This window comes from Bos indicus x Bos taurus, chromosome 26 (genome assembly GCF_003369695.1).
Source record: "Bos indicus x Bos taurus breed Angus x Brahman F1 hybrid chromosome 26, Bos_hybrid_MaternalHap_v2.0, whole genome shotgun sequence".
Classification (NCBI taxonomy): domain Eukaryota; kingdom Metazoa; phylum Chordata; class Mammalia; order Artiodactyla; family Bovidae; genus Bos; species Bos indicus x Bos taurus.
In genome coordinates, this window is record NC_040101.1 from 40,890,512 (window position 1) to 40,962,600 (window position 72,089).

Genomic DNA, 72,089 nt, shown 5'->3' on the forward strand with positions numbered 1-72,089 from the left:
GAAGCCCCCTGTTTACTTTATAGACTTCTCTCTTAAGTAAAAATGTGTATTAAATTCTGCCCTTACCCACTGTACAAAGCCTCAGAAATTCTCTAATAAGCAGGACCTTCCCTGACCAGGACAATCTATATTGGATTTCCTCATCTACATCTTTAGGGAACAATACCAGGAAGTATCAAGAGCTAGAATTTGGATTTCAATAACTCTGCACTCAAGATCCAGATTTGACTGTTATTCTTAAATATTTGTCTGAGTTAGTATTTAAGTCTTCTGAGCATCAATGGTCTTCCTTAAAATAAGATAAGCATAGTACTGGATCACAGAAACAGGGACAGGAATAGACATCTTTGGCTATGCCTTTGATAAATGCCAAATAAGCTAACAAGTGCTAAATAAATATCGTGTGTGTGTGTGTGTGTGTGTGTGTGAAAACCTCTCAGTCATGTCCAACGCTTTGTGGCCCCATGGACTGTACAGTCCACGCAATTTTCCAGGCCAAAATACTGGAGTGGGTAGCTGTTCTCTTCTTCAGGGGATCTTCCTAACCCAGGGATCAAATCCAGGGCTCCTGCATTGCAGGAAGATTCTTCATCAACTGAGCCACCAAGAAACCACAAGAGGTGCACGGTAAAATTTTTATATTAATAACTGGTAAGGATTACAAAGACTTGATGTCACCAAGGAGACTCTGACTCCCCAAGTCCTATGCACAGAAGCTTTATAGTGGAACTGAAAAATGGTTCCATATTAAAATGTTCTCCCCTCTGGAAGTTGTTAGTTCAGATTCCTGAACATGTAATTCAAACCAAAAATATTAAATTGATATGACTGATGAGAATGGTGGTGATGTACCTTGAGGCTCTTACTGAAAATAAATTATAAATTAAGATAGAATATTTTTTAAGATGTAGGAATAAAAACAAGAAAATCCTACCTGATTAAGAGATGTAATGTTGTGTACCCACTGCTATAATTAAAATGGATAACCAACAAGGACATATTGTATAGCACAGGGAGCTCTGGTCAATGTTATGTGGTAGCTGGGATGTGAGGGGAGTCTGGGGGAGAAGCGATACATGTATATGTATGGCTGAGTCCCTTTGCTGTTCACCTGAAATTGTCACAACACTGTTCATTGGTTATACTCCAATGCAAAATAAACAGATTTAAAAAAATGGTGTAGGGAAAGTGATCAAGATAGCAGAGTAGGGAGAACTGAGCTCCTCTCCTCCTATGAGCACATCAAAATTACAACTATTTACAAAGCAACTATCGATGAGAATGATCTGAGCACTACCAGAAAATACATGGGGTCACAAAGAGTTGGACACAATTGAGCGACTGAACTGAACTGAACTGAAAGATATAAAAAAAGGAACAACAAGACAGGAAGGAGGAGTGAAGGGAGTGAAGACGTGGTATAATCAAAACCCACACCCCTGGGTAGGTGACCCACTTAAAAATACACTTAAAAACATAGTAAGAGGGTAAATCTTACGTTAAGTGTCCTTACCACAACAAGAGAATGTGGTATCACACTGCGAGAATGAATTGCTAGCAGATCTGCATAACAAGAAATATTCAACTCAGTTCATCATGAGAAGAAAAATAAGACAGAGAAAAATAATGAAATAAGAAACAGGATTTCTCGAGCATTTAACTGAAGAAAAAAATAATGATAATGGTAATAATAATAATTCATTATTAATAATAACAGTAGTAGTTTGCCACTGCTGATAGCAAATGACCATAAATTTAGTGATTTAAAACAGTATTTATTATCTCACTTTCTGTGGGTCAGTAGTTCAGGTATGGGATAGTTAAGTCCTCTGCTCCAGGTCTCACTGGTTCTCAAGCTGCAATCCAGGTGTTAGACAGACCGTTTTCTCAACAAGAGGCCGAACTAGGAAACAGTGGCCTCCCAAGCTCATTCAGGTTTTGGCAGAATTCATTTTCTCACATATGACTGAGAGTCCCAATTCTTTGCAAGTTATCAGCTGGAGGCCACCTGCAGATCCTAGAAGCCACACACGGTTCCTTCCCACATTTGTTTGCCTTATTAAGCCAACAAGGAGAATCTCTTGCTCCAGTTTGCTAAAATGGATTCTTATATAGTAGACTGCAATTAGGGGATGACATCCCATCACCTTTGCCAATTCTCCTGTCTAGAAGCAAGTCTCAGGTCCCTCCCGCACTCGACGGGAAAGGATTACATAAATTTGTGGTTCCTGGGTGGACCACAGATTATTGGAGGGGTTACCTTAGAGTCGGTGTACCACATTCTTATGACTAAAATCCACTTCCTTAGAGAAAGGAAAGTGTATTTAATTTTACAGCCATTCCTCCATCATTCTAATTAGGTCTTGGTAAATTTCAAGGGGTGCATCCTGTCCAAGGTAAAAATCCACATGATTGTAGTGTGGAATTGACTTGTAATAAATGAGCTTGGGAATTTTAGGGAGTAAATTCTCAACATCTTTGAGATCAGCCACGTAGTCCTGTCCACCACTCCACACTGCTGTTGGAACTTCCATATTAGAAACGTTGTATAGAGGAGGTGTAAGCTAAATAAAATTGAAGAGAGAGAAAAATAGTTTTCACAGAAAATCATATTATAGAAGGAACATCAATCATCAGTTGTTAAGCAAGTTCTGTATGTTCTAAATGTTACTGTATATTATGTACATACATTCACCATTGTACTACTATCTTAGAAATAGTCTGAAAATGCAAGCAGCATATGCAAGCAGAATTGAGAGAGAGTGACAGGGAGAAAGAGAGAGCCTGATGATTGTGTATATTCCTGGCTATTGTGAGTTTATCATTATACTTCTTATTTCAGTAAAACCAAACCATATTTTTATAAAATGTAAAATAGAGTGATTTTTACTACTTGCATTGTAAAGACCTACATATTCTATGAACTAAATTATGTTCCCCGCAAATTCATATGTTGAAACCTTAACCCAAGGTGATTGTATTTAGAGAAAAGACTTTTAGGAAGTAATTAAGGTTAAATGAGGTCATAAGATTTGGATCCTAATCCAACAGGATTGGTGGCCTTATAGAAGGGGAAGTGATAAAGAGAGAGAGAGAGAGACCTCTTTCTGCAACCAGACACAAAGAGGAAAGGCTATGTGGACATGCATGGAGAAGGTGGCTGTCTGTAATCCAGTAAGAAAGCCCTCACTAGAACCTGACCATGCTGGCACCCCTGCTCTCAGACTTCCAGCTTCCAGGACTGTTAAAAACATATTTCTGTTGTTTAAGCCACTCAGTCTATGGGATTTTTTTATAGTAGCCAAAGGTGATTAATGCACCATAGGTAATTTCAGCAGAAAGACTAAGAAGAAAAGGTTACATAGACCAACTTATAAATCCTTAGAAAACACTAACTTTGGCCAGGAAGAGGTTTCTAAGACTAGAAATGTGCCTGGGGAGACCCCTGACTTGGTAACTGCACCATGAGTGATCCGCAGGCAGAGTGTTGGTGTAGCCATTCCACATGTCACCGTCAGTAGATGGGTCTTTGCATTAGCAAATATCTTAAGTGTAAGTCCCTTGTAATACTGGGAGACCTTGGATCTGGGCTTAGAAGCAAGCGGTAAATAGGAATGTGTAGCCATGAAAAGACAATGTTAAGAGCAAAGAAGGAAATCAGTGAAGATTAGCACTAATGAGTACTGCATGCAAGGGAATGGTGGGCTAAGGACAGCCTGGTGCACTCAATGCCAAGTGCAATTGATGAAAGAAGACGCTTGCTTTTCCTGACTTGGTAGTGTTCTCAGTAGAATAATACAAGGTATAAATATTCAAATGCAAGGATAGAGCGAGATAAAGAATAGAAAAGCAACACAGCACAGAGGAAGCAAGAATATTAGCAAGCTTTAAGGCACAAGTGGGTCTGAGGAGCTCCTGAAATCAGAATACATTTACTGCAGTAAATTAATACCCTACTCAGAAAGAGCTGGGAAGCCCAGAAGATGTCAAAACAAAAATGAACATCCAGATCAGGATCCAAATGAAATGTGGTGGCTTTTGGCTCAGAATTTTTCTTTTTTCACTTTTTTTTAAAGTGAACAGGTTTGGTGATTATATTGGTAATTACACCTGTCTAACTTATGATGATATTACTTATAGTTGTGACAAAGGTTATTAATTGTTAAAACTTATACATCAGTGTCTCTTTTGCTGTCTTGTACACCGGGTTATTGTTACCATCTTTCTAAATTCCATATATATGCGTTAGTATACTGTATTGGTGTTTAGAGACACTGATGTATAGAACAGTCTTATGGACTCTGTGGGAGAGGGAGAGGGTGGGAAGATTTGGGAGAATGGCATTGAAACATGTAAAATATCATGTAAGAAACGAGTTGCCAGTCCAGGTTCGATGCACGATACTGGATGCTTGGGGCTAGTACACTGGGACGACCCAGAGGGATGGTATAGGGAGGGAGGAGGGAGGAGGGTTCAGGATGGGGAACACATGTATACCTGTGGCGGATTCATTTTGATATTTGGCAAAACTAATACAATTTGTAAAGTTTAAAAATAAAATAAAATTAAAAAAAAACCTTATATATTGTTTACAGTTTAAGTTTTCTTTTCCTCCCTAAAGTTCCAAGCAAAAGATCCATAATTGAACCTGAACCGCCATGTATTTTGATAGAATCTGCGAGCACAATGATGGAGTTAATACCTGTGATTCAGCTTTTATCCAAGTAGGTATTTCTGTCTTATAGGGTAAGGTCATCATCTAAAAAGCTTTTCCTAAAGCAGCTACATACTCTTGCTAGTACAAGGAGTTGTTAATCACAAGAGTAAATAGCACTCTGACACAGTGTGTGAGTTTGTGTGTGTGGGCACACACCTCTCCACACACATACAATTATAGCAGTTTAGGAGAAAATCAGATTTTTCACACTACTTGAAGTTATGCATTTTCACTATCATAGTTATTATGGTAACAGTGAAATTGCTTTAAAAAAAACTCCAGATTTCCACATGCCGGATTTGAAAAAAATCCATGTATCTTTGTTGCCTACTTGTTTAATTTGAGCTCAGTCTATTAGCCAGAAGCTAAAGCCATCATTGGATTTCCTTAAATACTGGAAAAATTAACAACAATGCCTATTCACTTTAATATGAAATTTTTTCACAAAGGAAAGTTTTCATATATAATGTCAAGATATACATGGACATATCATTATCTGGCAAATAGCATTGCTTTTTTCTAAAGGTGATAATCCTGTCTGGAATACCTTTAATAATTCATAATTGTTTTTGAATGAGCAGTAAATGACATCCAAAAACTTATTAGGATAATGTTAGTTCATTTTATCAGGTTCATTTATGAAGGATGGATAAGAAGCCAGAGAATACGCTTTAGAAATAAAATTGCGCATCTTTAATTCTTTCTTTAAAAATATGGTCTTAAGTGCTGAGAGTTTCTATTTTTTTGAGAAGGAGTAAGTGTAACAGAAGAAAGGACTTTTGATCCAGGAACCCTGGGTGGTATTCTGGTTCTTTATTAGCTAAATAATTTCTGACAATTCACCTAACCTCTCTGAGCTTCTGGAAAAATAGAGACAATTTACCTAACCTAATATTTATCTGGGGAGGTCATGCTAAGAATCAAAAACAATGATATGGCAAGTGGTAAGATCCCCCCAAATAGCATCTGATCTATACAAAGTATCTGGCATAGTGAATGGAGCATAGTGAGTAGGTGCTTGATGAGTAGATACTATTTTTACAAATTTCATTTGCAGTATGCAATTGGTGATTATTGTTATTGTACCTGGTGGAAGTGCTTCATGTTCTGATCAGGGTTTCCCCAATCAAAAGCTTGGAACCGACCAGAATTAACAGCCTATAAAAAAAATACAAATAATAAACATGTTAAAATGATATACAAAAACAACATACATGTAAAGACAGTAAGCAAAAAATATACAAAAAGGATTGACATAATATCCCACGCTTTAGAACATGAGCTAAAAGTCAAAGTTTAATAAATGAAATAATAAAAATGATAAAAATTGATACAAATTCATGGAACTATCTTTTCTTCCCTTTTATACTTTTCCAGGGAGAAGGCAATGGCATCCCACTCCAGCACTCTTGCCTGGGAAATCCCATGGACGGAGGAGCCTGGTAGGTAGTCCATGGGGCCGCTAAGAGTCGGACACGACTGAGGGATTCCCTTTCACTTTTCACTTTCATGCATTGGAGAAGGAAATGGCAACCCACTCCAGTGTTCTTGCCTGGAGAATCCCAGGGACGGGGGAGCCTGGTGGGCTGCCGTCTATGGGGTCACACAGAGTCGGACACGACTAATGTGACTTAGCAGCATACTTTTCCAATGAAAATCTTTGAGCAGTGATGCCTTTAAATAAATTCTATGCTGTGTACATAGACATGTTTTTAAAGATGATACATTGATTCTTAAACATCTTGGCTTCAAGAGTTTTAATATTTTTTAAAAGGCACTAGCTATACATTAAAAAATGACTGCTACTATTATTACACTTTATACTTTGTTATCTTATCAGACGGTCTAGGATATTATGACTATATTCCTTAATCTTAAACATTTTTGCTACCTTTGAAAGGAATGCTCACTCAAAGTACATCTTCAAGGCTTTCTGAGGGATAGTGTCTGTCTGTCTCCTGTCTATATGGCCAAACAGCCTGCCATGTCGTCAGTAACATGGCTATAGGCTGAGTGTCTGAGACCCTGTGTGTGCCCTTTTCTTATTTTAAATTTTAGACTTCAAATATTAATATAGAAATATTAACACTTCTAGGGGTTCCTTTTTCTGGTTATTTGTCACCCATTTGGATTGAAGAGGCATAATTTTTACATTTACCTCAAGCACTTCGTTAAATTATTTTCAGACTACTCCAAAGGTTTTTTCCCTTTAACTTGATTTTTTTCACATGAACTGACTTAATTTTTTTGTTTGAAATGTTTCCCATTGTGATTTATATTCACAGAGGCAGTAGTCTGCTGTGGTTGAAATTCTGTAGGTTTTCAGCAATGAGAGGCAATAGAATGTACCAAATAGTTAGGAACTTGGGTTCTAGCATCAAACAGACCTAGTTTCAATCCAGGCTTAATGGATTATTAAATCTGTGATCCAGGCTGTATATGCATCTTCTCTAAACCTGTTTTCTCATCTGTGCAATGGAAATGACAATAGCATTCTTCAATGTACGCAAAGCATGTGGCACCTAGGAACGGTCAAGAAATCACTCTTTTTATTGATATTGTTACCATCATGTCATTATCTTCATCCTTGCTTTAGCTGTCTATGTAACTTATAACCAAATATTTTATCTCCCCACCCCACTCACTTATTTCTATTCTCAAGAGAACTTTCTATCAAAGGAGAAGAGATAGCTTTAAGAAGAGTCAACTGTGAGGGGTAAGGATTGGCTATGACATTTTTAGAGTGGGGAATATCAATGGCTTCATTGAAAGATTGTTAGGAGAATTCATAACAGACAATGAGATATATATCTGGACAATAAGAACACATTGTAAGTGCTCAATGAATATGGAATCGAAGTTGTATTATCTGGAAAACTATGCCTTTCAGAGTCTACCTGTCTCCTCACCAGTAAGAAGCCCTAAATCTGGAATATCTGTCTTCCTTTTGGAACTTGAACACTTATCTCTTGAGGGTGGAACTCTTCAAAGAATTTCAGAAATCTTCAACTAGTATTTAAGACTATCTATAGCAGTGATTGTCAACTTTAAAGCATGGGAGAAATTTATCAGGGTGTAGGTTAAAATTCAGATTCCTAGGGATTTCAGATTCTTATTCAACTTTCAAAGTATTTTAAAATTAAGATATTTAATTAAATATTAAATATTAAACCTCCCCCACTTGTACATGTGCACACATACACACACTCAGACCTACGTGGCTTAGAAAGCTATACCAACTGAATTTGACATCGCTGAGCTTGCCAAATACTGAGAAATATAGTAACACACACAAAAAACTTAAATGGAGAGTAAAAACAGAAACCCTTAATCCACTTTAAACCCTCTCTAACATTTAATTTCCTCTAAATTAAGCAGTATTTCCACACTCTGAAATCGCCCATATCCCAGTTGGAGGGTAAAAAGATCTTTCTAGAATAGCATTTATCATGTTATGTATAGCTCTGTTAGAGTGAATGATTTCCCGAAAGAAGAAACACAAACTTTTCCTAGATAAGACAATTAGGAGTAATCTGAAGATCAGAATTCGGTCAGAATATCTAGGAATACACAGAGGACCTGGAGAATAGATGAGAGGAAAACAAATCGACATGAGTTGATCTGATTCCAGAAACATCTACTTGGCACTGGTATAACCCACAGGGTGAGCTCTCCAGACGTGCTGCTCGAGGATCTTGCAGAGATACGTGTGTGTTACATCAGGAAGTGGGAGTACATACCTGGGCCCAGTGAAGCATGGTCTGAACAGATGTTCCGGCGGAGCTCTGTGCAAAATAAACATCTAAGCGACTCTGCAAAGTAAAAAGATTATTTCTTACCTGAAGGCTAATCATGAAATCACACCACAAGTGAATTTGAGTATTTTCTTTCCCTCTCTCACCTGACCCAATCTCTCTCTCTCAGAACAAATATGTACCACATCCTCTGAAGACAAACTAAGCAAAGAAGCCCATCTTTAAGAATTTTCTCTTCTCTCACCTCTATTCTCCTGCCTAGGGCAGTATCTGTGTAAAGCCCAAAGAGGACATCCTGTGGTCAAAGACAAAAGGCAATGCGCTTTTTCTTTCCAGGTCCAAGAATATAGTCAAGAGATATTTAATGAAGCCTCAAATCCTCCTACTCAAGCAGATGAACTCTCAGCTTGGGTTGGAAGCCAAGAACATGCTAGTTGCATTCCAGGAGACAAAAAACCTTTGAAATGTGGTTTCCATGCAATTAAGAATGAACTCTCCTTATCTCTGTCCAACAAAACAATTGCTTTCCTGGATCTGACTACTTACACGTACCATGTTTAAGTTTTTTGGATCAAATCCGCTCAAAGTAAATATAAAGTTGCTGCAAATACGACGAAATATCTTCCGGTTGCATACCTTGGTGGCAATGAATTGTTCAAAAAATGTGTGAGGAGAGAACATCTTGTCACCGAATAATACCTGCAAGATCGATTTAAGACATCATCAACTTTCATGGATGTAAATGTCAAGTGGAAAACAAGTGGTAAATCAGTCAAGCACTGGACATGGGTGACATCCGCTCGGTACTAGTCCTCAGTGAAACCAAAAAGCCCATTAAATTTTGTCTTTATAGTCCTCCCAACTCACCTCTTGAAGCTTTTTCTTCCAAGATCCTTTAGTTGAAGTGTTTTTTGGAGCATTCCCCTAAAATACTAGTCTCCATAGGAAATTGGTAAGGCTTTGGGGTCAGTGATATCTTGGTTTGATTCTAAACTCTGTCTCATATTTAGTTTTCTATTATTCTGGATTTCCTCAACTAGAAAATAGAAAATAAATGTGCACTAATAATTTCTGTGTAGATAATAAATCACATTTAAAATACATCTAGTGCAAAGTAGGCAAGGTGGTAGAGTAGGAAGACCCTAAGCTCATCTTCCCCACAGGCACTCTAAAATTAGAACTATTTACAAAGCAACTATTGATGAGAAAAACCAGAAGACCAACGTTTGGCTAATAGGAGAGGAAAAGAGAAAACAAAAACAAAAACAAAAACAAAAATCTTAACTCTCTAAAAGTTGATACCATGCCTATCATTTCATTGTCAAATCCTGTAAATTTTGTCTTCTTTTTGCACAACCCTGGCTTGGTTTCTCAACTGAAGTGTAACAATAATTTCTATAACCATTCCTTCATCTTTTGCCCTTCTTATATCTTTTACTCTCATTCACTTCCATTTGGTCCCCAAGAGAATTTTTCAAAAAACAGCGTTATGCATGCCATTCCTTTGTGTAAATACCTTCCATGATCACCCACCATATATCTAATATAACCCAAGCTTCTTAACTTGGCATTTAAACCCACATTTCCAATATTCCTACATTTCCTACAGAATCTATTCATACATTTCCAATATTATTTCTCATGGCTTTCACAAATTTAAAGCTAAATGAAGTCAATTACATGTGATTTCCCATGGCTTGTGCTTCACCCCTTCAATGGTACTCAGACTTCCCTCTTAGTTTGGAAAGACTTTTTACAAGACATTGTAAATTGAAATCTTGTCCTTTAGCCCAAACTCAGAAATGCCATCCAGGAAGTCTTCTGTGATTCCAATGACTAGAAACATTTTCTCTGAGTTTGTCTGTCAGTGTCTTTGATCTATCATGATTTTGCGGGAATTTCTATTAGGAATTAGTGAGTTAGTCACATGTGGTAGTTTCTCTATTGGAGTTAAAGCATCTTATGGGTAATATTTCTAAAACTACAAAACTGATCAATCCATTTCTCTGTTCAACATTCTTCAGTGACTTCCCATCACCAACAGAACAAAACTCTTTAACATGACATAGCTGCTTTCTATGAACTGTCCATTATTCTCTTCTTGGTCAAGTCTTCCACCATTCACACATGTACCCCAATTTTCAGTCATGCCGATTGGCTGAAAAGTAGCTTTATAGGCATAGCTGTTTCCTGGTGCCATGCTTTTGAAACAGCAGCTCCTAGATCATCTTTTCTTACAAAATTGAATTGAACTGCACTACACTATAGGTAGATCAAAACATATTGAAAGCTGAAGCAGAGTTGTGCAAATTGAGAATGTGAAGATCCTACCATCTCAAAATATCTCTTAACTTTGTGGGAATGCTGAAATAATTTAACAAGAAGTCTGGTGCTGTTTGCCTGATAATGTAGGACCGGGTTGGACTGAAATATCTGTGGTGAAAGATGCCCATGTACTATGAGGGATCTGTGAGCATTTTTCACATTGTTATCGTAATTTTGCTGCTACGGTCTTTCTTGGTTGTATAGGTATGGATTAAATCACCTTGGGATAATTTGCTTATCTCTCACCAATCAGAACTCCTGGCTTCTATAAAAATTCTTTCACTTTCATATGCTTTCACTGAAATCACTAAACAGTCTAATCACCTTCTGTCTGTCACAGGAGAAGCCCATATTACTATGTAACAGGAAAACACATGAACTCACATAGAACAATTCTCTCCATTGAGCAAATAATCATTTAGTTAGCTGGCAGCTAGCAGAAATCATCTGAGGTCTAGGATACTGCCTATGTTTTAAGGAGTTGACAAACAGAGTTGACGAAGTGTGGGCAACTTTGGACTTATAGTGTTCTATGGAAATCATGACCACAATAACAATAGCTGGAACTTATTAAAGGCTAACAGTGTGTAAAAGATTTATATATATGTGCTCACTTAATCTTCAGAGAAGCCCTACGAGTAGAGACTACTATTATCCTCACTCGATAGATGAATAAAATATTTCCTAGAATTAAGGTCTTGACCAAATTCACCCAGCTATCTAGGATTCAAATTCATGCCATCAGACTCCATACAGTCTGAAATACTACATTATGCTGTCCTTGATACACTAGGGGGCACGGGAGAGAAATTTAACCTACTAAATTAAACCACTGATGCTTTTGAACTATGGTGCTGAAGAAGACTCTTGAGAGTCCCCTGGACTGCAAGGAGATCAAATCTAAAGGAAATAAACCCTGAATATTCATTGGAAGGACTGATGCTGAAGCTGAAGCTCCAATACTTTGGCCACCTGATGTGAAGAGCTGATTCATTAGAAAAGACCCTGATGCTGGGGAAGATTGAGGGCAGGAGGAAAAAGGGATGACAGAGGATGAGATGATTGGATGGCATCACTGACTCAATGGACATGGTTTGAGAAAACTCCAGAAGATGGTGAAGAACAGGGAAGCCTGGCATACTGTAGTCCACGGGTTCGCAAAGAGTTGAACATGATCGAGCAACTGAACAACAACAAATTAAACCAATTCATCAGCCCATCAATCAAATCAGCTTTTGCTATATCTGTGATTGAGGAATCATGTGAGAGAGAAGCCTCTAAATAAAAAATGAAGACGGTAGAGTAGAATGGTATCAGAGTGAGCATCTTGAACTCAATTGGCAAAATTGTATATCATCAGTAAACCTACATGTGTACCTCAAGCATCTATTTTATTCTTTCTAGATGCTCAGTTGTGTCAGACTCTGTGTGACCCCAAGGACTGTAGCCTGCTGGGCTCCTCTGTCCGTGGAATTCTCCAGGCAAGAATACTGGTGGGGTTAGCCATTTCCTTCTTCAGAGGATCTTCCTGACCTAGGGATCGAACCTGAGTCTTCAGCATTGTAGGCGGGCTCTTTACCACTGATCCACTTGGTAAAACTTTATGTCTCAAGTTGTCTTTTCTTGAAATCAGTAGACATAGAGCTAGTTTTAGTTACTACAGACTGAAACCTGGGGAAAAGTCACATACCTTGACTGCTTTTCTGGAAAGATTTGTTAATTTTTTCATAGGACTTTGGGTGTATTTCAAGGTGGTGACTGGAGCCAATGCAAAAAATATCTTAATCCTTTTAGCCAGCTCTGGATTAGTGGAGAATGCTATGAAAGCTGAAAGGAAAGAAAATACTAATTCATGGATTTAGAACAATTCTTACTTAACTCACTTTAAGTGATAGTAAAAGCAGATATATTAAAAAAGAACATAAAGACACTTAGAGTAAGCATAATCTGGGGGCAAGGATTTTTAAATTTCCAAAGATGAAACTGGCTAATTAAGAATAAAGTGAGTTTCCTGTTTCTGAAGGATGCAAATCTACTTACAGAGAATATTACAGAAAGGATTCAAATTCTTTCAAAGGTTAGATTTTATATATACATAGAGTTTCTAATGGTATTATCACCATTAGAAAGGATTTGTAAGTTCAGCCATTTATAAATATGGATGATAATGCTCTCAAATGTCTGGTGTAAATGCTGTTAGCATTGTCAAGGTCTCCAGCTGAAAAGACAACAGAGAAGAGAATGGAGAGCCTTGTGGAACTGCCAATGTGGCCCATCCACATCTAGCCTACCCTAGCACCCACTGGGACCTAACTCAAAGTCACATTGATTGTGGCATGTGATCACTGAAATTTGTAATTTTCTGCTTTCTTTTTAGTTTCCCTTACTAGACTGTGAGCTCTTCAAGGGAAAGATGTATACCATATTTGTCTTTGATTTCCTGTTATCTAACCCAGTGTCTGGCAAGTGTTTGTTGAGTACACAAATGAAGAAATAAATAATTGACTTTCTTACAGTCTTATCCATTAATCTCCAAATTTAGTCCTGAGGGGGCAGGAAAATCCCTTAGTCATCCTCACTTTATTTACTCTTCAGAAAGACAGCCAGACGTGATGTTTTTCCAACTCAAATTTCCCAAGCTAGAGACTGCACAGAGGGAAGAAATTCTGACACCTTTCATGAGAATGAAGAAAATCTCCTGACACCCTCAGATCACATCTGCCCCAAACACACCAATGGTGGTGCCTTGGGAGTGGCCCACGTAGTAGAGTTGCTCTTGTCTGGTTTTCTTTATGATAAAATTGATTGTGGCTGGAAGGTCATATTTAGCCATCTCATCCAAACTGCCAAAGGAAAAAACAAAGCAAAACAAAACGGCATTAGAAAAAAATCCATCTCATTGTTAGGCTTGTAATACTTAAAAATACGTGTTGCAAATCTAGATGCTTAGCTTTTGTTAAATATAAGACTAGAATCAATATATGATGTCAGGCATCTTCTGAGGATCTTGTCTTGATCCAAGAGTAACTTTGTGTTAAGAAACTGAAAAATCTGACTTACAAATCCTACAGAGTTGTTGCAGTTGTTTGGTCGCTAAGTCATGTCTTTGTGACCCCTTGGTCTACAGCATGTCAGGCCCCTCTGTTCTCTGCTGTCTCCCAGAGTTTGCTCAGATTTCTGTCCATTGAGTTAGTGATGCTATCTAACCATCTCATCCTCTGCTGCCCCCTTCTCCTTTTGCCTTTGATCTTTCCCAGCATCGGGGGCTTTTTTACTCAATCTACAGAGGCTTTTCACTGAATTCTATAGCAGATTTACCAAACTCCTTTGGAAAGAAAAATTACCTGGGATACTTATTTTACAAACAGAAAAAGTGAAGAGACTTGCAGACCTCAGCCCAGACAGACTGAATCAACATTTCAGGGAAGAGGCCTCAGGGGCTTTCTCTTCTGCGTGTGGTCAGGAGAACATTCATCCTGGGAATTGTGATGCTGTTTGCAATGGTGCCGTGACACAACTGGATTGGGATGTGGACTTAGGGATTGACAAACGGCTTCCAGGAATAAGGCGGGAGTGAGGTCAAGGAACAAGCAACGTCAGTGACCTTCAAGGCATGGTTCTCAGCTTCTCTACAAATGCCAGGTTTGCTTCTGTGACTCAGCTGGCCTGACTTCTAAGGCAGACAGCACCCCCAGGGACTGCTGCTGGCAGGTTGGCTGCATGGAGAGATTTCAGCACCCTCAGTCTATGGAGGACAGAGTTCCTTCACTCCTCGGTGAATAAACACTGGAGTGTCATCTCTGCTCAAGTGCTTGGCTCATTTTGATTTAACACGAATGTCTGGTTCTCAGGATTTTCAACCAGAAAATTGTCTCTGTTCCCATGTCTTGATCAGTGTCATTATTCCTCTTCATTACGCATACCATGTAAATTTCTGGACTGCGCATTGACAATGTGATAGTCCTGGAATTTGCATTTTGATTTTTTTTCTTTCTTATATACTTTACATACACACAGGCCAAGTGGAGTGTTTAAAACAACTATCAGTGCAATAATAATGGCATTTCTTTCGAGCTTGTGAAGAAAACCTGGGTAGAAGAAGGTATGTTTATTTCCATCTTGTGGATTCCACAACGTGCAGTTGGACAAAAAGGGAAAATTCAAAAGGGTAGTTGCCGGGAGTCAGCACAGGAGTCCCCACCCATGACAAGGTCGTGTGGGCGAGTTCTGGTGGGCAAGGTGAGCCAGAACTCAAGGGGTGCCCCTCTGGGCCTGCCTGAGCATCTACCCCAAAACCAGAGTCTGCCTGTTTTACTGCTTCATAACTTTCACCAACTCTTCTGACAGTCACGGGGGGCTATCCCCGACCACCTTTTCTCTGAAGAAAATCAACTTACAGCTCTAGCTAATTAGCCTCCTGGGCATAATAGGAGTGTTTCAATCCAAACCCCTCAGATGGCTCTCTAATTTGCCTGACAGGTTTACCTGGACTCCTACAGCTACACATACGATTGTTTACAGTCTCCCAACCATGAGAGGCATTGGAAGCTTAAGATATTCAAATAGTATAGAGCCTCTCGGAGAGTTAGAAATTGTTAGAACTAGTAGAAGATTTCATTGTTGAGCCAATACTTGCTACCAAGTTTCCACATCCCCTGTATTGTATCCTTGGAAGTGTATTAATTAATATAGTTGGTACATAGAAAAAATAAGTAGTGGCCTTGGTGCTAACAACTTTAGACCCTTAAGGTAATAAATTCTTTCCTTGTTGTAAACCCACTGCACCTCTGTCCTATAGGAATGCAACTTTATCTAACACCTTCGGAGGATGGCGCCAAACTTTAAAATAATTACTCTTAGAGAAAATAAGTCTTATGGTTGACAAACCTTTATCAGAGTCATAAAATGTTAACAGGCCTTCTGGCCAGAAGATGATGTAAATCACCTAAACCATTTGTATATGATAAGTTTGCGGAAAAGAAAGCCTGGTCTCAATAAGAATCAAAGACTGCTGACTTTGCACGATTTCACACCCCCTATTATCCTCTATGCACAACTTAAGGTATATAAGCTCCCTTTGAAAATAAAGCTATGAGCCTTGCTCAAAGCTTGGTCTCCCCGTGTTGTTCTTTCTTGTTTCTTTTTCTCTCCTTTTCTTTTCTGTTCTTCCTTCATGACATTTAATTGGAGCGTGGGGGTCCTCTGGGACCACTTACTTGCCTGGGCTTCTAAGACCCACTCGAGAAGGTGCCTAAGGTGGGGGCACCTTCAGCGATTCGAGAGGGCGCCTGCGGCCTCCATGGTCAGAGCAAACCTGATGTCACAGGTTATATTGATTTTCCGCATAAACCAGTTATAATGAGCCTCTAATCTCTCTGCTTTTCTATTCTAATCACCAATGCTGTTCTCCAGAGGAAATCCCTAGATCCAACCGGGGCTGGACCCCGGTAGGTAGTTATCTATATAAAAGAGCAATGTACACACTTTAGTCATTAGTAGTGTTCTTCTTACCTGAAGGCCCAGTATTCTGGTGATTTGGGTGAAAATTTCAGGTGTTTTCTGGACCAAGTATTTCCCCGGCTATTCCCCAGCCACACATCATAACCAACATCTGCCAGAAGGAAAGCCAAGCTGTTGTTGGGCAGATTGCAAATCCAATTACTGGCAGATGCAACTAAGCCATGTTGCAAATACACAACAGGCTTTGGAGCTGCAAAACACAGACAATGAGAATTTTTTATCTGAACTTCCTTGGTGCCTACAAGAAAATTCTCTCTTCTGACTCCCTGTAATACAAAAGAAAGGTTAAGAAAAGAAATTTGACACCTCCAGGCAAGTCTAGGTTTTAGGATTTTGAACTACTTCTGAAGCTGGTTAAGTTATTTATCTTCTCCATGTCTTGTTTTTCTCTCTGTAAAACTGGGATTATGTCCAATGCATTGAATTGTTAAATAGCTATTGGAGTCAGAGTGCCCTGCTTCAAAAATTTCTTCTGCTATGCATCAACCTCTTTGTGCCTTAGTTAACTTATTTTGTAATGGGGGATAATAAAAAATGCTATCTTATGGTGTAGTTATAAGAATTAAATTAGAATTAAAATACACATAATTTTGTTCAGCCACAATAATTACCTGCTCTATAATTATTCACATTAATGACATTTTATTTCTCAAAAAGCATCTGATTACAAAGCTAGTATTTTTCCAAGATAAGAACAAAGACAATAAAAATGCCATTTGTTGACTATTTCACTGAATGCCAGGTACTGTGCTAGTTAATTTGCATTGTCAGAAGGTGAAGTGCAAGGTCTTAAGTGAAATGTGCACAAGGTAAAATTCTTCATTTGATATAAAAATTCTGCTCAAAATGTAGAATTGGAACAGTTTGACTAAAGAAAGAGAAAAGAAGAAGGAAATGGGGAAGTGGTGCTGAAAACATCGAGAAGAGCAAGAGAAGTGACTTGGATATTTCTGTCTTTTATAAATGGTTTATGATGCTGTGTAGGTACCACAAGGCTTTCCCACAGGTCCCCTTTGGGGCTCGACCAGCTTCCTGAGATTGAGTAGGCGAGACTGGAGTCTCAGAGAGCCTCAACTATCTGGAAGCAAGGACCAAAATCTATATCCATTAATCCGCCTTTTGAGAAAAAGACAGAAGGAAGAGGTGTTACTAATTCTGCTAAAATACCACCAAAGTGCAGTCACAACCCATAGCTCATCTCTAATCTGAGCCTTCAGGCAGCTTCTCATTGTAGAGACAGCTTTCCTTCCATGCTTTTTGGCATCTACCTGGCAGAACTGACAAGGTAAAAGTTTGGGCAAGAAAAGTTCTCACGAGTATTTCCAAAGGTAATGGAGTTATTTTAGGGAATGGTCAGTTCTATAAAGTGAGCAACACTGTTCCATCTAGATTGCGTACATTTTTTTTTTAATCTTCTGACAAATAACCCTTCTAATATTGAAAAGTTTGTTTATACAAAGCTCCAAAGAATAAAAGGCGCTAAGAAATGAGAAAAGAAGCAAACAATTCTTGCCAAGTGGATCCTGTCTTCTCTCAGATACTAACCTGTATTGTAGGGAGCTAGGAATAGCTCTTTAATTACAATCAAGTATAGAACTAATAGGGTCAGGTTTACTGTAAAAAATAAAATCCAAATTACTTGTGTACAGAACTAATTACAAATGGAATAAAAGCAGTTAGAAAGCTATTGCAGTAGCTTAAAAGATAACTGATATTGTCAACGATAATGGTGTCTAAGCCTGGACTTGAGTGACGTTGAAACTGAGAGTTTTCAGATTAGAGAGACATTTAGAAGGCAAAATTGGTAGGTCTTGGTGATTGGCTGGATATAGAAAGTGAGGGGAGAAAGCATCAACATGACCCTAGAGTTCTGGTTTTTAAGCTGGAAAGTGAGTATTCCTAGAATAAGACCACATTTTCTTTTGTTTCCGTGTTTGTTGTGAAAGAGGGCAAAATGATGGAGAAAAGGAAAGACTGAATAGTGCATGCCGCAATGATTTAAAAACTCCAGCATTATATAAATGAAATGGAAGAGTGGAGGTGATGGTGATGATTTTCCTCCACTAGAAGGAGGAATAGAAGAGAATAGGCTCTAGTTTAGAATCACAGCTGTCCTGCTGCTATCAGCACATCCAGGAATCTCCCCTTAGGCATAATTCCTTTCATAATGAAATAAATCCTACCTGTTTTTGGACATCCTCTTCCATGAGGAATCCTGTAAGTTCCGAGGATATAACCATCTTCTGTGACAACGTCATATATTTCATAAGGATAGCCCCAGTAGGAAATAATCTGGCTCTAAAAAGGGGAAAGGAACATGTATACCTTCATGATATAATGCCTAGATTTTTACCCACATTGCAATATAATACTTTAAGTCACAATCTACTGTTATCTATGTTTTGGAACAGAATACAGCAGGAAAATCAGGATGATTTGAGGTGGGTTTTAAAAGGAAGATGTATGCCAAGGTGTTGGTAAGGTAAGGTGGTAATCATACATGGTAGTTTTCTTGGCATGGTATTATTAAGGCACTCAGGTTCACTCTGTAAATGTTTTTTTTTTTGAAAAATTATGTCATTGATAGTTCCATTCTTAAAGTTCTAATACAAATGGGTATGGGTGGGGACATGATGGTACACAGTGTATACAAGAAATATGTTTTCCATTGGAATGAAGCATATCGTAAGCATTTGTGACTGGTCTTTTTGTTTGTTTGTTTTTGTTGTTTGCATAGATCTATTTCATTCCACTTTGTTCTAGTCCCCTTCTGATATGAATTTCTGCCTGTTGAGATATTTTTGTTTATAAGCAGCCCAAACCAAATCTGGCTTACTAAACTTAAAATGTACATAAATGTAGTTCATAAATCAGAGAAACTGCTCTATAAAAAACCTCAGAAGAGCCCAAGGATTCTCTAAAAAGATCATCAACAGGAATTTGTGAACTTTCTCTTCAAGAAACCACAATGAAATGGTAGCTCAAGCCACCAGCAGAGGGAGCTTCACTGCCCCAAATTGAGTCAGGTTTTGCAGTTCTTTGTTTAGTCAACGACGCCAAGGAACAAAGGTTGGAAACACAGATTTAGTCAACTTAGAATTTTTAAAAACTAGACAGGCATACCAGTCATATCTAAAAATGACAGCAGGAAAGCCCCTAAAATGACAATAGCTTAATAATTGTCTTATCTTAAATATTTTTCCTTAATGAACGACTTACAATATTCATAGTAGCTTCAGGATTTGTGGTGCATCCTTTCTTGTGATAACCGAATACAGGTCCAAGAAGAAGCATCCAGCATGTTGCTGCTAAAAGCTGCCACATTTGGAATCTACCTGTAAAAGGAAATATTAATATATTTGTCATCAAAGAGAATTCTAAAAGTGAAATTCTGTGTAAACTTTCTATAAGAATACTGTTGGAGGGAGTGGAAAGATCCTTCTAGGTGGTGTCCTAACAAATAATATACTTAATTATTCAAGATTCATCCCATGAAAAATCTGAACTGGTGACTTTTTAGTAAGAAAAGAAAGAAAGAAGAAAGGAAGGAAAGAAGAAAAAAATAAAACCAATATCAATTAAATCTACAATAGATAATTGAACAAAAGAAGGAAATGTATATATAATTCACAGAAAAACCAAAGGACAAACATATGAATCAAAGCACATTTAATATCTCTAGTTATCAGATAAATTAGTACTCTTCTGATGGTGGAAGCGAGTATTGACACAACCTTAATGGAAAGAAATGTGTTAGCACATATTGGAAATTTAAAAATATTTACACACCTTACTCTATAATTCCAATTCCAAGAGTTTATCCAAAAGAAAAAAAATATGAAAGCATCATCTGTAAAATTTACCTTATTGTTTATCTTAATTTCCTAAAATAAGAGAGTGATAAAATAAATTATGGGGGAGGAAGAATGGAATTATTCAACACCCAAATATTATCTTTTTGCATGATATGTGAATTCCCATTATATAATACTAAGGGAAAAATAATGCAATTTGTGCATACATTTTGATCTCAGTGATATAACAAACTATAAAGAGAAAGAAAGGACTAAGCATCAAATTTTAATTATGGTTATATATAGACAGTAAATTTTTTCTTATTTTTAAAGGACTCTCCATTTCTAAATTTTCTATGTCCAATATTACTCTATCATAAGAAAGAAGCTGTTTTTCAAATAGAAAATTGTGAAAATTATGAGATGAAATATATTCCTCATTTGGCTTTTAAACTACTCAAGTTGAAAAAACAAATAATGACTGCAAAAGTAACAGAGGGGGGCATTTTGCAGGTGATCTCCCATTAACCACTATATAAAATGAAAATCTCAATGATGATGACAAGTCTCACTCTGTAAGAAATGGAAGGATTTTTCAGACTATGCCTTCACTATTCTGTTACAGAAAATTTCATGAACTCCTTTCTTGGATTTGTTAAAGTCATAATCTTTGTTGAGTATATCAGTTCAGTTCAGTTCAGTCACTCAGTCGTGTCCAAGTCTTTGCGACCCCATGGACTTCAGCATGCCAGGCCTCCCTATACATCACCAACTCCTGAAGTTTACTCAAACTCGTGTCCACTGAGTCGGTGATGCCATCCAACTATTTCATCCTATGTCATCTCCTTCTCTTCCCGCCTTCAATCTTTCCCAGCATCAGGGTCTTTTCCAGTGAGTCAGTTCTTTGCATCACGTGGCCAAAGTATTGGCGTTTTGAATCTATACTATAATTAATATGATTAATAATATATGGATTATGTATGTGGTACGTGTGTGCTTAGTTGCTCAGTCGTGTCTGACTCTTTGCAACCCCAGGGACTGTCTCCCACCAGCCTCCTCTCTCCATGACGTTCTCCAGGCAAGATACTGGAGTGGGTTGCCACCTTCTCCTCCAGGGGACCTTCCCGACCCAGGGATCGAAGCAAAGTCTACTGAATCTCCTGCATTGACAGGCGGATCTTTACCACTAGTGTCACCTGGGAAGCTCACATAATACATATGTAGGTTTGTGTTAATATATTTATATACAAAAAATATTGATTAATAGAGCCAAGTTCTGGTAAAACACTACAATATGGTAGAGTAATAATGCCACCACCAACAGTGATAATTATTGTAGCTAATATAACTTGTTTTGAACACCTATTATGTGCCAAGTAAGGTGTCAGACGTGATTGTGATGATCTCATTTTCTTTTTAAAATAAACCCAAGGGTTAAGAAATGTTATTACAACTGTATTTCAAATGAAACCTGGTGTTGAGGTCAAGTTGTTTGCCTGAGGTCAGACATATAGGGATGGAGCCAAGGTCTAAACTCTGGTGGCTTAATTCTAAAGGAAATGTGAATCATTAGGCTCTTAACCTTTCTGTCTGAGTTAGGAGATATATGGGCCCCAGGCTGAGCAGCTGGAGTTTGTCCCCTGTGGACAGATGCTCCAAGATGAACAGGAGAAGGAATTGAGCCCTGTCCAGATAAGGCACCACATATTTCTCATTCTCAAGATCAAGGAGACTTTCCCGACTATGCATGTGCAGAAAGGCCCCTTGGAGATCAAACGGGGAGTGATGTCACCTACCCATAGCCCTCTTCACTAGACTCCACTTTGGCTAAGAGAGGGGTGCACACACATGGGAAGAGCCTGAGATATATAAATACGGACGCAGAACCAAGCAAAGCAAGATAATTGGCTAAAGAAAACCCAGGAAAAAAACGCCCCATATTAGTGATTCAACTACCACGAGGGCATGACTCTCTTGGAGCCCATGTGTTTGTCTATACACATGTAGCCTTTTCCTTCTAATAAGCACTTAACATGTTTCACTACTTTCCATATCTTCGTGGGAATTCATTTTTGCAAAGAGAAGGACCAGGCCTTGTTGCTGATTCTGGTCTAGTGGCTAGGATTTAAAGCTCTCACTGCCATGGCCTGACTTCAGTCTCTGGTTGGAAACCAAAATCCAGCTTCAAGCAGCTGCAAGCTGAGGCCTTCTGAGACCAAGACAATTCAGAATAGACTTACTAGGACCCTCTGCTATGTGCCTGCTTAGTATTACATGTGGCCATGGATCACAGACATCAAAATTACTGTTAAAACAATGAAGACTTTTGGAACCCACCCCAGCCAAACCAGATGAGAACCTATGGGTATATAGCTAGGCTCCTGCATTTAAAACCCTCATTTCAAGTGATTCATGTGTATTTCCACATGTGAAAAACAGACTGGATTCCTTGAGAAAAGAAAAAGTTTTGTTCTCATATCTGCCTCTTTGAAACCTAGCATGAAGGTTCTGAGAAGTCAAATATTGCCTGCCATATTAGTAAACAAAGGATGTCAGAGTCATCAGTGATTGCAGCCCTTCAGCAGTGAGCCCCGTGGGAACTAAGGAAGGAAATTAAAAACACCTGCCTTCTAGCAGGCATCAGACTGTGGCCACGCCCTACAGTGAGCCCTGAGGAAACTCAGGTTGTGAAAACCCAGGATACTGGTCCCAGACAGCTGAGGTATATATCAAAGGAATGATTTCAGTAAGCCCAGATTCTGACATCTTTCCATACACAGAAAAGCACTACATTCCTTAACCTGAAATATCTAGTTTTCTTTTATTAACAATAATCTTGTGTTCCTACCACCTACCTTTTCTTGAGAAACTCCTATGTGTTCCAACTACCCCCTTGCCTACTTGGAGAAGTTTTCTCAGGATTACTTGAGATGCTACCTCCAGGGCTTGAAGTCTTCAGTATGTCCACTGAATAAAGCATATAATAATTCTCAACTTTTAGTGTGTGAATATATCTTTTAGTCAACAGTGCCTATAAATGTTTGCCAAATATATAGATGGGTGAAAGAAAGAATGAGTACTTGTCATTTAATCTTAAAGACTATCCCAAATTGACTCACTATTTTGTATCACTTGTCTGCTTTCATCTTACCCCACTGAATTGGTCCTCTCTTTCTGACACTAAGTTTTGAGAGTTCATTGTGTCCTTAATTCATGACTGTATCTTATGGGAATTTGTGTGCTTAGTCACTCAGTTTTGTCTGACTCTTTGTGACCCCATGGATTGTAGCCTGCCAATCTCCCTTGTCCACAGGATTTTTTCCAGGCAGAAATACTAGAATGGGTTTCCATTTGCTCCTCCAGGGGATATTCCAGACCCAGGAATCAAACTCCTGTCTCTCATGTCTCCTGCCTTGCAGGTAGATTCTTTACCACCAAGTGATCAGCAAAGCCCCTACAGGAAGGTAGTAGGGCAATTTTAAAAATTAGTCTTTTCTCTCAAGACATTGACAATTTAGATGCTCCAGTCTCTGCTGAGTGGTTGATACTTGAGGCCTCTGAGTTGCGATCACTGGCAAGTGACTGGGGTTCCTGAATTAGAGGAGATTGGACACTCTTCTGAAATGGGCAGACTGGAGACTTTGTGGGGCTTGTAGTGATGCAGGAAGAGGGCTGTGTGCTGCTTAGAAGAGCCCCAGCTGTGTACAAGAATGAATTAGTCATGACAGACTGTATTTTGCAGCCATGACTGGAGGAAGGCCCATTTGGCTGCCTTTGTTTTGTTCTCCTCTGTGTTGGATCTGGGTATGGGAGGGTGATACACCCTGGCAACAGGTGTCTTTGTGTTATATGTTTATAAGAAGTAGCAGGTCCTAACCAAACAACCTTTCTGCAGGTAATTCTCACCAGGGCTGTGCTTACATGTGCTTTCTGGGCATGTGTTTACCTGCTCTGTGTAATCTGAGTCTCACAATATTTAGTGTAATTGTTGGGTAAATCTACCTTATTTACTCCTCCTTAGTGATACTGCAACAATCCTCTAATTTCTTTGACCCGTTTCTAGGATAGCTTCCTCATGAATGTGTTGTACATTGACATCCTGCTGATTCCATGTAGAACTAAGAAGAGAGAAGACATAATGTTTAACTAAGAAGACAGAAGACATTGTAAATTCCAGGGAACTTTTAATCTTTAAACATAAAACCTTTAGCCTCAAGAACCCAGACTAAATCAATATAGATTATATTTATTATTTTCATATTATATGAATACAATTTATATTTTATATGTAGATAATAGAATCTGTATAGATTATATTGATTTATTACTCTAAAGCATTTATGTTGCTTTGCTGTAAAAGTGACTTCCATTTTAATAGCAAAATGGTATTTTTAAAATCAACTCATGGAAAATGTTATAATATATAGACATAAATGTATGTTTTTAGACTCTCTATATTTGTATATACATATATATAAGCTATGTACATGATTGTTGGAGAGTCTTAACTTAAAATATCATAATTAAGACTCAGTATGGTTCTACAACCAAGATTCTGTTTAACTTTTTATTTTTCCATAGTCTTATTTGCTCTTAGAATTTTATCATTTGAATGACATCAGTTAAACATAACTTGACCCAAATTTTCCAGGGAAAACCTTAGGAAATGCTTGTTTGATATTTTTTCTCTTTCTCTTCATTGTACACTCTGATGACAAGGGAATGGCTACCCTCTCCAGTATTCTTGCCTGGAGAATTCCATCGACAGAGGAGCCTGGCAGGGTCCATGGGGTCACAAAGAGTTGGACATGACTGAGCAATTAGCACTAACACATACACTGTGATGAAGGGGAGGCTAAAACAATGCAAGTAACCAAAAACTGGAACCTCATCTTTGAAAACTTTCCTGTAGGCAGATGCCCCCCATGACTGTGATGAGAGACTTAATGAAAGTGGTTTTAAAAATGATAACACCAAGAATGGTAAGACTTTCCTCTAATGTTCAAAATCTCCTTTCTCTAATGATCACTTTCTTTCTCTCTTTCTTGTTATAGCCCCAGGAAGTACTATGAGACTTCCAAAAAATTGTTGGTGTATTTTTCGCTTCATATTGGCCTTAACTATTTTAAGTCAAATGCATGTGGGTTATACAGGTAGTTCTCATAAGCCATGCATTTTGCACTGACAGATACATTGATGATGAAACCAAGAATAACAATTACTCAACAAAGGAAATAGTGAAGAATTTTATTCTGTTTTTCTCATTGTTCAGTTATAGTCATGTCAGCTTATCAAGCAAACAAGTAACCAGGGATTATGCTGATGCTTGGACAGCATTTTCAATGAATCCCCACTCGAACCCTTAATGATGTTGCAGAAATGGAAGTGAAAGTTAGCCAGATTATACAGGTATAAAGACTCCACAGGTAGCTCTAAGCAAGCTTTGGTTCTGAAAGCACACAAAGGTCAGTTTCTCTGGATGGTTCTTTGATGAATCTCAGTCAGCTCAATGGTAAAATAAAGCCAATAATGAGTCCTGAGTGCTTTGTGAAAATTTTTAAGTTAAAATTCTAGATCTGTGCTTTGGAGGGTGTGGAGGCCATGAGAACTTGATCTCAGATCTATGACTACAGGGAGTAGAACTAGTTATGAGCCACAGCTCCTGTGCTCTAGCATCCATCATTGTGTCCCCACTGAAGCCAAACATTTTAGGCACTCTCTAAGTATTGGCTATCACTATTAGCTGTGCTAGTTAATGTAACCTCCCTGAAACTTAGTTTCCTGGGAAGATTAGTTTAAGATGATAAATGATAACTAAGATGATAAATCATGTCTATAAAATATCTAATAGAGTTTGGCATTTAATAAACAGTAGCCATTATTACTGGAGAAGGCAATGGCATCCCACTCTAGTACTCTTGCCTGGAAAATCCCATGGATGGAGGAGCCTGGTAGGCTGCAGTCCATGGGGTTGCTAAGAGTTGGACACGACTGAGAGACTTCACTTTCACTTTCATGCATTGGAGAAGGAAATGTCAACCCACTCCAGTGTTCTTGCCTGGAGAGCCCCAGGGATGGGGGAGCCTGGTGGGAGGCCGTCTTTGGGGTCGCACAGAGTTGGACACGACTGAAGCGACTTAGCAGCAGCAGCTATTATTACAACATGTCTTCTACTATTCAGTGATTGCTTCAGATGGGTAAGTCTTGGCTGTGAAACTAGTCCATAAGTTCTTAAAGGTAAAAACCACATTTTATACTGTGCCTGTATTTAAGCTTTTATATCTTTCATTTCTCTACCCTTGCTCATGCTACATATGATATAACTCTTTGAATTGAGTTGTGAGTAAATGACAGGTTATAATGTACTAACATCTCTTTTCAAATAAGAACACAGCAAAGCTGTTAAAAATTTTCTGTTTTCAGACTCATCACAAGAATGAAAATCAAAACTGTAATCAAAAATCTTCCAACAAACAAAAGCCCAGGACCAGACAGCTTCACAGGTGAATTCTACCAAAAATATAGAGAAGAGCTAACACCTATCCTACTCAAACTTTTCCAGAAAATTGTAGAGGAAGATAAACTGCTAAACTCATTCTATGAGGCCACCATTACCCGAATACCAAAACCAGACAAAGATGCCACAAAAAAAGAAAACTACAGGTCAATATCACTGATGAACATAGATGCAAAAATCCTCAACAAAATTCTAGCAAACAGAATCCAACAGATCTTACATCATGACCAAGTGGGCTTTATCCCAGAGATGCAAGGATTCTTCAATATTTGCAAATCAATCAATGTGATATACCACATTAAAAAACCAAAAGATAAAAATCATATGATTATCTCAATAGGTGCAGAGAAAGCCTTTGACAAAATTCAGCATCCATTTATGATAAAAACCCTCCGGAAAGCAGGCATAGAAGGAACATATCTCAACATAATAAAAGCCATATATGATAAACCCACAGCAAACATTATCCTCAATGGTGAAAAATTGAAAGCATTTCCTCTAAAGTCAGAAATGAGACAAGGGTTTTGTTAAACATAGTTTTGGAAGTTTTAGCCACAGCAATCAGAGAAAAAAAAGAAATAAAAGAAATCCAGATTGGAAAAAAAGAAGTAAAACTCTCACTGTTTGCAGATGACATGATCCTCTACATAGAAAACCCTAAAGACATCACCAGAAAATTACTAGATCTAATCAATAAATATAGCAAAATTGCAGGATATAAAATCAACACACAGAAATCCCTTGTATTCCTATACACTAACAATGAGAAAACAGAAAGAGAAATTAAGGAAACAATTCCATTCATCATTGTGACAAAAAGAATAAAATACTTAGGAATAAATCTACCTAAAGAAAGAAAAGACCTATATATAGAAAACTATAAAACACTGATGAAAGAAATCAAAGATGACACAAATAGATTGAGAAATATACCATGTTTGTGGATCAGAAGAATCAATATAGTGAACATGAGTATACTACCCAAAGCAATCTATAGATTCAATGCAATCCCTTTCAAGCTACCAATGGTATTTTTAACAGAACTAGAACAAATAGTTTCACAATTTGTATGGAAATACAAAGAACCTCGAATAGCCAGAGCAATCTTGAGAAGGAAGAATGGAAGTGGAGGGATCAACCTGCCTGACTTCAGACTATACTACAAAGCTACAGTCATCAAGACAGTATGGTATTAGCACAAAGACAGAAATATAGATCAGTGGAACAAAATAGAAAGCCCAGAATAAGTCCATGCACCTATGGACACCTTATCTTTGACAAAGGAGGCAAGAATATACAATGGAGAAAAGACAATCTCTTTAACAAGTGATGCTGGGAAAACTGGTCAACCACCTGTGAAATTATGAAACTAGAACACTTTCTAACACCATACACAAAAATAAATTCAAAATGGATTAAAGATCTGAACATAAGACCAGAAACTATAAAACTCCTAGAGGAAAACATAGGAAAAACACTCTCTGACATAAATCACAGCAGGATTCTCTATGACCCACTTCCCAGAGTAATGGAAATAAAAGCTAAAATAAATAAATGGGACCTAATTAAACTTAAAAGCTTTTGCACAACAAAGGAAACTATAAGCAAGGTGAAAAGACAGCCCTCAGAATGGGAGAAAATAATAGCAAATGAAGCAACTGACATAATTTCAAAAATATAAAAGCAGCTCCCAGCTCAATACCAGAAAAATAAACAACCCAATCAAAAAATGGGCCAAAGAACTAAACAGACATTTCTCCAAAGAAGACATACAGATGGCTAACAAACACATGAAAAGATGCTCAACATCACTCATTATCAGAGAAATACAAAACAAAACCACAATGAAGTACCATCTCATGGTGGTCAGAATGGCTGCTATCAAAAAGTCTACAAACAGTAAGTGCTGGAGAGGGTGTGGAGAAAGGGAAATCTCTTACACTGTTGGTGGGAATGAAAAGTAGTACAGCCACTATGGAGAACCATGTGGAGATTCCTTTAAAAGCTGGAAAGAGAATTGCCATATGACCCAGCAATCCCACTGCTGCGCATCCACACCGATAGAAAGAGACATGTGTACCCCAGTGTTCATTGCAGCATTGCTTACAATAGCTAGGACATGGAAGCAACCTAGATATCCATCGAATGGGTAAGAAAGCTGTGGTACATACACACGATGGACTATTAATTAGTTATTAAAAAAAGAATGCATTTGAATCAGTTCTAATGAGGTGGATAAAACTGGAGCCTATATACAGAGTGAAGTAAGTCAGAAAAAAGAACACCAATATGGCATATTAATGCATATATATGGAATTTAGAAAGATGGTAATGATGATCATATATGCAAGACAGCAAAAGAGACACAGATGTAAATTACAGACTTTTGGACTATGTGGGAGAAGATGAGGATGGGATGATTTGGGAGAATAGTATTGAAACGTATATATTACCATATATGAAATAGATCACCAGTCCAAGTTTGATGCATGACACTGGGCACTCAAAGCTGGTGCACTGGGATAACACTGAGAGATGAAATAGGGAGGGAGGTGGGAGGGGTTTCAGGATGGGGGACACATGTACACTGTTGGGGGCGAGAGTGAGGCACTCCGCCCGTGGCAAAGGTCATGAGGAAGGAGGCTCGACATATGCAAAGGTGGGATCGAGCCTCAGGAGTCCCCCTGGAAATCCTCGAGCATCTACCCCCATAACCAGAGCCTGCCTGCTTTACTACTTTGTGCTCCCACCTACACCTCTGACTTTATGGGGGGCTGTCCCTCACCACCTCTTTCGGAGAAGGAGTTAACTTAGAGCTCCAGTTAATAAAAACTTCTGGGCGTGACAAGACTGTTTTAACCTACAAACTCCTCTGAAGGTTCTCTAGCCTGCCTGACAGGCTTGTCCAGCCACATGTGATTGCTCACAGCCTCCCAACCGTGAGAGGCACGAGATGCTTTAAACCTTCTAAAAATAGGCTCCTTAGAAAAGTTAGAAAACTATTAGTATAAGTATAATGGACTGATTAGAAATTGTATTGGTGAAGGGTTTTTCATTTGTTGAGCCAATGTTTGTTGCTAAGTCTCCATATCCCCTGCCCTTACACACATTAATGAATATATAGAAGAAATAAGTATTAACCTTTGATATTAATCACGTTAGACCTTAGGCTAAGTAAATTCTTTCCTTAACTAAAACCTACTACACCCTCACCCTATAGGAATGTAACTTTATTTGGGTGGCGTCTGTTTTAAGAATAATCACCCCTGGAGAAATAAGTGTCCTGGTTGACTGACTGCTGTCACAAGGAGAGGGTCATAAATTGTCAGCAGGTCCCCTGGCCAGAAGATGATGTAACACCCCTAAGACCTCTGTATACATTTGTATGAAGCACCTGACTTCGATAAAAGTCAGGACTGCTGACCCCACGTGACTTTTGCATGACATCTCAGTGTATAAAAGTAGACCATGGAAAATAAAGAATTGGGATCAGTTTCTCGAAATACTGGTCTCCCCATGTCGCTCTCTCTCTCTCACTCTGGCTGAGTCTCCATCTGGAGCACGGAACCCGTCATGCTTGCTAATTATGCCTGGGCTTCTAAGATCCGACGGGGGAGGCCTCAGTGTCTCCTCTCCTTCGGGAGAATGGAAGGACGCCTGCGGCCTATGTAAGTGGTGCAAACTTCTTGTCTTGAAGTTTTATTGGTCTCCCGCGTAAACCAAGCTACTCAGCCTCTTTTCTCCACTGAATTTTCTTACTGAGCTATCCTCATTCTATTACTCTTTCTATCTTTGATAAATATTTAAATAAATAGGTCGCCTACGCCGTCTCTCCTTCGAATACCCTGGATCAGCCGGGGCTGGACCCTGGCAGTACACCCATGGCTGATTCATGTCAGTGTATGGTAAAAACCACCACAATATTGTAAAGTAATTAGCCTCCAATTAAAATAAATAAATTAATTTTTAAAATTTCTGTTTGTTTATAACTTTCACCAAGAATTCTTATTTTTTATCATATGAAATACCTTAGTTATTAAATGTTTAATATATATTTCTTAAGCCATTGATTGAGCATGTATATGCTTAATCATCATAAATTATTATTTTTCCACAAGTAGAAAATGCCAATTTAGGATTTGAACAAGGTTTATTTACTCCATGTTCTTTTCACTGAATTTTGCCTTTTCTTATAAAATATTCTATAGTGAAAATATCTCAAAGTATTAAGAGGTGTCTTAACATATGCTGAGTGCATCATGTGAAATGCTGGGCTGGATGAAGTACAAGCTGGAATCAAGATTTCTGGGAGAAATATCAACAACCTCATATGTGCAGATGATAACACTTTAATGGAAGAAAATAAAGAGGAACTACAGAACCTCTTGATGAGGGTGAAAAAGGAGAGTAGAAAATGCTGGCTTAAAACTCAACATTCCCAAAATGAAGATCATGGCATCCAGTCCCGTCACTTCATGGCAAATAGAAGGGGAAACAATGGAAACCGTGACCGACTTTATTTACTTGGGCTCCAAAATCACTGCAGATAGTGACTGCTGCCACAAAATTAAAAGATGCTTGCTCCTTGGAAGAAAAGCCATGGCAAAGCTAGACAACGAAGCAAAAAGTGGAGACATCACTTTGCCAACAAAGATCTGCATGTCAAAACTATAGTTTTCCAGTAGCCATGTATGGATGTGAGAGTTGGACCATAAAGAAGGCTGAAAGTGAAAGTGTTAGTGGCTCAGTCGTGTCCAACTCTTTGCAATCCCATGGACTGTATCTCACCCATGCTCCTCTGTCTATGGAATTCTCCAGGCAAGAATACTGGAGTGGGTTGCCACTCTCTTCTTCAGGGGATATTCCTGACCCAGGGATCAAATCCGGGTCTCCCACATTGTAGGCAGATTCTTTACCATCTGAGCTACCAAAGAAGGCTGAGCACTAAAGAATCGGTGATTTCAAGTTGTGATGCTGGAGAAGACTCTCAAGAGTCTCTTGGACAACACAGAGATCAAACCAGTCAAGCCTAAAGGAAATCAACTCTGAATATTCATTGGAAGGACTGATGCTGATGTTGACGCTCCAATCCTTTGGCTACTTGATGCAATGAGCCAACTCATTGGACAAGACCTTGATGCTGGGAAAGATTGAGGGCAGGAGGAAAAGGGGGCAGCAGAGGATGAGATAATTGGTTGGCATCACTGACTCAATGGATATGAATTTGAGCAAAATCCAGGAGACAGTGAAGGACAGGGAAGCCTGGCATGCTGTACTCCATGGGGTCTCAAGGAGTCAGACATGACTTAGCAACTGAATAACAATGGAAAATCTGGGCACAGTGTAACTTAGTAGAAGATTTGAAGAGAGGAATAATTCTGATAACAGATTTGAGTGTAAAATTCTTATCATCAACAGAATTGAAAATGAGATAGGGACAAGAAATATGAAACTCTGTGTATGCATGTTGCTTGGCAACCAAATAAAAAATAACAAGAGAAAGCCTGTGTTCGCAAGCACAATAAAATGTAACTTAAATGTGTGGTATTCTCACAGCCCAAGGGAGAGGTGACAACTGTGATGAAAATTATGTATATGTATATAGAAAAGACCCTGATCCTGGGAGGGATTGGGGGCAGGAGGAGAAAGGAACGACAGAGGATGAGATGGCTGGATGGCATCACCGACTGGATGTGCATGAGTATGGGTGAACTCCGGGAGTTGGTGATGGACAGGGAGGCCTGGCGGACACGACTGAGCGACTGAACTGAACTGAACTGAATATGTATATGTACGTTTATAAGTATATATCAGGTGGCACTAGTAAAGGACCCACCTGCCAGTGCAGGAAATGTAAGAGATGCAGGCTCGATCCCTGGGTTTTAAAGATCCCCTGGAGGAGGGCATGGCAACCCACTCCAGTATTGTTGCCTGGAGAATCCCATGGATGGAGGAGCCTGGCAGGCTACAGTCCATAGAGTCACGAAGGGTCAGACATGATTAAAGCAACTTAGCATGCATGTATATATATATACCAAGTATAATATTAGTAAGAAAATTCTGTCATAAGTGATGGCATATCATTCCTATTGTCAATGACAGCATACTTTTCCCTTTCATCTTTTATTAATTAATGAACTGAGAAGGATGAGAAAAGAGGTGTAGGAAGAGAGAGTGGGAGAAAGAAAGTAATCATATCACGGATAATTATTTGGACTAAATGGTAAAAGATGCAAATTTATAATGAATCAGTGTTACATATAATTGTAACCCAGATAAACAATACACAGAAATATCATTCTTCCTGTCCCAAAAGAGAGACAATAGGAGAAAAGTTCAAGAAAGAAAGAATTATATATTAACGCTTCTAAGCAATCTGGGTGCTGGTTTGTTTTGTTTTTTTTTTTTAAGTTCCTATCTTAAAATTGTCTATGTTTAAGTAATTTTCCAATGTTTAGTGGTTAGTATACAAAACTCCAAAATCACTGCAGATGGTGATTGCAGCCATGAAATTAAAAGACGCTTACTCCTTGGAAGGACAGTTATGACCGACCTAGATAGCATATTCAAAAGCAGAGACATTACTTTGCCAACAAAGGTCAGTCTAGTCAAGGCTATGGTTTTTCCAGTGGTCATGTATGGATGTGAGAGTTGGACTGTGAAGAAAGCTGAGCACGGAAGAATTGATGCTTTTGAGCTGTGGTGTTGGAGAAGACTCTTGAGAGTCCCTTGGAGTGCAAGGAGATGCAACCAGTCCATTCCAAAGGAGATCAGTCCTGGGTGTTCATTGGAAGGACTGATGCTGAAGCTGAAACTCCAATACTTTGGCCACTTCATGCGAAGAGTTGACTCATTGGAAAAGACCCTGATGCTGGGAGGGATTGGGGGCAAGAGGAGAAGAGGACGACAGAGGATGAGATGGCTGGATGGCATCACCGACTGGATGCACATGAGTTTGGGTGAACTCTGGGAGTTGGTGATGGACAGGGAGGCCTGCCGTGCTGCGATTCATGGGATCGCAAAGAGTCGGACACGACTGAGTGACTAAACTGCATCGAACTGAACTGATACAAAACTCCCAGTAAATTCAAATGACCCTTAATCTATGTTCTCTATGTATGTTCCAGTGAAATATTAGTATATGGCAATGAAACATTTGTTTATATTTATTCTGTCATCAGATAATACATCCTTATTTCACCAGCTATGCAGAGTGTGGGGAAAGTTTATAATACTTTTCTCTATCATAATGTAGAATTATAAGATGTATTAGGGGTTAGTGAAAGAACGTTGGAAGAGTGGGAAGACAAAAAACCTCTTGGGCTTTTCTTTTCCTATCTGGAACAACACTCAAGGCTGAAAATATATGCTCTGTGCAGCCTGTATCTGCAGGCTATTGTGAGGGTCCAAGGTGCTAATGTTAAATACATCATGTTTAAATTATGAAGAATTACAAAATGCAAGAATATAAGGCAGCGTGCACCTTCTCTTTAGAAAGATCCAAGGGCAGAAGGTTTTCCTGGAATGTGATAGAGAGACTTTCCAGGAAATCCAATGTTGATAACCATATACTTCAGTTCAGTTCAGTTCAGTCGCTCAGTCGTGTCTGACTCTTTGTGACCCCGTGAATTTAGCAGAAGCTTTGAGAGCTTTCCCCTGTGTTTACTATTAAAATGAACTGACAAATCTCACAATCAAAACCACCTGTGAGATTTCTTCTGCTGTCTTCCTCATAATCCAGCCTTTTCTTCACTCAGTTCAGTTCAGTTCAGTCTCTCAGTCGTGTCCGACTCTTTACGACCCCATGAATTGCAGCACACCAGGCCTCCCTGTCCATCACCAACTCCCGGAGTTCACTCAGACTCACGTCCATCGAGTCAGTGATGCCATCCAGCCATCTCATCCTCTGTCATCCCCTTCTCCTCCTGCCCCCAATCCCTCCCAGCATCAGAATCTTTTCCAATGAGTCAACTCTTCACATGAGGTGGCCAAAGTACTGGAGTTTCAGCTTTAGCATCATTCCTTCCAAAGAAATCCCAGGGCTGATCTCCTTCAGGATGGACTGGTTGGATCTCCTTGCAGTCCAAGGGACTCTCAAGAGTCTTCTCCAACACCACAGCTCAAAAGCATCCATTCTTCAGCACTCAGCCTTCTTCATAGTCCAACTCTCACATCCATACATGACCACTGGAAAAACCATAGCCTTGACTAGACAGACCTTTCTTGGCAAAGTAATGTCTCTGCTTTTGAATATGCTATCTAGGTTGGTCATAACTTTCCTTCCAAGGAGTAAGCGTCTTTTAATTTCACTACTGGTGTCCTAATTTCCAGCTCCATCATTCTTTAGCCACATCCACTGTTTGTCCCTGTTCCCCCTGATTCAATGGCATCATGTATTCTGTCCGCTGCTCACTCTTCCTTGTCCCATACGCATTCTCTCCCTAACCATGTGCTTTCATGTATTCTAAGTGAGAAAGAAATCAAATCCATACAACCTACCCTGACCACTCATCTGAGCTCTAATTCCATATTTCCTTGAGTGTTCAGGATGTATCCACTTTTTCTTTTTTAAACCTTTAATCCAGCATGTTTCCAAATAAAATCACCCTCTTTTTTTTCTTTCTCAATTCCTCTTTTGTCCCCTCAGTTTTAGACTCTTTTCCCCCTTCATCCTGAAAGCTGGGATCTTAGACATTTTCTTATATTCTATGGCTTCTTCAAACCCTATCTCCAAATCTTTAACTAAATAATAATGTTCTTCCTTCAAACTTTTAAAAACTCTCCTTCAAAACTTTGCTCAGATTTTCATTTTTGCTATTATTCTCTCAAAACTATTTTCAGTTACTTCTGCTACCTCTCTAGCCCACAGCTTCATTTCAAATACCTGTATCATTTTACTGGGGTCCTGGTTGGGCTTTCATTACTTTTTATGACTCAAATCATTATGTATTTTGCTGACAGATTGATTTGTATAAAATTCATTTTTTCACACCAAATTTCCATTCAAGAAATCATAATGAAAGACTTGAACTTATCCTATCATGCTGCAGTAACCCATACAAGACTAGTTGTCTCATACATAGATAGAAGTCAATTATTTTCAGATATGAGGCAGCAGAGTAGAGTATTATTAATACTACTCAGAAGCAGGTATATTTTACAAAGCCAATAGAAGAATCAAAACAGAATGCTAAAAAATCTTTGATCATCTTAGAAGAAGGCAGAAAAGGGATAAATAGATAAACAGGAACTGAAAGAAAGTAGGAGGAAAGAGAGAGAGACACACACAGAGAGAAACAGAGAGAGAGAAAAAGAAATGATAATGGAAAACAAATGGAAAAGATGGCAGACAAACCCAAATGTACCAAAAATTATATTAAATGTTAATGCACGGAATATTCTAATTAAAAGACAGAACTTGTCAGGCTGGATAGAAAAGCAAAGCCCAGCTACAAGCTTTGCACAAGAGACACACTTTAAATATACAGAAAAATAGGTTAAAATTAAAATAAATAAAGGAGTATGCCATGTAGGGGTAAGCATATGAAAGCTGGCATGGGTACATGGGTATAATGATATAAGACAAAGCAGACTTTCAATACTCAAACAAAGAGTATTGTTTGAGATAAAGAAGAATGCTTATAGTGTTTATTAACCTGGAAGACAAAAGCCAGTTCATCAGAACAACAAAACAACCCTAGATGTGGAGGTACTTAATAATAGAGATCTTCCTTGATGACTCAGCCATAAAAAATCTGCCTGCAATGCAGGAGATTTGCATTGAGGGGAGAGGTGGTTTCAATCCCTGGGTGCGGAAGATGCCCTGGAGAAGGAAATGGCAACCCACTGCGGTATTCTTGCCTGGGAAATCCCACGGACAGAGGAGTCTGATGGACTAGAGTTCACGGGGTTGCAAGAGTTGGATACCAAAGTGTGACTAAACAACAAAAACCTAATAACAGAACTTAGGAATGCAAAAGAAAAAAACCTGATGGAACCAAAGGGAATTCAGCTTTGTAGTTGTAGATTTCAACATTTGTCTTTCAGTATTTGATAGAAAAAGTAGACAGAACATCAGTAATGATACAGAAAATCTGAACGATACTATAGCTAAATTGATCTAATTGACACTTGCAAAACAGGTCTAAAGACCACACAGCTGAAAAATTAAAAAGGAAAATTAGGAAAAATGTATAATTGATGGGTAATTAAAACACTACTAATCAAAACCAGGGATGCTGCCAAAGTGGTACTTAGAAAGTTATTTATAGATATTTAACTTTATTAGGAAAAAGAAAGGTTTATAATCAGTAATCCAAACTTTTACTTTATTAAGTAGAAAAAGAAAGTTATATTAAGCCCAAAGTGACGCATCGGTAAAGAATCCGCCTGCCAATATAGGAAACTTAGGAGGTGCAGTTTCCATCCGAGTCAGGGAAAACTCTTGGAGTAGGAAATAGCAACCCACTCAAGTATTCTTGCCTGGAAAATTCCATCGACAGAGGAGGCTGGTTGTTGAAAGTTGCAAGGAGTCTAACACAACTGAGCACACAGGCACACACAGACACACAAAAAGTGAGTAGACAGGGAAAAAGCAATTATCAATAAAATAAAGAAGAGAGTATTAGAGAAAATTAACAAAGTCAGAGCTGGTCATAAAGCATGAGACAGATAGTCCTCCAGGATGAGCAGCTGGAGTTCCTTCCCTGTGGACCGATACTCCAAAATGAAGATAGCAGGAGAGAGAGAGGAGGCTAAACCCTGCCCAGATAAAAGATAAGAGACCACATATTTGTCATTCTCAAAGCCAAGGAGACCTTCCCAACCTGTCTGCTCCTTGGAAGTCAAAAGGGGAGTGATGCCAAGCTACTCATAAATCTCTTTGCTAGATCCGTCCTGGCTGAAAGGTGTGCGAGCACACAGGAGGATCCTGAGATATACCAAATACAGACTCAGAACCAGGCAAAGCAAAATGATTGACCAAAGGACATTGGAAAGAAATGCCCATATAAGTGATTTAAGCACCATGAGGATGTGATTCTCTCTCTGAGCCTGCCTCTGTGCCTATCCACACGAAATCTTTTTCCCCTAATAAACACTCCACTTGTTTCACTACTTTCAATCTTTGTGGGAATTCATTTCTGCAAAGCCATACGGGCCAGGGCCTTGTCACTGGTCACTGGTCCCTGATGGTCTAGTGGCTATTATTCAGGCCTCTCACTGCTGCCACCTGACTTTAATCTCTGGCCAGGAACCAAAATTCAAATGGCTGTAGGCCTAGGCCACAAGAGATGGATCAATAATTTGGCAAGATCAATAAAATTGATAAGCAATAGCAAGACTAATCAAAGGAAAGCTGTTTCAGGCAGAAATAGAACATTTGACTAGCCCTATATCTATTAAAGAAATTAAATCTGTTTTGAAAAAACATATTTCAGACCCAATGATTACACTGGTAAATATCCTATTTAATATTTGAGAAATAAATTATTAAAATTTGGAGAAACAATTAAAATCTGTATTGTTATATTTATGGAATTTTAAAGAAAATTCTTATCTTATATCCAGAGCTTCTGCTCTATAAATTTATACTAAGAAGACAATTCTCAAATTTGAATGCAGGGGAGATTTCTTTTTACAAAATTGCTTTTATGCTTGTTATTTATCTTAAAAAATGAAAAACATTTGAATTATAAAGCGAAGCTTAAACTTTAATACTAGTGAAATTTTATAGATCTAGCCATTAAAATGTATATGAAAGTAAAAGTGTTAGTCGCTCAGTGTCTTATTCTTTGCGACCCCATGGACTGTAGCCCACCTCGCTCCTCTGTCCATGGAATTCTCCAGGCAAGAAACCTGGAGTGGGTAGCCATTTCTTTCTCCAGGGCATCTTCTCCACCCAGGGATCAAAACTGGGTCTCCCCCATTGCAGATGGATTGCTTACTGTCTGAGCCCCCAGGAAAACTGCTATAAAGTGTGTATAAGGACTCCATAATAATGAGAAAACACACATGGAATGTTATGTTAAATGGGAAAAAATTACTGTTGGGAGGAAAGATTATAGTCTTTATGCTAAGGTATGCAAGGACTTTCCAGCAGATACATAGACAATTAAATAGTTTAAAAAGAATCAAATTCTAGATCTTTCACTCACATATATATTCTCTCCTCAAATTGATATGGCCTGAGATTTCTAACTTCAATGAGATTCTCATTTTTTAATGTTACAAAGGAAATGCATAACTCTCCTCTCTTGAATTCTTAACTATGATGAATTATCTGAGGTTGTAAAAAAAAATGGGGCCTCTAACGAAGGATAGTGGGGCCCCTAACTTTACAGCATTGACACTGGTATTAGGAAAGGGAGAGTTTAATAAAGTATCAATCCTTTTTCAAAAGCAGGTAACCTCTACAAATCATGTAGTTGCAAATTCTTTGCTTTCAAAAAATTGAAAAAGGATCTACTTGACTTGTTAAGAGGTAAATCATTAAAAATCATTTTTTGTAGATGCACCAGTATGACTTGTGATGTGGAGCTTCAAAAAGTTAAAAGAGTTGAATGGTATTAGGTAAACATGGTTTTCCAGTACTTACATTTATCAAATAAATGGAAAAGAATTGATTAAAGAATTTTGTCACCTGTGAATAAATAATAATTCTCACTGGGTGTATGAATTAAGAGGAAAAGTTCCATTCATATCAGTAAGAGAGTCGTTGCTATTAAGATTTGATTTTAAGACTTAATAATGATTCATTGAACTTTTAATATATTTATGATCCTTTGACCAAATGAATTCTACTAAAGTTATAATAATAAATCACTTAAAAATTAAAAGAAAAATACAGCCTTATACTTTAGTGAAAACAGCTTAAATTTTAATGTATATCCACTTTTCAGTCCTAGAGAAGAAGGATCATTGATCAATAAAATAATTTTTAAGCATATAAGTAAATGCCACTAGGATATATATTTATGGAAATATGTAAAACATCTGTTAAAAAAACTAGGATGGAAACATGAATTCAATAAGAAAATAAAAGGCAGATAAAATTTAATCCATTAAATAAAATATTTTAATGGATAATTTTAGATATCAAAAAACTATTCTATTGGATATATTTTAATAATTTTATAATAATTTCAATTTAAACTGGCAATATTTATGAACTACCTTTAAATACATTCTTTGTAACTATTTAAAATTATAATAAATATTTTTCATATATCAGCCTAAAAATATGTTAACATTTATAGAGTTTTTCAAAATTTGTTTGTGCCTATAGAAACAATACCAAATTTTAAGCAACTACAATCTTATTTCTTTAATATCTCAAACAAATAAACAAACCAAAAAAGTATGATATTTGCAAATTCTGAAAGGATTACTGCTAAATGGTTATGGTTATATTCAAGTACTAGGATTAAAAGTATTCCCTCTTCTACTAATTTGCTTCTTGGTTATGTATTTTCCTCAATGACTTTATTAGTTTGAGTTATTCTTTCAATTAAAATGTACTAAAAAGTTTATTATAATGAATATTTATGGTATAAAATATAATAATAATGTATTTATACTGAATAAAGATATTTAGAAATAATTAGCTATAAATTTAAATGCAGTGAGCTCTGAATAAAGGCTCTAGAAGTCTTCGTGTGGGGCAAAGTCCACAAGTTTTAGTATTTCCACCTTGTAATAACCTTTTCACAGTTCCCCAGTTTTTCTTTATTATGAGATTTTTGTCAATGACATAAACAGCTGGGTTTGCCAGAAGCCCATTGTCTGTCAATTAAAATATTTTGGCCTCTGACACAATTTCCCTTTTTATTTGACATTTTCAATCTGATACTGATTAAAGTGTTAGTCACTCAGTCATGTTCGACTCTTTACAACTCTGTGGACTGTAGGCCACCAGGCTCCTCTGTCCATGGAATTCTTCAGGAAAGAATACTGGAGTGGGTAGCCATTCTCTTTTCCAGGGGATCTTCCCCACCCAGGGATAAAATCTGGGTCTCCTGCTATTGTAGGTGGATTTGCTATCGTTGTGTTTACAAAAAGTTAGATTCCGTTTTGCCTTTATCTCAGCAACCTTCACAAAAGTCTGATATTCTCATCTCTTACCAAAGTATAGTGACTCATAAGATCACACAAACATCGGGAGCAAAGTTAAACAGAGTCTAGATCTAAATTTGTTCTCTATTTTTGAATTCCCCCTTCCACAGAGGGAAAGACTTAGTGACTCAGAAAGACTAATGAGGTTATTAACAAGTGAAAGAAAGGAAATCATTGCACAATCAGATGTCTAGGCCTGCAAATTTCAGACTTGAGGATTAAGAACCTTTCTGTCAAAGGAAGAAGGACTAGGCAACTGTGACAAGATCTTTAAATAGGGTGGAGAGGCTAATAGCTCTGTGCTCCAACGCCAAAGGCAACAGGAGAGAAAGGAGTTTTAGAGTGAATGGGAAGAGCAAACGCAAAAGAGAAAAGAAAAATAAATAGCATATATTTTCATGGCTCTTCTACAATATGAAGAATGAAGCACTTGTTCTACATGGCAAGGTAGCCTCTGAAAGTTTGATGCCTCAAAATCTAAAATAATAAGATAAATAACCAAGGAGGAGATGTTAAGTAAAATGTGAAAGTTGCTCAGTCATGTCTGACTCTTTGTGATCCCATGTCCATGGAATTCTCTAGGCCAGAATATTGAAGTGGGTAGCTGTTCCCTTCTCCAGGGGATCTTCCTAACCCAGGGATCGAACCCAGGTCTCCCACATTTCAGGCAGATTCTTTACCAGCTAAGCTACCAGGGAAGCCCAAGAATACTGGAGTGGGTAGCCTATCCCTTCTCCAGCAATTTCCTCACCCAGGAATCGAACTGGGGCCTCCTGCATTGCAGGTGGGTTCTTTACCAGCTGAGCTACCAAGCAAGGAGGAGGTGTGGAGGAAATATTTTTTTCCTGAAGAACTATTAAAGCAAGCTGCATTAGAGTAAAATGACTCCTTCCATATTGTCATATTTCCTGCTTGAAGTATGAAATGTATTGTCATGATTATTTATTTGATAGATAAATGATTATATATATTTTTTAAACAAGAGAAAAACCTGGTAAGAACTTCTTTCTTAATTCTAGAAACAGAAAATAAAGAATAAGTATATTGTAAAAACAAACAAAACAACCTGCTGACTTTGATATATAGAATTAAAGGATAATCATTCAATCTCTCAATGTCTGGGGGAGGATGGAGATACTAGTCCATCAAATTGGCTCATCTTCATCTCCCTAGCTTTGAATGCAGGTCTGTAATCATGAGGACTGAAGGAGAATATACTCTTAACATCAACATTAATATTAATCACTTTTTCACTCATTCAACAAGGCTATTCATTATGAAGCAGCAGCAAAAAGTGGCAGGACCTTCAAAAACTCTTTGAAGGGTGTTCATAATGTCCAGAAGCAGGTGTATGACTTAGTACAGTGACTTCTGTCAATCACTTGGTCCCACATTTCCCTGCAGATGACCCTACTCATAAGAAAGAGTATTCAGGCTTCAGGCCTTTGGAAGGAGACAATAAAGGGCTTTAAATGCTGAACAGTTTTTAAAATGTTACTTAAATATTACTTCCCAAACCTCTAGATACACACCCCCGAGGAAAGATCTCTTAAATTCTTAAAAAAGTATCAGTCACTAGCATTTCCAGGTACAGATTTGTGATATCACCTCTCTTTGAGTTTCAAAAATAGCAATGTCTGCTTTGTAAGTGCTACAGCTTTCTGAAAGTGAAAACTCACCCTAACATATCTAGAAAACGGCAATCTATCTTCTCCATTTGGAGTGGCCATGTTTTATTCTTGCTGTCTTTTGCTATCAATATACGATATTCCTTACCAACAACTAAAGTTCTGTACCTCCAAATATTTCCTATGTCTCATTGAAATACCATGATCCAGGCTCTGCAAATAAATAAACAGTCATTACCCAATCTCTGAAATGTCCGGGGATCTGTCTTCAAATCCTGGGAGCTTCAGATAGATTTCAGCTTCTTTCAGAGACAGCTGTCAATGGAGCATGATCTGTTTGAAACAGCTCAGAAGATGTTGCAACCAGAAATTTCTCAACTGGAGGCAGATTAATCATGCCTTGAAACACAACACATGCTTCCCAGACAACCTTGTTAGGTGAGTTCTTAGCCTGTGATGAAAAAAAGAGTTGTCATGGACCAAAGTTCCTGCTTCTGCCGAGTAGTGCCTGAGTTGTGTGCTTCCAGGGATAAATGGATTGAGAGCTTCTCAGCAGAATATAGACTGTCCATTCAGAAAATAATTTTCACCCAAGGATGGTTGCAATGTCCCAGTCATATAAGCATCTCTGTAAACTACCTAATCTCCTGCATCATCCAACTACAATATCTGTAATTGTATTTATTTCCAATTATTGCCTTAGCTTTCCTAGATTTTTTCTTCTTGTTCAGTCACTAAATTGTGTTTGACTCTTTGCAACTCCGTGGACCATAGCCCACCAGGCTCATCTGTCCATGGGGTTTTCCAAGCAAGGATACTAGAGTGTATTGCCATTCCCTTCTCCAGGGGATCTTCCCAGACCAGAGATTGGACATGTATCTCCCACATTGGCATGGGGATTTTATACCACTGCACCCCCAGGGGAGCCCCCAAATTTTCTCTGCCTTGTTCTATAAATTTCATGTTAGAATTGGCAGGTGACACAGAAAATGTTGTTTCTAATCCTTTCAACTGAGCCCTAGAAAAACAGTATCTGATTTAAGATTTCCAGCTGGATAAAGGCAACAAATAAACAAAACAAAAAACAGAAAAAAAAAAAAAGAAAAAGCTTTTTCTCCTACTCTCTAACCAGTCATTCCCCCTAAGTAAGAAGCTCCTGTGTCTACACTGGGCAGAGGAGGCTTGGTGTTCAATTCAGTCCAGTCTTTCATTTATGTCTGATCCTTTGAGACCACATGGACTACAGCTTGCCAGGCTTCTCTGTCCATCACCAATACCCAGAGCTTGCTCAAACTCATGTCCATCCAGTCAGTGATGCCATCCAACCATCTCATCTTCTGTCATTCTCTTCTCCTCCTGCCTTCAATCTTTCCCAGCATCAGTCTTTTCCAATGAGTCAGTCCTTCGCATCAGGTGGCCAAAGTATTAGAACTTCAGTTTCAACATCAGTCCTTTCAATGAATATTCAGGACTGATTTCCTTTACGATGTGTTAGATAGGGGCTTAGATAGGGGCTTTATAAGGGCTTTTTAAATTTTATAGGGACTTAGTGTTAGATAACCTATAAAAATTTTAGAATTGCACATTTCTATTTTCCACTTTCATACTTGCAAGAATACAGTTCTAATTTGTCTAAAAAAACTAACCAAACTTCTAAAATGACCCAAAATTAACATTTTACAAACAATAAGAGTCATCTGAAGTGGAGAAAGAGTATTTTTGTTAGTTTGTGAATTTTCATCACTGAGTCAGGAATATCTGTTTCCACTCAGCATATAGGAGATGCTGTCAACACCCTGTCTCAGAATTTTGGTCAGGAAGCCAGAACTCAGTCGCATGAAACTAATTTAAATATCTTCAGATTTTTTAGGATTGTGTCAATTTGTAATTGGATTGGAGTTGATTTGATTCAAAATTGCAGTTGGAATTGGTTTTGCTTCTGTGACTCTCTTTCAGCAGTGTAATTAAAATTATTTAGAGATTTATTTGATTTATTAGAAAGACTTTTGTATCTCTATATTTTTAACAGAAAATTACAGTTTCAAGCAATGCATTCTACTAACATGTCATTTTGAGTCTCAGAATGAAAAACAAAACCAACTGGAATGATAGTATACATGTTGGCAATACACAAATAACTGGAATCCAGTCTAGGGTAGAAAATCAGATTATTCTTGAGCAAAAGAAATGGGAAGGTGAAGTTTTCAAGTACTGGATAGTTGATGTTGGATATATTATCAAAAATTTTCTGCAGTGCATCCCTCGGCAAAGGAAATCCATACCATTCTGGTTGGAAAATTTTTAGAGTGAGTTGACTTATTCATCCATATAAGGGGTCTCTACTGTTTTGCTATTATCTCATATAATTTGGCTGTAATCTCTGTCTCTGATATTCACTCCCACATATTCACCCTCCATTTTATCCAAAAATGTTGCAACATAATATTGTATATAAGGTTTTCACATGGTATTTTATAGTAAATCTCATCTGTTTCCTACTTTTCTTACTCTACACTGTGTTTGGTGAAGGGGACTGGCTATTATGTAGAGTTAAAACACTTGCTTTGTACTATGAAGTGAATAACCTCAGATATGCAGATGACACCACCCTTATGGCAGAAAGTGAAGAGGAACTCAAAAGCCTCTTGATGAAAGTGAAAGTGGAGAGTGAAAAAGTTGGCTTAAAGCTCAACATTCAGAAAACAAAGATCACGGCATCCGGTCCCATCACTTCATGGCAAATAGATGGGGAAACAGTGGAAACAGTGTCAGACTTTATTTTTCTGGGCTCCAAAATCACTACAGATGGTGATTGCAGCCATGAAATTGAAAGGCTCTTACTCCTTGGAAGGAAAGTTATGACCAACTTAGATAGCATATTCAAAAGCAGAGACATTACTTTGCCAACAAAGGTTCGTCTAGTCAAGGCTATGGTTTTTCCTGTGGTCATGTATGGATGTGAGAGTTGGACTGTGAAGAAGGCTGAGCGCCGAAGAATTGATGCTTTTGAACTGTGGTGTTGGAGAAGACTCTTGAGAGTCCCATAGACTGCAAGGAGATCCAATCAGTCCATTCTGAAGGAGATCAGCCCTGGAATTTCTTTGGAAGGAATGATGCTGAAGCTGAAACTCCAGTACTTTGGCCACCTCATGAGAAGAGTTGACTCACTGGAAAAGACTCTGATGCTGGGAGGGATTGGGGGCAGGAGGAGAAGGGGACGACAGAGGATAAGATGGCTGGATGGCATCACTGACTCGATGGACGTGAGTCTGAGTGAACTCCGGGAATTGGTGATGGACAGTGAAGCCTGGCGTGCTGTGATTCATGGGATCGCAAAGAGTCGGACACGACTGAGCGACTGATCTGATGAAGTGAAACCACCTAGGATTTTGCAAGCCCCAAATATCTCGTCTTTAAATTTTATGTGCTTTGTGCTTAGTCTCTTAGTTGTGTCCAACTCTTTGCGACCCCGTGGACTGTAGCCTGCCAGGCTCCTCTGTCCATGGGGATTCTCCAGGCAAGAATACTGGAGTGGGTTGCCATGTCCTCCTCCAGTTAAATTTTATAGGGGCTTTTTTATAAACAACTTTTGTTTTGATGATAGCCATTCTGGCAGGTGTGAGGTGACAGTTCATTGGATAATAGTTTTGATTAGCTTTTCTCTGATGGTTAGCTATGTTGAGCATCTTTTCATGTGCCTGTTGGCCATCAATGTCTTCTTTGAAAAAATGTCCATTTAGGTCTTCGGCTTTTTTATTCTTCACCACACAGCATACAGGATCTTAGTTCCCTGACCAGGGATTGAACCTGTGTTCCCTGCAGTGCAAGTGTAGCATCCTAATCACTAGACTGCTGGATAATAAACATATTAAAAAAATTTTTTTTCTGACGTTGAGTTGTATGAGCTGTTCATGTATTTTGGATATTAATGTCTTACTGATATATCATTTGCAAATATGTTCTCCCATTTAAACCTATGGTAACTGTCTCTTCTTTGCCTGCTTCTATCCCACTTCTTCTTTCCTAGCTTAAAGTGCAGCCAGTTAGGGAATCTCTAGATCTTTAGCTTTCCAGGTAAAGTTGGATACCAGGCTGTTTTTTCCCAAACTGTAGGGTATATACCTTGAAAGTGAAAGAAAAGTGTTAGTCACTCAGTTGTGTCTGACTCTTTGTGACCCCCATAGACTGTAGCCAGTCAGACTTCTCTGTCTATGGGCTTCTCCAGGGAAGAATACTAGAGCGGGTTACCATTTCCTTCTCCAGGGGATCTTCCTGACCCAGGGATCAAACCCGGGTCTCCTGCATTGCAGGCAGATTCTTTACTGTCTGAGTCACCAGAGAATACCTTACCCTCTCCAAGTTGCTCTGTTGAAGTCCCTTCCTTGGTCCTGAATTGAGAGGCAGGCACCCACATCTCTGCTCCTTGGAGGAGGGAGAATGTGTAGGGAAAAGAAGAGGTAGAATACACAGCATAGTATTAGGTTTCTCCAAATACCCTCTCCTGAAACCCATAGTTGCTGACCTTTTCAGATCCTTACTATCTTTGTTGGAGGAAGTCATTGAGAGGAAGTGACTGTTGCTTGACCCATGAGCTGGATCTGGGCAACCAGAGGTTCCTCACCGGCTCCCCTGTCCTTGGAACGTGCCTTCTGCTTGCTCTTTCTGCATTAGAAGCTACCCCAAAGACATAGCTTTGAGATAATAAGTTTGTTCGTTTGCTTGTTTCACTTTTCATTTATATTGGAGTATTGTTGATTAACAATGTTGTGTTAGTTTCAGGTGTGCCATAAAGTGATTCATTCACATATATACACAGTAAGCTGCTGTTGAGACCATCTGGGCTATGTATGTGACTGGACCCAGTTAGAATTGCTATATAAATGTTTAAGATTCTAGTGGACAGGTGCAGAGATAACCTGTCTTGTGGCCGTCCAAGACAAGCCTCCTAAATAAGTTCCCTTCCTTATCAAATTCTGTCATCTGCCAATCTGGAGAGACCTGCCTCTTTCTTCAATCTCTCCTTACTCTTAATGTATGGGCCCAGTTTATGACCCAACAGTGTATGAGAATCAAAGAAACATTTTCTCTTACGTTTGTTGTTAATCTTGCATAGGAGTATAGCCCTTCACTTTGGCATACTGTTTTTATTGCATTGAGTCTAAATAGAACTTTCCATGTTATCTCCCTCAAGAGCTACTACAAACCTAAAAATTGATTAGTTAATTTTAGTCCAATGAAACCCACTTTGGACTTTTGACCTTCAGAACTATAAGGTAATAATTCTGTGCTGTGTTGTTCCTGGTGTCCAGCAATAGAAAATTAACACATTATCTATCCATTTGTTGTATGTTCTTCCCATTAGATTCTGAGTTCTCTAAGGTTGGGTTCCCTGGTGGTAAAGAATGGTAAAGAATCTGTCCACAATGCCAGGAGGCACAGATTCAATGGCAGACACATCTGCCAGATGGTAAAGAATCTGCCCACAATGCCAGAAGACACAGATTCAATCCCTGGAATGGAAAGACCCCCTGGAGAAGGGAATGGCTACCCATTCGAGAGTTCTTGCCTGGAGAATTCCATGGACAGAGGAAACTGGTGGGCTATAGTCCATGAGGTTGCAAAGAGTTGGACATGACTGAGTGATTAACACTTTCACTTTAAGAGTAGGGGTATTTTTAATTTAGTGTAATAAAGTATATAAGGGATTCCCTGGTGGCTCAGAGGGCTTCCCTGGTGGCCCAGCCTGTAAAGAATCTGCCTGTAATATCGGAGACCTGGATTTGATCCCTGGATTGGGAAGATGCCATGGAGAAGGGAACAGCTGCCCACTCCAGTATTCTGGCCTGGAGAATTCCATGGACTGTATAGTCCATGGGGTTGCAAAGAGTAAAACATGACTGAACGACTTTCACTTTGGTGGCTCAGTGGTAAAGAATCTGCCTGCCAATGCAGGAGATGTGAGTTCACTCCCTGGGTCAGGAAGATCTCCTGGAGAAGGAAATGACAACCTACTCCAGTATTCTTGCCTGGAAAATCCTATGGACAGAAGAGACTGGAGAACTATAGTCCATGGGGTCACAAAACAGACACACCTTAATGACTAAACACCACCAGCAATAACAATAAAGTGCAAGCAAAAATATATAAAATGTTAAAGTTTGACCAATTTAAGTTTATTAAAGAAAGAGGTTAAATATAGTTCTAATGCATTAGCACTCATTTCAATTTTTTGAAGTACCAGTAATAAAACTGTGTTTATTTCTGTTGGCATGTGGATTTTACTTCAAAAAGTAAATGAGAATTGTTTCCAAATTCAGTTGATAGTTATATTAAACTTTTACTTATTCTCTCTCTTCAGGTACTTCATTAAATTTCTTCATAAAATCATGAAATTTTAGGGCTCATGGAATACTCAGATATTATGTATTCATACTTTTTCATTTAAAGAAAAGTTGCATTTAAAAAAGTTAGAATTACTTAAATGTTGTAACAGAACTAAGGTTAGAACTGATTTTCTGTACAGTGTTAATTTTACTAAATTACTGTTTTCATTTACTGAAAGTCACAAGGAAGTTTAATGTATATATGTACATGTACATATAACTATGTACACACAGATTATTTGCAGAACATTCACAGATTCCAGAGATTATGAGGCAAATATATCCCTGAGGGACCATTTTTTCCCCTTGTCAATCACAAGCACACAGGTGGGCACAACAGAATTGGTAATCTTTTCTTCTCATGCGTCATTTGAATTTAGAGCATTAGATTTGTTATGCTTCATCAATACACATAGGCTGTATGTATTCTCTGTAATATATCGACTATTATGTGACAGCAATGTTTTTAGAAAGGATTTACTCATTCAGAAACTTATAGTTTAGTGGTAGAAGTTTGAAGTGTACACAAATAGCTAAAAATGCAGAAGGCATTTGTAGTTATTTTTTTGTTTGTTTGTTTTTCAGACAAATACTATGATCCCTCAATGGAAAGGAACTCATTAAAACCACTGAATTCATTTGATAATGAAAAACCACTCTTTCATGCAGGGGTTCATTTACTAAATAGAATTTAAACATCTTCATGACTAAGGTTTTCATCTAAAAAGTGACTGTGGAAGCATTATGAATTCTTTGCAATTTATTGCAAAAGCTTAATGCAAGTTTAATCAAAATTCCCGTAATTTTTGAAAACTTGCTGAAAATGTAAGTTCTACTAAGAATAAAAGGGCAAGACTATTTAAAATATTTTAAAATATTATTTATTTAAAATATTTAGAGTAACAAGATAGAATTTATCCAGCTTTATTTTAAAATATATTTTAAAGCTATTGAAAATTTTTAAAGTGTATCATAGTACAAGAATTGACCACAGATTTACAAAACAGAATACATAAACCAAAAGCAATCACAAAATAGAAAAAATGTAATATATAATATATCACATGTGTGTGTGCTCAGTTGATCAGTCACATTTGACTCTTTGTGACCCCAGGGACTGTAGACCACTAGGGTACTCTGTCCAAGAGGTTTTTTGGTCAAGAGTACTGAAGTGGATTTTCATTTCCTCCTATAGGATATCTTCCTGATGCAGGAATTGAACGCATATCTTCTGTGTATCCTGCCTTACAGGTGGATTCTTGACTTGCTGAGCCATTGGGGAAGCCCCAAATACATTGCATAATATACAATAAAAATAATATACATTCAGTGGAGTAAAGAGGTACATGTATGTTAAAGGTTAGAATGGGAAAATTAGTTGGATAGGTCTTGGGATCTTAGAGGAAAAGCATCATATTTAGAAAGAAGGAATCATTAAAAACATTCTTAAATTTTGAGATGATATTAATAGAAAACCTCCAAAACTAACACTGATGGGGAAGAAAAATAATTTTCCCTCTAACTTTCTAGGTTCTTGGCTGAGACACCACTGTAATAAAAGACAATTTAGTAAGAGAAAAAAACAAGCAAGTTTCACACCATGTATGCCTCCTGTATAAAACATAGAAGAGATCCAGGAAAACTGAGTCATTCCCAGAAATGGCCCAAGCCACCACCTTAAATACCATCTCCAGCTAAAGACAAAAAAGATCTTGGGGTGCAGGGAGCAGTTATGAGAGATGAACAAGAAAACACAGTAAAGACTTATGCACATTTAAGGCACTGTCTTCTCCATACACAAGGTTGTCTAGAGATTTAAAGTCATTCTTCTCTTTCTAAAAAGACGTGGAGACTGCCTTACAAGTGGGGATTTCACTTATAAACTTGTGTCTCTCACAAAATGCTGCTGCTGCTGCTGCTGCTAAGTCACTTCTAATTTGTACTCAATTAGAGCCTTTCCTCTGTGTGCTGTTTCTTAAAAAATAATCGGATTCATGTTGATGTATGGCAAAATGAATACAATATTGTGAAGTAATTGGCCTCCAACTAAAATAAATAAATTTAAATTAAAAAAATAATCAGACTAAAATAATCATTATGCCAAAGAGGCATGTCTTAGGGTGACACAATTTGCTCCCTTTCAACACTATTAGTCATAAATTGAAATCTGTATTTAGACCCAACTCTAAAGCATATGTTCTAATATTCTGTCTTGCAATAAAGAAAAAAAAATATGGCATAAACTGTGGGGGGAAAAGATCTTCTCTTGAGCCTATGTTTATTTCCTCTGTACAAACTAACCAAGACTTTAAGATTAGTGTTTGAAAATAGTTTAATGTTTAAAATTCTTCTGTTAAGAGCTCAAATATTTGGCTGTGCTGTTTGGCTCAATAACTTCAGACTAAAGTGCAGTTAAATCAGCCTAAAGGTATTTCCCTAATTGTGTTATGCATTGACTTCAACTTAAAAATACAGGAAGAAAAATAAAATAAAATACAGGAAGAGCTATACCTTGGATCATGTATGACTAGGGTCCAGGATATACTTTTGATTGAGGACACTTGCCTTAATAATTTGAAAACACATGAATGACTTGGTACTGGAATCTTGCAGCACTTGCAGAACAAGTGACAGGTGTTATTAACCACCTGCCTGTGTCCTTGATGATCACGGCTTCTCTGGAAAGATTTGCCTTTCTTATTCCACCATGCTGTTTATTCAATGGATATAAAACAGACTCCAGAAAGAGCTTTTAATTGTTATTAAGAATAGTTTGCTCACAGGTGATATAAGGGACTTTCCAAGTGGCACCAGTGGCAAAGAACCAACCTGCAAAGCAGGAGATATGAGACTAGGTTTCAATCCCTGAATGGGGAAGATCCCCTGGAGAAGGGCCTGGCAACCCACTTCAGTATTCTTGCCTGGAGAATTCCATGGACAGAGGAGCCTGGCAGGTTACAGTCCATGGGGTCACAAAGAGTTAGACACAATTGAAGTGACTTAGCATACATGCATGCATGCATGTGATGTAAATGAAATAAAGTTCTGACCTGGGTAAACAAGTAACCAAATATGTCCAGGAAGAAAAGCCTCCTCATTAATCCTAATTATTCCTGAAAGCACACCTTGATATTTTGATAGGAGGGTGAAAATTCAAGTAATGGCAATATATTCTTAAATTGTCAAAAAACAAAATTTAACTGAGTAAATTCAAAGATCTAATTGGGTTTATTCAATGATTTATGAATCAGCATCATTTTCCCTAAACAGAAAGGAATTCCAAAGAGCTACAGGCTGGGAAAGATTTTTAAGGGCAGAAAGGGAGTGGGACAAGAAAGTCATAAACAAGGGAAAGGATTATTTCAGGAAAGCTCACTTCCCTGTAGGGGAAGACAGGGGTCTATCATGTCGGTTGCCTCCTTACTGCTGGGCTGTGTAATTCCAGATTGACTGGTTAAATTTCATATTCCTGGAAAAGGTTGAAACTGCAATTAAGTCTTGGTTTCTTGACATAGAATTTGGCGCAAGTGACTTCATTTTGAGCATTAAAACAAAACAAACTAAAACACTTCCCCACTTTTGATCAGATCCTCAGATTAGTTCAGAGATGTGATCAAAATTTAAGGCACTAGAGCCGCTGGCAGCTACTGCTCTGGAGTTCGCCCAGTTTTTGCTGATTCTCAGTGTGATACTGACAGGTACTGAAGTTTCTGTTGAGCCTCTCTTGTAGTCATAGGTCACAATTTCAGGTTCGCTCTTTTTTTTTTTTTCCATTTGATCATTCCCTTTATTCTATTTTTGATGTTCCTGTCTTAAGGAGATCATATGCTTGGGCTTATGCATGCAGTATCTGGAACATGCATTTAAAGTCCTTGAGAGAATACAAGGCACCAGCAGAATTACCATGATTGTTATAAGCAGGATAATTCTCAATGTCTGGAGTGTGCTTCGAAGCCATAGTTGGTGAGACCCAAACCAATCAAAATCAAATAAGTCAAAGAAAGATCCCACTGAGGGAATAATCATTTTAAGCCAGGTGGCTGCTCAGTGATCTTATGTAACTGAATTTCAATGTCCCCAGAGGCACCAATCCAAGTGCAGTACATGGTGTTGATCACAGCATAGATAACCCTTTGCTCAGCTAAAGGATAATTCAGGGTTATCATATTACAGGGCTTCCCAAATGGCTCAGTGATGAAGAATCCACCTGCCAATGTTGGAGACACAGGTTCGATCTCTGGGTCTGGAAGATCCCCTGGAGAAGGAAATGGCAACCCACTCCAGTACTCTTGCTTGGGAAACCCTGTGGACAAAGGAACCTGGTGGGCTACAATCTATGGGGTCACAAAAGAGTTGGACACAACTTAGCCCCTAAACAACAAGTTCTCCACATATTACTATTCCTATTGTATTATAAGAACAACTTTTCCAGTGAGTCTAAGGATTTTTGTTGGGCAGCTATTGTTTTATATATCCCCAATACTTTCAAGAGTCAAGGAAGGCTTTCTGATTATAGACTTATTTGCAGGCCTACCTCAGAGATATTTCAGGTTCAGTTCCAGATCACTGCAATAAAGTGAATATCACAATAAACTGAGTCACATGACTTTATTTGCTTTCCCAGTGCATATAAAAGTTATGTTTACACAATACTATAGTCTATTAATTGTGCAATAGCATTATGTCTAAAACAATACTGTACATACCTAAATTGTGAAGTCTTTCGTTGCTAAAAAGTGCTAACCATCACTTGAGCCTTAAGCGAATTGCAATCTTTTTGCAATAGTAACATAGGTTCATTTTAGCTTATGGGAAAAGGCTTAAAAACTTAAAAAAAAATTCTTTTAAATATCTTTCAGTTCTCAGCTGGGAAAAACAATAAATATTTCTGCAGTACTGAGCAACTTCTTGAACTCAAGTGATATTCCCAATAAGGGTGCAAAAGCTATATTATTTTCCATCTTCTACCTTAGTACTATAGAAGGATCTGGGCCAACTCACTTTGGTAAGAATTCTCACCCTTTGCCAGTTCTAGTATTCCCAGGATCCTATCTGTAGCTTAGATATCTATCAGAGTTTGGAAAGGTTTTCTTTTTTTTAATTTGGATGAAAATTAGTTTTATTTTTTTTAGGAATATTTTATTTTTTTAATTTTTTATATATTACACATGTTTTCTATGTTATTTCCTTAAACAGCCAAGAGAAAACTAAAATTAATTTTTAAAACCTTTCTTTTAAAAATTAATTTTAGTTTTCTCTTGTCTGTTTAAGGAAATAACATAGCAGTTTACTAGAAAATCTCTCAGAGTCCCATTGACCCTGGGAGGGCTCCATACAGGAGCTGTCCTTTAAGGGTAGATATAAGGGTAACCCAATCAATGGACATGAATTTGAGCAAACTCCAGGAGATAGTGAAGGACAGGGGAGCCTGGCGTCCCAGTCCATGGGGTCAAAAAGAGTTGGACATGGCTTAGTGACTGAATTACAACCACATAAGGGTAACCATAAGGTAACTAAGCAACGTTTAGTTTACAGTCTTGTAGTCTCTTTAGATGGAGAAGGCAATGGCAACCCACTCCAGTACTTTTGCCTGGAAAATCCCATGGATGGAGGAGCGTGGTAGGCTGCAGTCCATGCGGTTGCTAAGAGTCGGACACGACCGAGCGACTTCACTTTCACTTTTCACTTTCATGCATTGGAGAAGGAAATGGCAACCCACTCCAGTGTTCTTGCCTGGAGAATCCCAGGGACGGGGATCCTGGCAGCCCTGGTGGGCTGCCGTCTATGGGGTCGCACAGAGTCGGACACGAATGAAGCGACTTAGCAGCAGCAGCAGCAGTCTCTCTAGAATGGAAAGACAAGACAGAGAATGACTAGAATGAGTACTCAAATAAAAGGTGGTAGAAGAGAGCAGTAGCAATCACAACACCTACTGTCTTTTGAGTTTTTTGTGTGTGTCTTTAATTTTCTTTAGCATTTCCAATAAATTTTTTAAGGAAGCAATTTCAATACTGAAGAATCTCATTTTGTTTACTTTCAGGATCCTATTTTCAAGCATGCTTTTTAAATGATCTTATTTAATTAGAATGTTTCTCATTATGGCCATGGTAATTTCCCTGAGGACTGCCTGTAATTCAGTAGGATCTTAGCTGCAATCAAGGTAAACTCATATTTCTGTCTGGCCATATCTGGGGGCTCCCAACCTGGTGCTTACCAAGCTAAGTTCTGAGGAAACAAAACAGTAATCTTGTCTAAATCTACTTGTTTTGAGTAGGATTTTGTCACATTCATAGACATTTGTATCTTCTAAGACCACAGTTCTTGGAAATAAAATAGATAGGTGTGCTGGTGGCTTGGTTAACTCTTGAGAATTCAAAGGTTCCATATTTATTTAAACTAAGATCATGGCATCTGGTTCCATCATTTCATGGCAAATAGATGGGATAATAGTGGAAACAGTGGTAGACTTTATTTTTGGGGCTCCAAAATCACTGCAGATGGTGACTGCAGCCATGAAATTAAAAGACTCTTTCTCCTTGGAAGGAAAATTATGACCAACCTAGACAGCACATTAAAAAGCAGAGACATTACTTTGTCAATAAAGGTCTGTCTAGTCAAGGCTATGGTTTTTCCAGTAGTCATGTACAGAAGTGAGAGTTGGACTGTGAAGAAAGCTGAGCGCCAAAGAATTGATGCATTTGAATTGTGGTGTTGAAGAAGACTCTTGCGAGTTCCTTGGACTGCAAGGAGATCCAACCAGTCCATCCTAAAGGAAATCAGTCCTGAATATTCATTGGAAGGACTGATGCTGAAGCTGAAACGCCAATCCTTTTGCCACCTGATGTGAAGAACTGACTCATTTGAAAAGACCCTGATTCTGGGAAAGATTGAAGGCAGGAGAAGGGGATGACAGAGGATGAGATGGTTGGATGGCATCACTTACTCAATGGACATGAGTTTAGGTAAACTGTGGGAGTTGGTTATGGACAGGGAGGCCTGGCGTGCTGCAGTCCATGGGGTCACAAAGAGTCAGACATGACTGAGGGACTGAACTGAACTGAAACCTATTTATTTGTCTATTTTAGCAAAGTTTTGGGGGCTGTTGGAGCCAAACTAATACTTAAAAGGTATGTGCTACTGGATTGGGAATTGTGTTGTGTTTTACAGTGTACCCCGTTACACAAAACTTTTCTTGAGGTTGGTGAGCTACCTAGTGTCAATTGAACCCAATCTATGACCAATATATCCTAACATGGAAGTCTTTAGATTAGGTGGTAAGTGCAATACTCAATCCATGCCCACCACTTTTTGACTTTTAAGATTCCCATTGGTAGTAACCATTATATATACAAAAGAAAGCAAACATGTGCATTTTAATATATCCAGGCAGTTAACAAGAGATGCTGCTGCATCCTGGCCAAGAGAAGGCCCTGGGTGCACCACCAACACCTCCCATCATGGAACCTCGGAATGCAGAGAAGATGGACTGGGGACTGAGAACTGGCGGCTCTACATTAAAGGGGAACTGGGAAATGCCACTAACAGTTCCCAAGTGGATCTTGGGACAAAATCAAAGGTTAAGAGTTTTCATTGATTAATGACAATTGTGATCTGAAGTAAAAGATAGAGGCTTTGCTCCAATCAGAACTATTTACCAGCTCAAGCTGACTTGCCCTGTGTTGAAAAGTAGATTATATCAGAAACTCCATACAAAGATCCTGGACCTCAGAAATGAGAGGAACTTATCTAGGGCCCTTAGAAATGGTGAGAAAGACAAAGAGCTCAAAAGGGTTTGTAGGTGTCACGTCTGTGTTTAACCAAATTTGTTAAAAAAAAACAAACAAATTCAAATAAGTAAATTTGAAGATTTAATTGGCTTTATTCAACAATTCATGAATTGAGCAGCATGTCATCTAGGAAATAGAAGTTCCAAAGAGTAGCAGAAAAGAAATGGTTTTTAAAGGCAGAAAGAGATTGGGATAAAAAAGTCATAAACAGAAGAAAGGATTATTTCAGGCAAGATCACTTCCTTTGGGTGAAGGCAGAGATCTATCAGGTGGATTGCTTCTTTAATGCTGGCCAGGAAATTCCAGACTGTCTGGTTAAAGGTATCATTCCTTCGTGAAGTTACCATTGCAATTAAATTGTCCTTGCAGACAAGGAGCTTAGCACAGTTAATTCCATTTTGAGTCCATTGTTTATTTTTAAATCATATACAGGCATATCTTGTTTTACTGTACTTGGCTTGACTGTGCTTTTCAGATATGGTGGAATTTTTTTTGTTTGTTTGTTTTGTTTTACAAATTGAAGGTTTTTGGCAATTTTGCATTGTCAGATGATGGTTAGCATTTTTTTTTAAGCAGTAATGTATTTTTAAAATTAAAGCATGTACTTTTTAAGATATTCTTTTATTTTAGTATCTTTTAGATATTATTTTATTATTTTATTGCACTGTAGTAGATTACAGTATAGTATAAATATAACTTTTATATGTTGTGGTAAACAAAAAAATACCTGATTCACTTTATTGTGATGTTCACTTTATTGCAGAAAGTGAAGAGGAACTAAACAGCCTCTTGATGAAGTTCATGAAACAACAGAGTGAAAAAGCTGGCTTGAAGCTCAACATTCAAAAATCCGAGATCATGGCATTCAGTCCTATCACTTCATGGGCAAATAGAAGGGGAAAAAAACAGAAACAGTGACAGATTTTATTTTTTTGGGTCTCAAAATCATTGTGGACAGTGATTGTAGCCATGAAATGAAAAGATGGTTGCTCCTTGGAAGAAAAGCTATAACAAACCTAGACAGCATATTAAAAAGCAGAGACATCACTTTGCCGACAAAAGTCCCTCTAGTCAAAGCTATGCTTTTTTCTGGTAGTCCTGTATGTATGTGAGAGTTGGGCCATAAAGAAGTCTGAGCTCTGAAGAACTGACACTGTTGAACTGTGGTGCTGGAGAAGACTCTTGAGAGTCTCTTGGACAACAAGGAAATCAAACCAGTCAATCTAAAGGAAATCAACCCTGAATATTCATTGGAAGGACTGATGTTGAAGGTGAAGCTCCAATACTTTGAACACCTGATAATAAGAACCAACTCATTAGAAAAGACCCTGATGCTGGGAAAGATTGAGAGCAGAAGGAGAAGGGGGTGGCAAAGGATGAGATGGTTAGATAACACTGACTTGATGGACATGAATTTGAGTAAACTCTGGGAGACAGTGATGGCATGCTGCAGTTCATGGGGTCACAAAGATTTGGACATGACTTAGTGGCTGAATCACAATAGTGCTTCATTGCAGTTGTCTGGAACCAAACTGCAATATCTCTGAGGTATGATTGTGTAAGGATATTATTAATATCACAGGTCTGTCGTGTCATGATAAACATTTTTTTAAAAAGAAATTCAGAAATAAACTTGATTCTGATTGAGATATTAAGCTTCTATTGGTTAAATTCAGAGGTAGAAATTGTGAAAGCCTCATTATGTCAGATGAAATAAAAAAAACTAAGCATTAAATAAGGTGAAGTTAAAGATGGGATCCTGATACTACTGTAGTTATATGGTAGGAAAAGATGATTAAAATGGATTAGGGAGTGTAATTCTAATAGGAATATATCACTTCTTTAGATTGAGCGTTGGAGAAGGAAATGGCAGCCCACTCCAGTATTCTTGCCTGGAAAATCTCATGGACAGAGGAGCCTGGCAGGTTACAGTCCATGAGGTTGCAAAGAGTCTGACACAACTGAGTTACTTTTCCTTTATTTCCTTTCCTAGATTGAGTTTATGTGGCCATTTAGGGGTAAAAATAGAAACATTAAAAAGCAAAACAGGATTGTAAATCAGTTATACCTTTATTGTTTTAGAGGAAAAGAATTGCACTTGGTTTAAAAAAAGAGAATTAATATAAAGTGTTCTCAAGGATAGACTGTATTACTGGAATTGAAAACTATATGGTATAATATATGGGACTGAAGAATAAATATATGGCAAGAAAGAAATGAGAAAACAGGAAGAACTGGAATATATAGAGTCTTGAGATAATTTATAAACAAAATACAACATATGGAAGTGTTTGTTTATGTCCTGATTAGGACAAACTAATTGTAAAAAACACATTTATGAGACAATCATGGAAATGTGAACATTGCCTGGATATTTGATAATATTGAGGACTTTTTGATCTGCTTGGTGTCTAGGTGTGATGTTTATATTGTGGTTGTATTTTTAAATTGTCTTTATTTCCAGACGAAATGATATGATGTCTGGAAGTTTGCTTTAAAACAATCTATTGCTGGTGCGGTGGGATATAAATACAGCAAACTCGGCTATGGGTAATAATTTTTTATGCTGGACGGTAGATATTTGGGGACCATATTAGATTCTCAATTTAAGCATGTGAAAACTTCAAAAATAAAAGCTTTTAAAAAATAACTAATAAGAAATGAAGCAGATAAAATTTAGAGAATTGTGAGTTTTGCATTAATTTTTGGAAACAGTATTTTAATGATTAAGCCAGTTCCAAGTGTTTGCTATTTACATGTGATTTTAAGGCAATCTGGCATATTAAAGAAATGGACGGTAGGCACACGGAGAAAATCTTGTTCAATTCTTTGTTATACAAAATTAGTAAAGGCATTAATTACAGACACACATGGTAATAAGCTTCAATTATTAAACAAAAGCTCCTATGTGTCTGCCTGTGCCACACATAAAAGAAGATATAAAAAGAAACAAACTGGGTTCCCTGAGTTTACAGACTTTATATACACAGACATGATTAAAATACATCAAACATACATCCTGCACAAAGGAAAGTGGTAAGAGCCATAAAAGAGGTAAAAATGTAGTTTTGCATGCTATCATATGAAAGATTTTTTTGTATTAGGACTTGATCTGAGGCATGGAATTGGTGCTGTGGAATATTAAGCAAACATGGGTTTTCAAGTCAGACAGAATTGAGTTAAAATTTTCTTTCCACTATTTTCTGTGAGATTTTGCATAAGGAATTTATCCTCATCATCCTACTTCTTAAAATTGCTATAATGTCAGGTTTGTAATATTTTTGTGGGAATTGTGATGCCATTATAAAGAACTAAGCAAAGTGCTTGTTTTCCCTATCTTACGTTTTGTGAACTTCTCTCGGACTCAATTCCTATTTTTTGAGATAAGTTTTCCACAATTTTTACACAGGGTCTTAATATGTTGCAGAAACCAGTAATCGAGAAACCAAGCTCCACCCTTGGAGAATTGGAGAACTCAGGTTTATTACGCTGGCAGGCCCAGAGTAGTTAACACTCCAAGCTTTGAGCCCCAAAGAAAGGGGTTTCAGAGTTTTTATAGACATACTATAGTGGGCAACACTAGCTGTTAATAGGCTGGTTTAAACTAAGCGGTTTCGAGCGTGTGGGACCCGCAGTCAAGATGGGGAGGGAGATGCCTGACCTCTACACAGACAGGCATGATTAAGCAGGTTTGCAGGGGCCTGGCAATTGCAAACAGTAGGACTAGGATGAGTGAGATAAGTTCCAGTTCCTAGTATTGTAAGTCCCCACTTTCTGAGACTACGTGACCTACATGATCCAGACTTTGCAAAAAGCAAGCTGAGTTACAGAGGCAGATGAGCAGGAGGTTATGTACAAATTTAACTTTTCCTCTTCAAATTACTACATAAAATGAGAATGCTCATGTGTGTGTATGTGCTAAGTCGCTTCAGTCATGTCCGATTCTTTGAGACCTTATGAGCCTGCCAGGCTCATCTGTCCACGGGATTCTCCAGGCAGGAACACTGGAGTGGATTGCCTTGCTCTCTTCCAGGGGATCTTACGGACTCAGAGATCAAACCTGCATCTCTTACATTTCCTGTACTAGCAGGTGGATTCTACCACTAGTGCCTCCTGGGAAGCCGCAATGAGAATAAGCAGGATCAATCGACAAAATGTGTATGACCTGATTTAAGAGGAAAAGCTAACCAATCTGATCACATGGACCACAGCCTTGTCTAACTCGATGAAACTGTGAGCCATGCCGGGTAGGGCCACCCAAGATAGACAGGTCATGATGGAGAGTTCTGACAAAACATGGTCCACTGGAGAAGGGAATGGCAAACCACTTCAGTATTCTTGCCTTGAGAATCCCATGAACAGTATGAAAAGACAAAAAGATAGGACACTGAAAGATTAACTCCCCAGGTCAGTAGGTGCCCAATATGCTGCTGGAGATTAGTGGAGAAATAACTCCAGAAAGATTGAAGAGACAGAGACAATGCAAAAACAACACTGAGTTGTGGATGTGACTCTTGATGGAAGTAAAGTCCAATGCCAAAAAGAGCAAAATTGCATAGAAACATGGAATGTTAGGTCCATGAATCAAGGCAAATTGGAAGTGGTCAAATAGGAGATGGCAAGAGTGAACATTGACATTTTAGGAATCAGTGAACCACAATGGACTGGAATGGGGAAATTTAACTCAGATGACCATTACATCTACTACTGCGGAGAAGAATCCCTTAGAAGAAATGGAGTAGCCATCAGAGTCAACAATAGAGTCTGAAATGCAGTACTTGGATGCAGTTTCAAATATGACAGCATGATTTCTGTTCGTTTCCAAGGCAAACCATTCAATATCACAGTAATCCAAGTCTATGCCCCCACCAGTAATGCTGAAGAAGCTAAAGTTGAACGGTTCTGTGAAGACCTACAAGACTTTTTAGAACTAACGTCCCCAAAAGATGTCCTTTTCATTATAGGGGACTGGAATGCAAAAGTAGGAAGTCAAGAAACACATGGAGAAACAGGCAAATTTGGCCTTGGAGTACAGAATGAAGCAGGGCAAAGGCTAATAGAATTTTGCCAAGAGAACACACTGGTCATGCAAACACCCTCTTCCAACAACACAAGAGAAGACTCTACACATGACATCAACAGATGATCAATACCAAAAAAATATTGATTATATTCTTTGCAGTCAAAGATGGAGAAGCTCTATACAGTCAGCAAAAACAAGACCGAGAGCTGATGGTGGCTCAGATCATGAATGCCTTACTGCCAAATTCAGACTGAAATTGAAGAAAGTAAGGAAAACCATTAGGTATAACCTAAACAAATCCCTTACAATTATACAGTGGAAGTGAGAAATAGACTCAAGGGATTAGATCTGAGAGACAGAGTGCCTGAAGAACTATGGACGGAGGTTCATGACATTGTACAGGAGGCAGGGATCAAGACCATCTCCAAGAAAAAGAAATGCAAAAAGGCAAAATGGTTGTCTGAGGAGGCCTTACAAATAGCTGAGAAAAGAAGAGAAATGAAAAGCAAAGGAGAAAAGGAAACATATACCCATTTGAAAGCAGAGTTCCAAAGAATAGCAGGGAGAGATAACAAAGCCTTTCTCAGTGTTCAAGGCAAAGAAATAGAGGAAAACAATAGAATGGGAAATACTAGAGATCTCTTTAAGAAAATTAGAGATAACAAGGGAACATTTCATGCAAAGATGGGCACAATGAAAGACAGAAATGGTATGGACCTAACAGAAGCAGAAGATATTAAGAAGAGGTGGCAAGAATACACAGAAGAACTATACAAAAAATATCTTCATGATCCAGAAAATCAAGATGGTGTGATCACTCACTTAGAGCCAGACATCCTGAAATTTGAAGGCAAGTGGGCCTTAGCAAGCATCTCTATGAAAAAAGCTAGTGGAGGTGATGGAATTCCAGTGGAGCTATTTCAAACCCTAAAAGATGATGCTGTGAAAGTGCTGCATTCAATATGCCAGAAAATTAGGAGAACTCAGCACAGGACTGGAAAAATTCAGTTTTCATTCCAATACCAAAGAAAGGCAATGCCAAAGAATGCTCAAAGTGAAAGTGAAAGTGAAGTCGCTCAGTCGTGCCCGACTCTTTGCGACCCCACGGATAGTAGCCTGCACCAAGCTCCTCTATCCATGGGATTTTCAAGGCAAGAGTACTGGAGTGGGTTGCCATTTCCTTCTCCATGGAATCTTCCCAACCCAGGGATTGAACCCAGGTCTCTCACATTGTAGACAGACACTTTACCACCTGAGCCACCAGGGAAGTCCAAGAATGCTCAAGCTACCACACAATTGCAGTCATCTCACAAGCTAGCAAAGTAATGCTCAAAATTCTCCAAGTCAGGCTTCAATAGTACATGAACTGTGAACTTCCAGATCTTCAAGGTGGATTTAGAAAAGGCAGAGGAACCAGAGATCAAACTGCCAACATCTTTCAATAGTAGGAAAAGCAACAGAGTTCCAGAAAAACATCTACTTCTGTTTATTGACTATGCCAAATCCTTTGACTGTGTGGATCATAAGAAACTGTGGAAAATTCATAAAGAGATGGGAATACCAGACCACCTGATCTGCCTCCTGAGTGTATGCAGGTCAGGAAGCAAGAGTTAGAACTAGACATGGAACAACAGAGTGGTTCCAAATAGGGAAAGGAGTACATCAAGGCTGTATATTGTCACCCTGTTTATTTAAATTATATGCAGAGTACAACATGCGAAATGCTGGGCTGGATGAAGCACAAGCTGGAATCAAATTTGCTGGGAGAAGTATCAATAACCTCAGATATGCAGATGACACCACCCTTATGGCAGAAAGTTAAAAAAAAAAAACAATTAAAGAACCTCTTGATGAAAGTTAAAGAGGAGACTGAAAAAGTTGGCTTCAAGCTCAACATTCAGAAAACTAAGATCATGGCATCTGGTCTCATCACTTCATGGAAACAGATGGGGAAAGAGTGGAAACAGAAACATTTTATTCTGGGGGGCTCCAAAATCACTGTAGTTGGTGACTGCAGCCATGTTATTAAAAGACGCTTGCTCCTTGGAAGAAAAAATCATCACCAACTTAGACAGCATATTAAAAAGCAGAGACATTACTTGGCCAACAAAGGGGTCCATTTATTCAAAGCTATGATTTTCCAGTAGTCATGTATGGATGTGAGAGTTGGAGTATAAAGAAAGCTGCGCACCGAAGAACTGATGCTTTTGAACTGTGGTGTTGGAGAAGACTCCTGAGAGTCCCTTGGACTGCAAGGAGATCCAACCAGTCCATTCTAAAGGAGATCAGTCCTAGGTGTTCTTTGGAAGGACTGATGCTAAAGCTGAAACTCCAGTACTTTGGCCACCTCATGCGAAGAGCTGACTCATTGGAAAAGACTCTGATGCTGGGAGAGATGCGTTCTCTTGGCAAAACTCTATTAGCCTTTTCCCTGCTTCATTCTGTACTCCAAGGCCAGATTTGCCTATTACCCCAGGTGTTTCTTGACTTCCTACTTTTGCATTCCAGTCCCTATAATGAAAAGGACATCTTTTTTGGGTGTTAGTTCTAAAAGGTCTTGTAGGTTTTCATAGAACTGTCCAGCTTCTTCAGCGTTGCTGGTTGGGGCAGAGGCTTGGATTACCTATGGTTAATGGGTCATAAAGGAGAAAAAGAAAGATATACACAGCTGAATGCAGAGTTCCAAAGAATAGCAAGAAGAGATAAGAAAGCCTTCTCCAGCAATCAATACAAAGGAATAGAGGAAAACAACAGAATGGGAAAGACTAGGGATCTCTTCAAGAAAACCAGAGATACCAAAGGAATATTTCATGCAAAGATGAGCTCGATAAAGGACAGAAATGGTATGGACCTAACAGAAGCAGAAGATATTAAGAAGGGATGGCAAGAATACACAGAAGAACTGTACAAAAAAGATCTTCACAACCCAGATAATCACGATGGTGTGATCACTGACCTAGAGCCAAACATCCTGGAATGTGAAGTCAAGTGGGCCTTGGAGAGCATCACTACAAACAAAGCTTGTGGAGGTGATGGAATTCTAGTGGAGCTATTCCAAATCCTGAAAGATGATGCTGTGAAAGTGCTGCTCTCAGTATGCCAGCAAATTTGGAAAACTCAGCAGTGGCCACAGGACTGGAAAAGGTCAGTTTTCATTCCAATCCCAAAGAAAGGCAATGCCAAAGAATGCTCAAACTACCGCACAATTGCACTCATCTCACACGCTAGTAAAGTAATGCTCAAAATTCTCCAAGCCAGGCTTCAGCAATATGTGAACTGTGAACTTCCCAATGTTCAAGCTGGTTTTAGAAAAGGCAAAGAAACCAGAGATCAAATTGCCAACATCTGCTGGATCATGGAAAAAGCAAGACAGTTCCAGAAAAACATCTCTTTCTGCTTTATTGACTATGCCAAAGCCTTTGACTGTGTGGATCAAAATAAACTGTGGAAAATTCTGAAAGAGATGGGACTACCAGACCACCTGATCTGCCTCTTGAGAAATTTGTATGCAGATCAGGAAGCAACAGTTAGAACTGGACATGGAACAACAGACTGGTTCCAAATAGGAAAAGGAGTTCGTCAAGGCTGTATATTGTCACCCTGTTTATTTAACTTCTATGCAGAGTACATCATGAGAAACGCTGGACTGGAAGAAACACAAGCTGGAATCAAGATTGCTTGGAGAAATATCAATAACCTCAGATATGCAGATGACACCACCCTTATGGCAGAAAGTGAGGAGGAACTCAAAAGCCTCTTGATGAAAGTGAAAGTGGAGAGTGAAAAAGTTGGCTTAAAGCTCAACATTCAGAAAATGAAGATCATGGCATCTGGTCCCATCACTTCATGGGAAATAGATGGGGAAACAGTGCAAACAGTGTCAGACTTTATTTTTCTGGGCTCCAAAATCACTACAGATGGTGACTCCAGCCATGAAATTAAAAGAGGCTTACTTCTTGGAAGGAAAGTTATGACCAACCTAGATAGCATATTCAAAAGCAGAGACATCACTTTGCCAACAAAGGTCCGTCTAGTCAAGGCTATGGTTTTTCCTGTGGTCATGTATGTATGTGAGAGATGGACTGTGAAGAAGGCTGAGTGCCGAAGAATTGCTGCTTTTGAACTGTGGTGTTGGAGAAGACTCCTTAGAGTCCCATGGACTGCAAGGAGATCCAATCAGTCCATTCTGAAGGAGATCAGCCCTAGGATTTCTTTGGAAGGAATGATGCTAAAGCTTAAACTCCAGTACTTTGGCCACCTCACGCGAAGAGTTGGCTCGTTGGAAAAGACTCTGATGCTGGGAGGGATTGGGGGCAGGAGGAGAAGGGGACGACAGAGGATGAGATGGCTGGATGGCATCACTGACTCGATGGACATGAGTCTGAGTGAACTCTGGGAGTTGGTGATGGACAAGAAGGCCTGGCGTGCTGCGATTCATGGGGTCGCAAAGAGTCAGACACGACTGAGCGACTGATCTGATCTGATCTGATCATGGATCATGCATTAATTATATTAAACTCTCTGGCAGAGAGAAGACGTTCAACAGATAGTTGTTTAAAATGAATACAGAAATCCTCACAATGCTCTGAGGTTGAAATATAGATCCATATTTACTGTATACCTTGGTATGTTACCAACCTGTTATACATAGTTGACTTGTTTATAGTTTATTTCAGCTATAATTTAATATCTTTGATGAGGTTTTGCATACGCTGTTATTATGAGCAACCCATCTAAAAGCTACTTAAGGTGGATTACCTAAGCAGACAGTCCTCATCTATATTTTAATTTGTTTCCCTAAGTGACTGCAGCCATGAAATTAAAAGACGCTTACTCTTTGGAAGGAAAGTTATGACCAACCTAGATAGCATATTCAAAAGCAGAGACATTACTTTGCCAAGAAAGGTTCATCTAGTCAAGGCTATGGTTATTCCAGTGGTCATGTATGGATGTGAGAGTTGGACTGTGAAGAAGGTTGAGTGCCAAAGAATTGATACTTTTGAACTGTGGTGTTGGAGAAGACTCCTGAGAGTCCCTTGGACTGCAAGGAGATCCAACCAGTCCATTCTAAAGGAGATCAGCCCTGGGATTTCTTTGGAAGGAATGATGCTAAAGCTGAAACTCCAGTATTTTGGCCACCTCATGCGAAGAGTTGATTCATTGGAAAAGACCCTGATGCTGGGAGGGATTGGGGGCAGGAGGAGAAGGGGACAAGAGAGGATGAGATGGCTGGATGGCATCACTGACTCGATGGACATGAGTCTGAGTGAACTCCGGGAGTTGGTGATGGACAGGGAGGCCTGGCGTGCTACGATTCATGGGGTTGCAAAGAGTGGGACAAGACTGAGCAACTGATCTGAATCTGATCTGAAGTGCTATTTTCAAAATAGGAAATTTTCAATATAGGAAATTCTAGAGTGGCATCCTCCTTGTATACTTTAAATAATTTTTCCTGTTTTGTTTAGATTATACATGGCTTTTGTGATCTGACTTCTTTGAGTGGGGCTGCAAAAATGACCAGCTGAGACACAGCAAAGTAAAAAAGTTTTGCATGTGAAAGCACAAATCCTTTCCTGTGTCTTCCATTATTTTCCATTCTTTACTTTTTTCTCGCCTCTATTCCTTCTCCTCCCTTCTAACATCTACTTAGCTACTTCTACCTTCTTTCACACTAGAAGAGAAAACTCCCATTGAACTGGCATTTTTCCCTTACTAGATGTCTATGTAGAGCCTAGTAACTCAGATATCCAGAATAATCTGAGTAATACTTTATAAAATCCTAAGCATCACCTTGCTCCATTTCCCCTCTTAGATAACTCTAGAAATATTTAATTTGAAAATGCAACAGAGCTGTGTAATTAACTTTGTGCAGAAGAGTATTTGAACTAGAATATGTGGATTTCAGCTCTGACAATGCCAATCACATATCCTTTATTAAAGTGCTCAACCTTTATGAACTTCAATATCCTCATTTGGAAAATGATAGGGATTAAACTAGGTAATGCTTAGTATCTTTTTTTTCTTTTTTTTTAAATTTTATTTTATTTTTAAACTTTACATAATTGTATCTTTTAATTTAAGATTATCTTGATTTTTAAAAATATGAATTGCATCACATCTAATAAGTTTTAGATCACAACACAGTTCAGATATATTGGTCTTCCTGTGAGTTATACACAGAATATGAATACATACTTGTAACCCCAAAATAAATTAGACCAAATTTTGGAAGGGGATGTGAGCAACAATATGATGGTGCAAAGTAAGATGAATGTATGAGGCACAACTCAGGGAGGGTCTCTATTCAAGGCATCTGGGCAGTAGAGCCTAGGGATGGTGCTAAATATCCCAGAATGCCCAGAACAATAAAAAGAAATCTGTCCCAAAATGTCAACAATATTGAGGGTAAGAAATCCTTTACCTCCCAACTTCCTGAACTCGGGTTGCCAGTTGCTTCCTAACCTACTTGTGTTTTTTTCTCCCTAGAAAGGGAAAGTGAACTGACCTCAAGTCAACTTACAGTCTACTTTGCCCTTTCATGGAGTGTAACAGTCAAAAGAGCAAGTGATAGCCCCACTGCACAAATGAAGAGACTAAGCTTTAGCAACAGAAGATGATAGAAAACAATCTACTCAATCTCCAAGCGTGCCGAAGAGGCATCAGTAGTCAACCCCAGGACTGTCTCTTGGCAACACTCATGATTCAAGGCTCATTGTCTACCTGGAGTTTAGAAGAAACCTGAATGGGAGGATTGGAAGAGAAGTTTCACCTCTCTGAGTTCACGGTCTCTCAAGAGTTTCTAGATACATTTCCAAGGGAAAAAATAATTTTAAAGCATTTTTTTTTTCAATTAAAAATGACCAATGAAAAGTTTGTTGATGCTAATATATTTTGAAAGTCAACATTACAGAAAGAAGCATTGCATTTCAAACAGTACAGAAATCATGTAAGCGAGAAGAAACTATTTTGGAAAAAGTAAATGAAAAATTCTCTAAATCCAGAACTACTTTTTGTCTTCGGCCATCAAAGAAACAATTTCATTGTAAACTTCTTGAGGTGCATCCATTGCCCAGATAAAGTCCAAGTGATTGTAATTTGGAATTTCCTTGTGGTAAATGAGATTAGAGAGTTTTGAAAGCAGAAAGTCAACATCCTGAGGGTCAGCCAACAGGTCATTGTCAGCACTCCATACTGCAATTGGGACATTCATGGCTGTTAAATTGTAGATGGGAGGTGTGGGCTAAAACACAAGAGGAAAAGAATCAGAATTTTCATAAGTAAATTCACTTTAAACTCAATACTTATTCAGTGGGTAAATCAGATATCACTTAAAAATTGAGATAATTTATAAATAACATTATATTTGTTGCAGGTGCACAGCAATGATTCCACATGTCTACACTGTGAAATGATGACAACAAAAAATCTAGTTAACATCTAACACCGTGTGTGGTTTTATAAAAAAATATATATATATATAATTATATATACTATATACATATATATATATAGAGAGAGAGAGAGAGAGAGTGGGAGAGAGAGAAAGAGAGAGAACTTTTAAGATTTACTGTCTTGGCAAGTTTCAAACGTACAGTGCAATATTAGTAACTGTAGTCTCCACACTGTAATTGCATCTCCAGGTCTTACTCATTTTATGACTGGAAGTTCATACCTTTTGACCACCTTCATCCATTTTGCCCATGTCTCTAGCAACCACCAATCTGTTTTTTGTATCTATTAATTCCAGATTTTTCATGTTTTAGATTCCACGTTTAAGTGAGATCATATAATATTTATCTGTGTATGAATAACTTATTTCATTTAGCATAATATTGTCAAGGTCCATCGTTGTTACAAGTGGCATGACTCAGTTTCATAATTAAATCTTAAGAATTTAAAGGCTCTAAAGGTATAAGCTTCTCAAAATGGGCTGAGTCATTTATGTTTACTTTGTCTGACTTCCTAGTATAGTCATTGGAAAGGTAGTCAGTTTGTTAAATGAGTTGTATTTTAAATACTTGCCTGATTTTTACTAAATATAGGTTCAAATTCTTAGAAAATCTATCAGTAGCCCCATTTCCTGTTTTGACAAAAATCACCATTCGCACAGATTTTAAAGGCAGACCAATGGGACAAGAAAATCACTACTAATTTTCCCACTGTTCACAGAGAATTTTGTTAGTTTTTAAAGATGATATTCTCAAGAATTCTGATTTAATACATTAAAATTTCTTTACCCTTATGTCATAGCCAATTCACAAAGAAATGTTTTATTATATGTATTTTTCATAATATTTTAATACTTTATTATGCTCCTTTATATGTTGGACAGAAGGGAAAAGTGTGGAGAATGCCCATGAGAATAAATCCACTTTTCTTCACTCATATGCCAATGTTAGAAGTGTTTTCCAGGACCAGCTTCTGGATCTTAAATCATCATCACTTCCCCAGTTAGCTGACACCATCCTGAGTTGTGTTTGGCTTGGTTGCAGGGAGCATGGAGTTGGGAGTGGGTGTTTCACCCGCTTCCCTGCCCAGGATGGAGTCTCTGGTTACTAGTGTTAAGAGCTGAGGACAAAGGCAGCATCTGAGGTGCTGCTGGTTTCCAATTCTTCCCCAGAGCCTTCACGCTCTAGTGTCTGTGCTCATTCAGCTGCCCTCAAAGTACCACATGACTGCAGTAAGAAACTTCCAGAACTTATCACCCCTGGTGGCATTAGACAGACTTCTGAGGTCTGGACAACAACTTGACTTTGGAAAATACATGTAAAGTTATTGCAATTTCATCTTTAACCTTTTATATCTTTGTCTTTCAAAATGTGAATAACTACTACTTAAGATGCTTACCTGATGATAATGCATTAGGTTCTGATATGGGGCTCCCCAGTCAAAAGCTTGGAATTTCCCAGACTTAACAGCCTAATGCAGAGAAATTAAAAACACTAAGAAATTTTAAAAAGTTACTTGGCTGTGTGGATAATAACATACCAACATTTCCAAGTAGTTTACTTTTAATTTAAATATTATTTATTTTTTTCTCATTCCAAGAATGAAGACTATTAATCCTAGAGAACAATTTATTCAAGTTTAAATGCAGCTCTCCTTTAAATAATTTTTCTTGCCACTCAAGTCGTGAAAACCATTTATTTCTTGCTACCCAAAACTCCCATAGGTGCTTTTATAGGATTTTCATTCACATGGATTGATAATTTCACCTGGTAGTCCCAGGCCAGAAAAATTCCCTGCTAGGAACCTTTGACAGACTATTTTAAGACTTTGCTTTAGGTAAATTGGTGATGGTTGAGGCCCACAATAGTTTTAACAGCTTGAAATGATACCTGTCTCCAGTGGAGGGTGTTTTGAACAGAAGTTCCTGCTGGATTATGTGCTATATACACATCTAAGCGACTCTAGAAAGCAAGCACATAAGCACACACACACACTTAGATATACGTTCAGTTTCTTGAAAACACCTAAGACTTAAATTTTTCTGATCCATATCAAGTTTTACCAGCAGCATTACTGGCAGGATATGAACAAAAGAGTTGTACATCACTTTATGACTTGCAAACTCTGATTATATGGGCTAATTTCAAGGATGTATAGCTAAACTAAACAATTTTGAGTGATAACAGTTGTCAATGTATAATATAAAACATGAAAAATACGATATACTTTGAGCTAGATTGTTTTGTTCTATGATCTACATATGTTGGGGCTTCCTGGGTGGCGCTAATGGTAAAGAATCTGCCTGTCAGTGCAGGAGACACAAGACACAGATTCAATATCTGGGTCAGGAAGATCCCCTGGGGTACAAAGTGGCAACCCACTCCAGTATTCTTGCCTGGGAGATTCTATGGACAGAGGAACCTGGTTGGCTACAGTCCATGGGACTGCAAAGAATCAGACATGTCTGAGCACAGTACATACTTTACATATGTTAGCTCACTTAATCTTCACAATGACTCATTTCATGGATAAGGAATCAAAATGAAGGAGTTCAAGTGTGTTGCAAAGGTAGGATCTGAATTATGCTTTTAACCTGAATCCGTATTTTTAACTTCTTTGCAATACTGCATTATGTTGTATGTGTTTTTAAGCATCCACTTGGTGCAAAGCAAATGAAATAGAAGGTAAAGGGTATGGACAAGATCTTACATAAAGAGTTGCTCTGAAAGAAGTTTTGGAAAGTTTATAGGGTTGACTATCGGCATTAAAATATTTTAAATAATATTCATCCAATATCTAGACGTATTTTTCCTACAGAGGAACTTGACAACATGGTTCCATACCTCACCTCACAGAATTTAAATGTCACAACGATTTTCAGGTGATCAGAAGTGAGTAGCGAGTTTTCTGTTTTTATTTTTTTTACAAGCTGTTTACTTCAGAGCACAATGAGGTTATGGAAGGGACCTGGAGGCAACAAAACTAGGAGCCATGACTTGTGACTTCTCTTGGGCTTATCTGCATATTGGACAGAATTTTGAAGTGACTCCTGGTTCTAATAAAGTACCATTCCTAAGTG

General features: G+C 38.3%; 2 protein-coding genes across 3 annotated transcripts in view; both read right to left on the reverse strand.

The window, feature by feature from the left end:
- Positions 1-1,779: 1,779 nt before the first annotated feature.
- LIPK (lipase family member K) lies at positions 1,780-42,689 on the reverse strand. The gene is made up of 10 exons (XM_027529022.1): positions 42,607-42,689; positions 19,537-19,652; positions 18,501-18,615; positions 16,309-16,507; positions 13,531-13,640; positions 12,488-12,624; positions 9,025-9,171; positions 8,458-8,529; positions 5,804-5,875; positions 1,780-2,564 (listed from the first exon to the last, which is right to left on the reverse strand). The coding sequence occupies exons 2-10, from the start codon at positions 19,639-19,641 to the stop codon at positions 2,331-2,333; spliced, it is 1,191 nt and encodes a 396-aa protein (XP_027384823.1). The 5' UTR covers positions 19,642-19,652; positions 42,607-42,689; the 3' UTR covers positions 1,780-2,330.
- Positions 42,690-68,432: 25,743 nt separating this feature from the next.
- Positions 68,433-72,089, reverse strand: part of LOC113884631 (gastric triacylglycerol lipase) — a 14,045-nt gene continuing 10,388 nt past the window's right edge. The window contains exons 8-10 of one of the 2 annotated variants that reach the window (XM_027529331.1): positions 70,900-70,971; positions 70,409-70,480; positions 68,433-68,801 (exon numbers count right to left, since the gene is read on the reverse strand). In XM_027529331.1, the coding sequence (XP_027385132.1) occupies positions 68,565-68,801; positions 70,409-70,480; positions 70,900-70,971 (381 nt within the window). In that variant the 3' untranslated portion in view covers positions 68,433-68,564. The remainder of the gene's footprint in view (positions 68,802-70,408; positions 70,481-70,899; positions 70,972-72,089) is intronic. The other variant, XM_027529332.1, reaches the window with a different exon arrangement.

Excerpts from the sequence above, each read along its gene's own strand:
- LIPK (XM_027529022.1), bottom strand. The coding sequence starts at position 19,641 with ATGTGGCAGCTTTTAGCAGCAACATGCTGGATGCTTCTTCTTGGACCT. Across the intron at positions 9,172-12,487 it reads TTTCCAGAAAAGCAGTCAAG|GTATTATTCGGTGACAAGAT; the intron begins GTATGTGACTTT and ends TCGATCTTGCAG. Across the intron at positions 5,876-8,457 it reads CCATGCTTCACTGGGCCCAG|GCTGTTAATTCTGGTCGGTT; the intron begins GTATGTACTCCC and ends TTTTTTTTATAG.